Below are 66,798 nucleotides of genomic sequence, written 5' to 3'. Positions count from 1 at the left end.
AAGATTATCAGTGTCGGTACCCAGTTGAACAAATCAAAGCATTATAACGACGTTTTCATAATTCTAACATCATAGACTGTTTGATCCGAAGTCAGACAGAATCACGAGATGGAGATCGAGAGGCATCCGATTTCGATTTCAGTTGGATAATTCTTACATTTATGTCGAAACATTAACGTACGCTGTGATTCTATTTTAATAGAACACAGTTAAGTTGTTTTGCCACATAGAACCATAATCACACATACTAGTCCCATTAGAAGATAGTGATGTTAGGAACTTACCTAACAATCACTTTTCGCATTTAACAGGTAATTAGATAAATGCAAGATACAAAGAAGTAAGTGATTGCCAAAGAAGGAGCATGTGGATGTTATTTTTTTTACGATAATATATTTTACTTCTACAATACGAAGATTCAGACCATTCATATGGTGAGGTCCACTTCTAAATAAAAAGAAGCATAGTTTCTTGACTTATATTTCCCACTTATACATTTTTTCCCTTCTTAGTCTTGACGTCTAATCGAAGGTGAAAATAAATAAAAAGTTACTATACTACAAACAAGGGATTGGCTATGCAATTTTGAAGAAAGCTATTTCGCGGCTCACTCTTGAAAGAGAGATCAACCACACAGGCTCAAATTTTAGCAGATTTTGTCTTATTCATTTTATTCATCTAGAGGAAGCTTCAGAATGGCTTTCCCTCGACGTTGCCCAGCAAATCACTAGAAACAATAGATTAACGTTAGACGTCTAGATCTTAAACTCTTGCACATGTGAGGTAGCGCACGTGTAAGAGATTTAGACCATTCATTTGGTGAGGACCCACGTACCATAGATGACCTCCCCTTCCCCACCATTCTTCATTTTTAATTCTATGCATGCTGTCATTGTGTGCTTTATAGGATCTAACAGCTCTACAAAGATTTGAAAGGTCTACCTTCTTTTTTATTTATATCATTACACTACCCTTTATTCATTGCCACTTTTCTTCTCTTAGTGTGAATATGTGGACCCTCCATATCACATCGTATCTATGTAGATAGAGATGAAATGTCTCAATACATTATATATATAGAAGCCCAATCCAAGTACTATAATGTGCTTTAATGCTTTGGAAGATAAGCTTTGCTTCAAACCATGACCTCAACATTTTGACCTTCAGGTATGAACCCCCACATGGCATGGCATTTAAATAGGGTACTGATATTTGCACTACCGTGCTCTAACAATAGCACAAACTCGGCTTGTCTTTTCCTTTATAATTAGCGTATGAGAGTTTAAATAATAACCTTTATAACCTTTGGCAACTGTTTAAGTAGTATGTTAATAACCTTTGGCCGCTGTTTAAATAACAAAAGACAGGATGAGTTAGTGCAATCATCATAACATAAGTATTCTGGGGTCCATGCTATGCATGTGTGTAAATTGGCGGACCCACCCTAATGCATGGGTCGACCATTTTACACCTCAAAACCTGAGGTGTAAAATGGTAGGCCCCACTTCATAAAAAACATGAGGTTTAAAGCTGTGGTTGCCCCATCAATGAGGTGTAAAATTGTGGGCTCCACCCTATGCCCCACCCCATCATAGTATCAGGCTTTAAATAGTGGGTCCCACCATATGCTGAGGGAGATATTTCTAAATTTCTAGAGGAAAATGTATTCAAATAAAAAAATTTCTTGGAAAGAAAACAAATGACAACGGAAAGAAACATGGTTTGCATATATTATAGATAGAGAGCGCGACCCACATACACATAAAACTAAATATTATCCATTTGTCACCTAAATGATGTAAGTATGATTGCATTGGATGGTCAAGAAAGCAGGTAAAAATGTTCATTCTAATAGAGTGGGAGTGTTGGAGACCCCATGTCACCTAAAACAAGATCAAGAGAGGAACAGGCTCGCATGTTCGCCGCTTCAAATGCGCCCCAAGAAAGAAAAACAAAACCCAAACATTTCGTCAACCTTAGAAAAATGATTACTATTCTTTGACATCGTATACTCATGCGGGTGGGACACCAAATCTCTTTCTTATCATCACTAATTCCCCTTTCAACGTTTCTTTGTCATCCAAATCTCGCACTTTTGCTTGTAAATAATCAAGCTTGTGGACCACGAGCTCTGCTAACAGAATGTTGTTGTCATATTGCCTGCTTTGTAGTAAGCAAATCTTGGTTTATATTAAAATATATTTCACGGGTGCCATATTAGTTAATAAACAACTTCCAATGTTGCAAAAGATCAACAACAAAATTAAGTAGGAATGAGTAATGTTTTGGGAGATGATCCCCGCCCTGGCAGGATTATGCGCCCCCGTTCTAACATGATTTTTTTTTTTTTTTGATGACGTAGGATGTCCCCACCCCCTTCGGGAGTAGGACTAGTCGCTACGGATACACGAAACGACCCACTCACCACGTGTATCAGCTAAGTCGGGGGCATTGTGAGCAGACTTTATCACTTTTTGACGTCAAATCACATTAAAAGGGGGCGCATTATCCTACATTGGGGGCAAAAAAATCATCTCCCTATATATTTCCTAATATTTTCTTCAAATATTGTTATATTGTTACAAACTTGTGGTAAATACACTGAAAATCATTTTTTTCTAAATCATTTCCTAAAAACAAAATTTTAAGGTTTGCTAACCCATTGTTAAAGGTAATGTGGCTTGACATGAAAAAACATGAAAAAAAAACATCACCTGCTATATAGCCCAGGCATTTTCTCATGTGAAAAATAAAAAATCAAAGAAAAATTTATGAAGAGGAAAAATTTCTGTATTTTTTCCCCAATTAACGTAGCCAAACGTGCCTTAATTAAGATGTTCCAATTGATTAGTGAAAATAGTTAAGAAAATAAAGCCTCTAATCTAGTTTGTTACCCAATGGCAATAGATTCCACCTCAACTCCTCCATGATCATGCGTGTCTGCGTGCTATCCTATCCATTAGAAAAAGAAAGGCATCTTTTTCTTCCTTTACAAATATTTGCGAATTTTTCTTTCGGACTTCCTAAGGAGGCCAATTATTTTGATCCTTTAGCTCGCTTTCTTTGGACGCAAAATGGGTAGAAAACAAATTTTACCCCCACTTTTACACTTAAAAACAGGCGTAAAATTTGTTTGATGCCTTGCACTTAAAATTGAGTATTTGTTGTAATATTATCTTTTAGGCTTCGGTAAAAAAATGTATTTTGATTAGAGTATAAAGCAGGTATAAAATAAAGAGGAAGTCTAAACTAAAGGCAGCCCTTGCAAAAAAGAGGTGAAAGGGCTCCCCCATTGGCTGCACATCACCATCATCAAACATGATGGTGATGTGCAGCCAAACATGGCCTTTAGCGGCGCATGAAAAAGTGGAGATAAGTTCCTAGTATTACAATATTGTACAACGGAGAGAGTAGAGATGTATCATGTGTATCTGATTTGGAGAATACTCTAATAATTCCAAGTGTTACAATTAATTTATTGTACAACTGACAAAGTCATTGCTCTTGACTCTTCTGTTGATGTTACAAACTTCCAATGGGGGACTCAAACCCCCTAGATAACTTCAGTTCAACATGAAAACCATCTACATCCTACTTTCACTATAGAACAATACTGACAAATTGTATTTCATCTTTACTCTTTTGCACCTTTCTAGTAGTATTGTTTAAACTGTGATTTAAGGGTGTTGAAATCATTAAATCCCTTCTATATCAAATCAACCCAATTGCCATTGCTGTTCATAGATAATGATTCAACGCCATAATAAGTAAGATTAATAGTGTCGATGCCCAATTGAACAAATCAAAGCATTATACGATCTTTTCATATTTCTAACATCATAGAGAATCACGAGATGGAGTTCAAGAGGCATCCGATTTCGATTTCAGTTGGGTAATTCTTACATGTATGTCGGAACATTAACATACACTGTGATTCTATTTTAATAGAACACAATTAAGCCATTTTGTCGGAAAATTAACATCCCCATCGAACCAGCTAGTCCCATTCATGCCTTCTTTTTTTTTCTAGGCTGCCCCGTTGTAGTGTAAAAAGAGTAGCCATAAGTACACTAGAGAGTCGGGCCAGGAATAAAAGGGGGGGATTTATACGTTTATCATATAAGTGGTCCACTCTTTAATTCTCTGTAATTCATCCAAGTTTAGTGAAATTCAAATTTTCATTGTTCAAAAAAAAAAAAAAAACTAACTGGCAATTACAGCTCATTTTTGCTGACCCCAACTTGATCGGATGAGCCCAGCCCTTGATCAATCAAGCCTCGTTTCGGGTTCCATAAAGTAAACCTAATGAAATATTTGTTTTATTGTAAGCCTTTGATCTTACAGATGGGATGTCCATTCATCATGTGGGTCGCCTTATGATGGTATACAAGATCAACAGTCTCAATTGCACATGCATGGCTCCTCAAAGAAGTGAGTCATTGCCAGAGAAGGAGAATGTGGATGTTATTTTTTTGACGAAAATATATTTTGTTTCTACAATTATAAAGATTTAGACAATTCATATGGTGAGGTCCACTTCTAAATAAAAAGAAGCATAATTTCTTCACTTATATTTCCCACTTGTACATTATTTCTTTCCTAAGTTTTGAAGTCTAATTGAAGGTGAAAATAAATAGAAAGTTACTATATTACAAACAAGTGATTGGCTATGCAACTCACTCTTGAAAGAGAAATCAGCCACACAGGCTCACATTCTACCAGATTTTGTCTTATTCATTTTCTTCATCTAGAGGAAAGCTTTCTCTCTCTCTCTCTCAAAAGTGAGCATCAAAATGGCTCTCCGCGACATTGCCCCAGCAAATCACTAGAAACAATAGATTAACGTTACACTTCTAGATCTTAAACTCATGCACATGTAGCACAAGTGTAAGAGATTTAGACCACAGATTTGGACCATTCATTTGGTGAGGGCCCACCATAGATGACCTCATCCCAGGCATGGTTTAAAATTTCGACCGAAATCCGAAATTTCGGATACAGGTGGGGACCGAAACCGGAATTTTCCAAATTCCATTTTTCGCCCTTTACCAAATTTCGGACCAAAATTTTGGTTTAATGACATTATTTATAGACCTGGCAAACGGGTGGGTCAGGCCGGATCAACCCGCGGGTGATGCGGGTGCGGGTCCACGGGTCGGGTGAGGAAATGACCCGCATTTTTGCTGGTCAAAATTTAGGTGACCCGCGCGGCCAGCGGGTGGGCCGGGTCAACCCGCGGGTCACCCGCAAATATGGGGATTGTAATAATTCTCCTGATTTGACCGCATCTGTTTTTTCCGTAATTGTCATAACTTTCTATATTTTATTGGTATTATTTTCGTAATTTTACAACTTTATAACCATTTCTACATAATTTTTTATTTAAAACTTTATAACTTTAGCTATTTTACTTTTTTTGTGTAATGATTACTTTTTTTTGTTTGCCATGTGCACATCTTTGCACCAGGATGGCCACATGCCGAGAAGTTGCCATAGGAGAAGTTTGGTAGCAAATTCTTATAAAATAAAAAATAGAAGGAATGTTATCAACACTACTGTTTTCTTATGAGCGCACTCTCACTTTATTAAAAGTATGGTATGGCCCACACCATAGGATGATCCAAACCGTCCATTAGATGGGTCATAGCCTAAATAGGTTATGCTCCAAAAATCATTTCCATAGGATATTGTTTTGCAGTCTTAAGCTCAGAAGAAGACCCTAAAATGAAAAACTCCTCTCAATCAAAAGCAGAAACATATGCAAATAATACTGAGGATATTTCATAAATGGAGTAAGAGCAAAAGATCAAATTTGAAGCTCACCAAATAGAAAGTGCTTGAAATCTATTTCTTCCTCATTGGTTTGGTCACTATTGACTAGTATTTTGGGATTATCTGAGTCCTTTGATTTCCATACCTCTATTTCAACGACAGAGATAATGGTTATCATACTTAAATTATCATACTTAAATGTATCATCTTTCTTTTCATTTAATAAACTATTCATTTAATAAACTAGTTGAGGTCCTCGGCAAACTCCAGCTTACCTGCAACAAAGAAAAGAAAAAGGTTTTAAACGAAACAAACCAAGTGACCACATCCAAAGGGCACAATCCATCAATGGATAGTAGATCACACCAGATGAGCGACTCAGATTACTTGTCACAGTGAGCACTCGAAGCACCGAAGAGAGTCGCTAGTCGGCTCGCTGCGCCGAGCCGCCAGCGCAACAACTGGCACCGTTGCGCGGCACTTTCCTTCTAACGAGACGCTTCCTGTCTGCGTCAAGGCGGCGTCAGAAATTAGGAAATTGCGGGGTCCACAAATCTAGCGGTGAGCTGTTGCCCTTCTGACATGTATCGCTTTTCAAAGTTTCAAAGCGGAAGCCCAAATTAATGCGATTCTCGGTACTTGACAAGTGACAACGTCTATACATTGGCTTTGTGATCAACAGCCCAACCACCGTCTCTCTCTAAACCCAGCTGGTTCTCTTTAATAAAGGGGTGTTGCACTGTTGCTTGCCCAGGGAAAATTTTCATTTGAATATATCAATTTTGCAAAATGATATATTCTCTCCTCTTATTCCCTTATCCACCCCTGTCTAGTGTGAAAAAGTAGTCATAAACATGGTTTTAAATTTCGGATCTCGGTCATAACTGAAACCGAAACGTTCCGAAACCAAAATTTACCAAATCTCGGCAATTTCAGCGAAATCTTCGATAAAATATTAATTTTTTATTTCTTTATAGAATTTCGATCGTTACCGAAATTTCAGCCCAAAAAAACCAACATTTCAAGCGCTTCTACCGAATTTCAGCTGAAATTTTGGGTTTTCGGCTGAAATTTCAGTTTCAATGAGAACCGAAATTATACATGAAACCGAAATTTAAAACCTTGGTCATAAAACACAAAATTGGGGTGGCCCAGGGGAGAAAAGGAGCTAATATATCACTTCCCTTTTTTAAATTTTATGACGAGCTAAAATGGCACGAGACTACATGCATTATGTGTAGTGTGCAGTGTTCATAATCATCCAGGGCAATTTGTTGAACTACCGGTTATGTATTTTGTTCGCTTGTGAATTGATTAATCTGTGGCCTAAAACACCGCACCTTCGGAATCTTTGGGACATGGGGCTAGAAGCCTTTAGGACCCGTTATCTTTGTACTAGAAACAATATGTTTAATAAAAGAATGCACAAGTCTCTTTCAAATCTTATCAAATAATGGTTGAGAATTCACGTGATCGAAATCAGTTTGGTTAACCACACCCCATATACATTATGAAACTTCTAGGTACAAATTTCTCAACCTCATATTTGTCCTACATTAGCTGATCAATTCAACCAAACGGGCCCGGTTTTGGTGTGCCAATCCCCTCCCCCCACCACAAGCGGACACTCTCGCCATATAGTCATATAGGTACGTGATTTTACAATCTAAAACCTGGATTTTATAAGCTAAAACTTGGATTTTGCCTTATAAAATCCAACTTTAGATTTTAAAATCCAGGCTTTAGCTTATAAAATTCAATGATTTGCCTGTAGCTCAATGGTTGAGGATTTGTATCTCAACCTAGAGGTGTTCAATCCCAATTTAGCTACCAAAAAAAATCCGGGTTTTTGCCTACTATAACATAGTGTGCCTCGCCTCTGACTGATCATTTAGCAAAAGCTCGACTGACTGTGACCCAATGTTGGACCTCTAGTTGATGGAGAAATGCTTCATTAGTGTGCGATCGTGTTGTAATCCAATGAGACACGGGGCTTGCCTACTATAGCATAGTGTGCCTCGCCTCTGACTGATCTGATCTATTAGTGTGACGATAGCCTTGCTTTGGATCTAGCCGTTATGGGGTTGGCTTGGTTCGAAACCAATTTATCTTTTAGTGAAAATTCAACTGGATGTGACCCTTGTTGGCTTAATTAGGGTGTGATCTTAAAGTAACAACGAGGCAAGCACACCTACTGTATCATAGTGGACCTCACCTTTGATTGATATGAACTATCAGTGTGATTCTAGCCTTGCTTTGGATCGAGCCGCTACGGGTCCGCTTTGATTTGAAATCAATTTATCGGTTTGGATTGCAAGTAAAACATTTTTTATTAGGGAAATTTTTTCTTTCCTCTATTTAAAGGGAAATAATATGATTATGGTTAATTTAGAAAGATATCATCATAAATGGTCGGCCCTTGTAAAGAAAAATTGAATAGGGTTTCTTAAGTTATTCTTTCAAGTGAAAAAAATAAAAATGTTAAGAAATAATTTTCCTTTCCAAACTTTTGCAGAAAATTCCTGCAACACTAACAGGACCTTAGTTAAAATTTAATGGATGTCAGCTCCGTTTGGATGCCAGAATTATTTTGGTTCTTAGGACTTTTGTGGAACAAAAAACTTCCTGGGAGATTGGTGGGGAAAAAAAAACTCCCTGGAAGTATCCCGGTAAAATAAAAATCCCATGTTTGGTTGACCGGACTATGGTGGGGAAAAAAAAATCTCGGTAAAATAAAAATCCCATGTTTGGTTGACCGGACTATGGTGGGAAAAAAAAAATCCCGGTAAAATAAAAATCCCACTGAAAGGGAAATGCTCAATCAAGGTGTGATCACATTGTAATGCACTAAAGCAAGCCGACTAGATCTTGGTGGGTCCCACATAGATTGATCAAACCTTTGCTTTAGACCTCCAATGCCCGAAAAATCTCACCCACCATGCAATCCCAACATAAAATAAAGTGTATTTTTGGTTGTTGAAAAAGTGCAGTAGTGAAAACTACTCTTAAAAACTGTAAAAGTGCATGATTAGGGGGATTTTTGGGTCATAAGAGATCCAAAGCAATGCATATCAATTGGACGATTCAGATTAATCAAACATGGGGCCCACTAGGTGCTCCCTACCAAAGTATTCCACCGAATCAACTTTTACACACTTTGAAAATGAAAAGGGCAATTTGATCATTTTTGGTTTTTTGCATGGTTGTGTGGCTGCAAAGTCTAATATTTTTCAAAAAGTAAGGTGGAGCCCACTTCATAGGATGATCCAAACCATTCATTTGTAGGGCGAAAGAGCCCGCTAAATTTGGTAGAAGGGAGGGTTTTTGGTGGCAAAGGCATAGCCATAAAATGGAGTAAATATGGGCCAATATTGGCAGCATGAACAGCCTTATCCGTAAGTTCATTAAAATAAATATTTTTCCCTTTTTTATTTTTTGCAATATATTAGAAAATCTCAGTCCCCATGCCGTTCTAACGGGGAATTAAAACGGCAGGAATGCTTCCGTCAGACGCATATGAAAAAGAAAGCAAAGAAATATAACGGCAACTAACTGCCGTTTCGTTACCCCGGTTAAATCGTCCTAACCCTCGTACAGCTGGGAAAGATCGGGAAATGATCGTGAGTCCCCCTATACAAACGGTATTTTCACATGGTGTAAGTCCATATAATCCAGTATTTTAAAAAGCATACCGTACGGCCCACACCATAAGATGATCCAAACCGTCCATTTGATGGGCCACAATGTAAATAGGTTGTCCCCCAAAAATCATTTCCGTAGGATCGTCCTAGCCCTCCGATCTATAGATAAACTGCATATTACGAAAACCTCTTTAGATGGCAGGGTTGGGATTATCCTATGGAAATGATTTTAGGGCACAACCTATTTACGTTGTGGCTCATCAAATGGATGGTTTGGGTCATCCTGTGGTGTGGTCCTCATGGTACTTTGTGAAAATTACTGGACTATAATAGTATACGGGCTTCCACCATTTAAATCTAGCGCCTTATTATGGACTAATCAATGTGTTGTATTTTTGCCTATGTATCCCTGATTAACTTTTTGAAAAATATTTCTGAAAGGCTCCTAAGTACTACAACAACTTTTGTAGACGAAAATGACACTCAATCAATTCTAAGTTAATCTCGTTCTGTCTTGAGGTACATTTGGCAACATTGGAAATTTTTTCATAAAGAGCCCATTTTTTATTCAAGTTTTGTTGCTAATTTTTTTGTCAAAAGACATGAGGAAAAACAATCCATACTATAACTACGATTTTTTTATTGGAAAATTTATCAAGGGAATTTTTTCAGCAGCCAAACATCTCTCTTTATTTATAAATCAGCGTGATTTTTATTAAAACAAAAAATTAAACTATTTTGGCAAAAAATAGAAACTTAAGAGTTACTTAGAGGAATGGTAGATGCAAGGGTACCCTTCATAAAGAGCCGGAAAAGGGACCTTGATTGGATCCCAGTCATTTTCCATAACCTCTTAAAATTGGTTGAGAAAGTAAATTCGGTTGCACTTAATGAGGTGAAACACTCAAGCGGTCCTTTTCCGGCTCTTTATACAAGGAAATATAGTTTATATTATTTAAAAAGTTTAAATTTTTCTGGCAAAATCACAGTTCTCTATAACTAATTGGAATTTATTTCAATCCGTTTCGTTTTGGATATTATTTTAGAGAGAAAAGAAATTAGGGTTAGGGTTTTCTTACTGGCCAGCAAACCTTGTGGCGTCCTACAAATAAACACATGGAAGGAAAGGATTGCTCCAACTGTCCAAGGGAGATGTATGTCTTTTGTGATGTGATGACAAGGTAACCATTGCTTCAACCTTGAGATCGTAGGTTGAATACTTCAATCCTAGCTTACTTATCATAAAAAAAAAGGTGGCCATTGCTGAAAAGTCGCACAGGAAAGACAAGTCATTTAAGTTTACAAGCAGAGGCAAGAAAACATGACACATGAGAAGCTCCATTCTTCTCATTTATATGCTTTGGGGAGATAATTCTATTGAAATTGTGCCCGTGTATCAATACGTAAAACTCCCATTCTAAAAATAACATTAACTTTAAAAAAAAATTTGATTTTAAGCTAGAGAAAAAAAAAGCTATCAAATGTAAAAGCAAACAATATAGGAGCCATGACTCGAGCGAACAGTCAGGATATGTATCAGTTTAAATTGACGGCTAGATATAGCTTGTACCTCACTATCCTATATTGATCTAAACCATTCATCTATTGGGTCCCTTCAGGAGTTCTCCACTTCCATAAATTTTGTAGTGAGGGGTAATCTTTGTTAGTTTATAAAAGGTCTTATAGAAATTAGAAACTATTGATGTTGCCATTAACCATGTTTTGATAATTGCAGAAGCCAATTTAAAAAGAAATGAAAAGCTGAATCTGTGCAATTATTAAAATAAGATAGTGCAGATATCAGTAGCCTACTACTGTGTCTAACACTTGGCTCAATATAAGTGGCTATTAAGGACCTCCCTGAAAAGCGCGCGTCCTCCTACCAGCTCTTGTTCACGTACACCGCCGGGTTTTTTGAGAAATTGCGGAACGGAAATCGGCGATCTTTTAACAGCTCGGCCAAAGTGGCGGTGATGGGGTCAAAGCAACCCTCGTGTGTAGAGCGACTATTGTGATTTGCGCTCTTCTATATTTCTTCTCCCCGTTTCTAAAATTTGCCACCAAATACAATTAGGGGAATGATATCCGCCCCCCCCCTGACGGATAAAACTCCCCCCTTAACGTTTTCTGTGAGAATGGTTCACTGGTTGAGGATAAATTCACCCCCTTAACGTTTTTCTTTACCCTTGAAAGTTAACGGATAACGTTAAAGGGGATTTTATCCGTCAAAAGGGGGGTGGGATATCATCTCCCACCAGAATCGTGGGTAATTTTATTAGCAAATAAAATAGAAATAGGCTATGTATGGCGGGGTTTTCTTCTTTGCACCGTACTCTGACACCGACTTATAAAACAAAAACAAATATCACATGTCACGTACCGTCAGGCATGTTTGGGACCCATCATTTCTATCCAACGGTCAGTATTCATCATCGGCCAAAGGTACATAGATATGGAAATCTGTACCTCTGTCTCTTGAATATAAACACCACTATAGTGCTTTTTTATTGGCGTTGTTCATCAAGAATGTTTAGGTCATTTCATGAAAGGGCAATTTCTTCATCAAGGGAAATGATATATTCGCCCCCGTTTTTTACTTGGGACAGCCACCTCAAGTAAAAAAAGGGGACAAATCTGCCACTTCCCGTCCTAAAATCCCTTATTTGACTCATGTATGTCGGGCCCATTATGAAACTGAGCTGAGTAGTGTACTAGGTCTAGAATTCCTCATAGTTGGAGTAATTGTGCTCTGTTTGGATGCCATTAATTCGTTGGGAGATCTATATCCCAGCGGTCAAAGGGGAGATTAAAGGGGATTAGTCAACGGGGAGATTAAGGGTGGAAGAAAGAAACATTGTTTGGTTTGTCTTGCAAATATTGGGGGGGTTTGGGATAAGGGCAAAAAGATCTTCTCCACAAATTTCATTTTGGTATGAGCGTTGCCTAACGGTGAGTTCTGAGTTCAAAACTCACAACTCCTCAATATTAAAAGTCCACGTGTAAGGCCACCCAAAAGAGGGGCCAGTACCTTGTGCGTGTATGGCCAACCCAAAAAAGAAGGGCAATACATAAGGGCGAGTTGTTGAGTTGGTGTTACAAAATCACCAGTTGTATTTCATTCTTGAAGTGGGTCCCACTTAGGCCTTTTAAGTGGGATGCGTTTCTCTCTTTATATAGGGTCCGTATGTGAAAGAGAGGGTTTGAAGAAAAAGAAAAAATGTAGAGAGGAGAGGAGGCTAGAGCAAGGTAAGAGGGATTTTCTCTTTGGGGTCCTAGGAGGGCTTTTGTGGTGAAGCAAAAGCAAGGTTCTCTTCTTGAGGTGAAATCTAGGGCAAGGCAAGAGGGGTTTTCTCTTAGATGCTCTAGAATGGCTTTTGTGGTGAAGCAAAAGCGTGCATCTACTCAAGGTTGAGGAGAAGGTTTAGGGCAAAAGAGGGGTGTTCTCTTGGGCTCTTGGAAGGCTTTTTTGTGGTGAAGTAAAAAGAGATTCTCCTCCTCCTGGTCATCAACGTGTATTATTATTCTTCCATTTTTCTTCTCCATTGGATTTCTTCTATTGTAGCGCAAGCACTATGTTGGAGGTTTTTTCAACTACTTTTGAAGGATGGTTTTTTCATGTACTCGGTGTAGAGACTTGGAGGTTATTTTGTGGCTACATAGAAGGTTGGGGAGAAGGATTTTGTCGGTGGATTTTACCGGTGGAGGTAACATTGTACTATTTTGATTATAAATAATGGATTTTGTGTTGCCTTGTCTGTGGAGTAGCCCATTGTGGTGAACAATGTATACTCTTATCTTCTTGTGGCTGTTTGATTTGTTCCCTTTGTGATTGTGGTTTCTTGGCATGATTTTCTCGATCTTGTAGTGCAAGATCTTGGGTATTTTCGTGTATCCGCCGGTCGTAGATTGGCGGATGTTATTGGCGGTGGGTGTTGGCCCTCCTACAGGAGTGTTGAAGTATGAATGATTAATAACTCCAACTTCAACATCTTAAGCTTTTGGAGTAATTGGTTGTTTCACAAAAGTTCCATAGATTGCAAATGCATCTACAGAGTTCTCACATAATTTCACATTTACTTGAATCGCTAAGAAATAATCACTCAAAGAGAGTTCATTATTTGCAAAAAAATAGGTGAAATTATGAAATCCAAGATATGGTTATGAAATCCAATATATGGTGAAAAATGAAGAAATAGCTCAATGGTTAAGGCTCAGTTCTTCAACTTAGAGGTCTGAAGTTAAATCCTAACTTACCGACCAAAACAAATGGCCAATGTACTCATCTATATATAATGAAAAATGGCTAAAATACCTCCTCTTACTAAATAACAAAAAACATCTTTCGTGCCAATGGCTAAAGCACCGTCCCCTAGGAAAAATGATGAAAATTACATCTTATGAAAATTTACCAAAGTACCCCTATATTATCATTAATGCTCTGTATGGTTGCCGGGTTTTTTTTTGTTCCTGGGAGTTATGTGGGAGAAAAAAATACCCTGGGAGATAGATGGGAAAAAAAAAGTCCTAGAAGTATCTTGGTAAAATAAAAATCCCATGTTTGGTCATGTGGGAGAAAAAAATACCCTGAGAGATATGGTGGGAAAAAAAAAACCTTTGTTTGGTTGCTTGAACTGTTGGGTAGAAAAAAAATTCTTCTCAAGCTTATTTTTGTTCCTGGGGTTATCTTGGGATGGGATGAAAAGGCAATCATTACAAAAGTGAGATTAAAAAATTCACCCCACAAGTAATCATTACAAGAGTGGGATTAAAAAAAACCTAGTGCTAAAAGGCAACCAAACATGGGATGGGACCAAAATTTAACTTACTCTCCCACATAACTCCCACGAACAAAAAAAAACCCGGCGACCAAACAGAGGGTAAAGCACCAATAGTTCATAGAAAATAATCAAAACGACCTTATCAAATTTTATCCGAGACACGATTATTTTATGGCAATGATATTCTCACCCCCTGCAATACGCATTCACCCCCGTTTTAATGTAATTTGATGTCAAAAAGTGTTAAGGTCGCCCACTGCTCACGTTATAAGGGGGTGGATGCGTATTGCAGAGGGGGTGAAAATATCATCACCCTTATTTTATCATTTTCTATGAGATATTGTGTTCATTTACTATGAGATATATCATATATGTAGTTATGTACCTTTTGTTATTTTCGATGACATACTGGTATTTTGGTCATTTTCAGGAGATATGGGTAATTGGTCTTTTTTTATTGGATACGGATACTTTGTTTTGTTTTGTTTTTTTTTTTATGGGATATGAGTTATTTATTTATCTATTTTAACAGTTATGGGTTTATTTTATCATTCTACATGAGCCAAGGCTATTTTCATTATTTATGTTATTTTTGTTACTTTATTAAAACTAAGGTATGGCCCGCACCACATGATAATCCAAACTGTCCAATATATGGGCCATAGCCTAAATAAATAGGTTGTGCCCCAAAAGTCATTTCCATAGTTTGATCCTAACCCTCGAGGGTTAGGATCAACCTATGGAGTTAGTTTTCGGGGCACAACCTACTTAGGCCTTGGCCCATCTAATGCACGGTTCATATCATCCTAGCGTGCGGGCGGGCGGGCGATACCGTACTTTTAATAAAGTTAGGAGTGCCCTCATCAAAATGGAGCAGTGTCCAAAAAGAATTGGGCCCTAATGACCAAATTGGCCTAGTGGAGAGCTAAGTGATCATGACCAAATTGCCCTAGTGGTCACATAGCATATGTGCCTGGTGATCAGGGTTGTTCATCAGATAAGCCATCACAGCTCAAGTAGTCTGACGTAGGATTAACCCTGTTGGAACCCATCATTGATTTGGGTTTGAGGATTTTTACCATCGAATGCTAGCCATTGACTGGTAAAACCAATCAGTTTTCATACAAAGAATCATCTAATCAGATGGCTAGGATCAATTTTATGCCATCGTAAATCTAAGTTGGGGTCCCACATCTATCGGACATTCGGAGAGTAAGGAGTAACAAGAAAGGCAAAAAGCGAAAAGGAATGTATATTTTGCTCCCGCTCTTTGTTTCTATACACAAACTCAAAAGGTCAGGTTACTGTCTCAGTAAAATAAAAATACGCCAGAAATACGAAAAGGCCAAAAAAAAAAGGGCAAAAAGTAAAAAGCGAGAGAGAGAGAGGTGACAGCAAGTCCTCTCTCTCCGTATAAAAGGCGCGGAAGAAATAATGGCGGTATAGTTGATTGATTGGACGAGAATCGATAGAGAGAGAGAGAGAGAGGTGCTCTTGTACTAAAACCAGAAGCTAGAAAAAAGAGAAAGGCGAAACGAATGAGAGGAAAAAAAAATTAAGCTTGAGATGGCGAGAAAATGTTTGAGAAATTGCCAAGGAACTCTCCTGAAATCTCTCTGATGTCTGATTCGGACTATATATGTCCTATTTCCGTAAAAAATCTCTGAATTCGGAGCTTTCTCGGAGAGATCACAAGTATTCTAAGGTTTAAGATAAAGTTCTTGGACCGCTGAAAATCCAGTTAGGGTTTTCTTCTGAAATGCAAGGCTGAGATCGGTGGAGAGAGGTGTAGTCAGAGATCTGGAGTGTTTTTCGTTTCTCAGTTCTCGAAGCATAGATTTCGAGTGGGAGAAACTGGATCTAAATTCTGTCACTTTTTCGCCTTTTTATGCTCGAATGCGTTTTTTTTTCTTCTTTTCTTCGTTTAGTGAAGGAAACTGTTACTGGAGTTCATAAAACCCTAGCTACTGTTGAAGTTAAAGATCTAACGAGTTCGTGCTGTTCAAGATGGTTTCCTAGTTTTACAGTGTTTTTAGATTTTACCCCATTTTTAGCTGAACTCTCCACGTTCTGAGCTTGAAGACAGTGATTAAAGCTACCTTTTGAAAATTCTAAAGGCTAGGGTTAACTGTGGACGAAGATCGGTCCTTGTTTTGAACTTGAAGACAGTGATTAAAGCTACCTTGTGAAGATTCAAAGGGCTAGGGTTAAGTTTGGTTGAAGATCTGGACCGGATGAGGCGAAAAACGAGCATTTATTGTAGCGGAACTGGTTTTGGATTGAGGGTTTGTAGTCTGATTTTGGGGTTTAAGCTGCGGATGAAGGTTTTGCGATTAATTTCTTGTTTTTTTGTGTTGCATTACTTGTAAAAGGAAGGGTGAAAGTATCGGAGAAAAAAGGGTTTGAGATTTTGATGTGCTTAGCTATTTGGAAGGGAGTATTTGGTAAAGTTATGTTAGGATTTTTTGGGGAAAAAGGTGAAAGAGACGGTTTTATGTCGGATAGAGGGTCGGCTATCGAAGGTTTTGCTCTTTTGCTGAGGGTAACCAGTTGATTCGGATCGGTTTTGGATCAATTCGGATTCTCTATTTGAAAATCTTCGTGAATCTCTAGGAAAATGAGGCTTTCATCGTCGGGTTTTGGTCATCAGACACAAGAAGGTATGTATATGATCATGAGAGATTTTATTGTTTTGCCCTTCTTCTATGCTGTTTTCGATTAGTAGTTTTTGTTTTTGAGCAAATTAATCGATTATTATTTTGAAGTTTAAAAATTGAATGAGATCTCTCATGCGTTGCTCTTTGTTGGGTTTGAATTTTCTTAATGTGTCTAGACTTTCTCATCTGATTTTAGATTTAGACTATTTTTTTTTTTTTTTTCCAATTAATTGACCTTCTCCTCAAAATGCTCTTTTTTATATTCCCAATTTTCTTTTGTTAAGGTCTTCCCATGATTTTTTGAAAAGCCTTCGGAGGCATAGTAATGCCTTCGATGTTCAATCTGACTTGGAGGGAATAAAGGTTGTTTTGGTAGCTGCAATAGATGATATAACAGTCACGGTTTCTACCCTGGTATTTTAATAAAGGCTTGAAAATTTCCTATTGTGTTAGGTGAATTCATAAATGTCTATACGGAAAATATGTTTGCGTGCAAATTCATTTGTCTTGGTATATACATATTCATGAAGCTCAATCATTACTCAAATTCTGTTTCATGCATATACCACGCTCTTCACCTAACCCATGCTGCTGTGGAGGAAATTACAGGAGAAAAAAGATGTCTGAATTCAGAGCTTTGGCATGCATGTGCTGGCCCTCTTGTCTCTTTGCCTGCTGTTGGAAGCCGTGTAGTCTACTTCCCCCAGGGTCATAGTGAGCAGGTCAGTATTTGCATACTTCACAGGTTATAAATAAGTAAAAATATAGTTTACAGCAGAAAAAAAATGAATACGGTTTGGAGAGGTTGTAGAGAGTTCAATCTGTTGTTGACCTGTTCATATCCGGAGAATTCGGGGTAAAATCAATTGAACTCTGATATCCTTTTTTTGAGATATTTTTGTCGGATCCCTTGATACGCAGAGGGCTGAATAAACACCAGCTATTCATGTTTCTCACCCAACAACTACTATTATTGTTGGGCAAGTTTCTCATAATTATCATGTACCTAGTACCTCCCTTATAAATTATTTTTCACGTTGCTGATGAACATTTTTTCATCCTTGCTTGGTGGCATTATGGTAATATATTCAAGTGTGCGGCTAGAGTACATTGTTGAACATTTGTATCATTCTTGTACTAGATGTCGTTTGTCGCAGATCAACAAGCAAAGCTGGCATTGCATGGATATATTTTAGGGACAGCAAATTATTACTATTTAGTTAGTTGTTATTTCTCAGTGTTATCAGTAATGTTAAATTGGAAATGCTGGATTCTTTTGCAGGTGGCAGCAACAACCAACAAGGAAGTTGATGCCCATATACCTAATTACCCAAGCTTACCTCCTCAACTGATCTGTCAGCTTCACAATGTGACTATGCATGTGAGTTCTCTTTTTACTGTTTTATTTTGCTCCAACCACTTTTAGGGGCCACCCCACTGAAGTTTGATAACCTGTCAAAATTCAGGCAGACTTGGAGACAGATGAAGTATATGCTCAAATGACCTTGCAACCTCTTAGCCCGGTAGTCAACTTTACTTTGTTTTCCCCAATTTTCAGTGTGTTGCTCTTGTGAGTTTTTCTTTCCTGACACGATTGTCTCCGTAGCAAGAGCAAAAGGATGCTTATCTACCCGCTGAGTTGGGCACCGCCAGCAAACAGCCAACCAATTATTTTTGTAAGACATTGACTGCAAGTGACACAAGCACTCATGGAGGATTCTCTGTTCCTCGCCGGGCTGCTGAGAAAGTGTTTCCTCCATTGGTAGGTTACTTTTGAATGTCCATCTGATTCTACATCAGGATCTACTCTTTTCTAATTATGGTTTTCCTAATATATTTTATGCTTCAGACGGATTTTGTTTATTATATGCTTATTCTTCTATTTCTTTGTTTGTACTCGCAGGATTTTTCCCAGCAGCCTCCGGCTCAAGAATTGGTTGCCAGGGATCTTCATGATACTGAGTGGAAATTCCGGCATATATTTCGGGGTAAGTTTGTGTAATGCTTTAAGCATGCAATAAAGGGTGTAAAATCTCATGACTTCTTTACATATACCATGCTATAAATCAACAATTGCTATTCAAGGTTTTTCTTTGAAAGATAACGAGCAACTACCCTTATTTTTTGTTTTAAGTTTTTTCTCGTCTTTTTTAGTTATAGAGGAGGCAGGTATCAATGAATAAATCCTGTTCTTGGAAACAGTTGTTCGCCCATTTAAGTTTTGGTCACTCAGGTTTTAGTTGTTTGGGGAAATTGTTATGGTATTTGTTTATTAGCATGTTAAAGAAGAAGTGCCAAATGTTTTCTTGATGGCATTATAAATGGAAAATTTTGAAATCGGCAATCGCGAAGCTTTACATATTCCTGATATTGGTTATTGGATGATGCTGTGCAAAATCACTTGATCTTTCAAACATGAAAAAGGTCTAGAGGGGCTTCATTGATCTGAAATTTTTGGTGTTGATTATTCTTATTTATGCGATTTCATAGTAAAATTTAACTAATTTCTAAGACTAATTTATGTGGGTTTTAAGTTGTTCTCATTTAAAAATGTACAGTGTTTTATTTACGATTAAGATGCAAGGATCTTTAGGTCTTCATTTAGTATGACAGTATGAAACTATAGGCAGTGTATCTTGTTTTCAATTTTAGGGGTTTCTTGTGATTTTCAATTGAAGTTTGAGAATCAGTTTTATGTGGTTTTTATCTTAAGGAAAGTTTGAATAGCACTGTTTAAAAAGGTCCCAATCATCGATCGACTCGGTTTTACATTGGCTGAGTTGTCGGCCGAATCCAAGTTTTGCCCTAACAAGTCAATCAAAAACTCCTTTGACTTGCCTTATTTAATGAAAACTTGACCGTGTCAATCATTGACCGGTCGAGTTCACTTCTTTTTACTGTGGCTGAATTATTGTCCGAGGCCCAGTTTTTAAACACCGGTAGTAATTGATTGGGGTATATCTTTCTATTTTTTTTCTTGAGAATAAAGATGATTTAAGGTATCAGGAAGTTTGGGTAGCTTGAAGCTTTGAGCAACAAGTTAGGGATTACTACTTATTTTTATGGATATTTATGTGGGTTTTTAACTTTTTAAGCTTTGAAGCTTGGGTTCACTGTGCAACTCAACATTATTCGTGTGTAATTCCGTCACTCTAATTTTTTGATTTGATTTTGGCCTCGAGGATTAGCTATTGCAACTATCCATCCCTTCCTCATTTCTTCTCTATTTCACATAGATGGCCATGCCTTTTTATAGTATTACCGCTTGTCTAAATGTCTTCTTTCATTTTTTTCCCTTTCTTTTCTGGAGATTTTTCTTGTGATTTTTTTTCCGCCGGTTACTTGTGACAGAATGAGAGCACAAGGTGAACACTCATTTATTATATCTCATTCTTTGTCCTTTGAGCAAGAATAGCCAAATTAGTGGTTTTGGTGTGTTATTCTTCATTGAGTCTGCTAGTTTTTTTTAAACCAATCTGTAAAACTGAACTTTGTTGCATCGACAATTAATTGGCAATCTAACCATTCAAAAAAAAAAAAAAAAACAATTAAGTGCCGATCTATGAAGCATCGGATTAGTTTGTTGTAACCGTCCATCCTTTCTACATTTATTCTCTTTTTCACTTGGATGTTCATATGTTTCAAGAGTATTAGTGCTTCATTAAATTCCTTCTTTTGTCTATGTTCATCTATTTTTTTCTTGAAATTCGCACTTACAGATTTGTTTGCACTGTTCAATTGTAATATTTGTATCCATTTGTTGGGCGGAGAGTTGGGAAGAATGGATGCATTTGTTGTGGTGCTCAAAAAACACTGAAGATTTGAGACATCGAGGACTTGAAAGATCTGAAGGGCACAAAGGCTGTTCATGGATCTGCCTTGAGGTTGAGGGGTGCATCTCCTAGGCATGCATATGCAACGTTGGTAGTGGAAAGGCCAATATGATATGCCGTGCTCTTTTAAACATTTAGAAGCTCTTAAAAATGATTCTTTTCCATTCTGCATTGCATACCATGCTTATCAATTTATAGATTTATGTTGAAGAAACACTTAACGCCACCTGTTCCAAACAAGTATTGTTTTTACGAGTTCACTAGCTTACAAAGTTTGAAAGCAGCATGTATTGGTCAACCTCCAAGACTGTGATGCAACACCGTGAAGAAAAATTGAGGAAAGGGGAGAGATAGACGAAAGGGGATAGAATTAGAAGAATAGGAGAAGAAGAGACGAAAATAACCTGAAGAAGAGATGAAAATAACCAGAAGAATAGACGAATTTAGGGTGAGAAGAGAAGAAATCAGAAGAGAGAAGAAGAAAACCAGAATTAGAGGGAGAAGAATCTTTATTCAATATCAATAATCATCAAAAGTTTTTAAAATAAGCTGTAAAGGGGCCTATAAATAGGCAATTAACGCGCAAATATGCCTCTTATTTAGTCCTAAAATCTGCATCACTATGGATTTATTCCATGTCATCAGAATATGCATGTCTAAGCAGGTTTTGTCAGACAAGTATTACGACAAGAAGTGCTCAAGAGTGGTTTTTCTTTTTCCTTTTTTTGAATGATAGTGCTCAAGTGGTTCCTTTTTAGACTCGCTTATTTTCCGAAATCACATCTCTGAAATTGTATTTTGGGCCGTAATCAGTTGCATTCACATATTTCTTTGACTTTGCATGCATGTAGATGAAACCAGTTTCGCATGCATGTTGATGAAACCAGCTTCGGACATCTGGATGGAGTGTGTAGATGAAACCAACTTCCATTTTTTGCCATTTTTAATGCAGGTCAGCCTAAGAGACATCTTCTGACTACTGGATGGAGTGTTTTTGTAAGTGCAAAAAGACTTGTTGCAGGCGATTCAGTACTTTTTATTTGGTACGGTCTTTCAAAATCCTTATTTGCAATATTACTTGAATAAGCAAGCTCATATATATGGCATTTGCTTGGGTATTTTGCGGAAAGGCATTTCGCTGCTGACTTTTGCATGAGAGCAACCACCTCAGATGAATTTAATGAATAAGACAAAATCTGCTGAAAAGTGAGCCCGTGTGGCTGTTTACCCAAGCAAAAGTCAGCCGTAAAATGCCTTTCCGTGAAATTCCCTTGCAAATACTTTTATATATATATATATATATATATATATATATATATATGAGGAAACTTATGGTGAGCTTAAGCTCACCAAACTTATGGTGAGCTTAAGCGCCTCAATCACATGGGTCCCACATTTTCTGTGGTGATCCAAACCATTCATTTGCAAGGCTCTATCATAGATAGGGTGTGTACCAAAAATCAGCTCCATAGGATCATCCTAACCCCTCCATTTGTGGAGGACAAAAATGGGCAGATTTGTGGACAAATAATGTCTGTCCATTTTGACCTCCACAAATGGATGGGTTAGGATGATCCTATGGAGCTGATTTTTGGTACACACCCCCATCTATGATAGGGCCTTTCAAATGAATGCTTTGGATCATCCTAACAAAGTAGGCCCCAATGTGATTGGGCGCTTAAGCTCACCATAAGACACTTTCCTCATATATATATATATATATATATATATATATATATATATATATATAGAGAGAGAGAGAGAGAGAGAGAGAGAGAGAGAGAGAGAGAGAGAGAGAGAGAGAGAGAGAGGCAATTTCGAACAAAACCATTTTGAAATTGCCTAACTAGTCCTTCTCTCTCTCTCTCTATATATATATATATATATATATATATATGCGTGCACATGCAGTTTACTACTACTTGTAGTTCTTATTGCTGATGTTGGAGTATGTTTCCATCAGGAATGAAAAGAATCAGTTATTCCTGGGAATCAGGCGTGCTCATCGGCCACAAACAGTTATGCCTTCTTCAGTTCTGTCAAGTGATAGCATGCACATCGGGCTCCTTGCTGCAGCCGCACATGCTGCTGCAACAAACAGTCGGTTCACTATTTTTTACAACCCAAGGTACGGTTAATGCTTATCTTTTAAAAAAAAGTTAACAGGAATGTTCTAAATGTTCTGGTTATGCTGATTTAATTAATCTTTCTTTCAGGGCAAGCCCATCTGAATTTGTCATACCACTAGTGAAATATGCTAAAGCAGTCTATCACACCCGTGTTTCTGTTGGCATGCGCTTTCGAATGCTGTTTGAGACGGAAGAGTCAAGTGTCCGCCGGTAAGCTGCACTGCTTCTAAATTATGTATATGCGTTGCTACTAATTCATAGCACATTATAACCAATGTGGGTACATTGTTTCTAGGTACATGGGCACCATAACTGGCATAGGTGACTTAGATCTTGTTCGTTGGCCAAACTCACATTGGCGCTCCGTGAAGGTATTAATGCTGTAAAGAAATTGGTATATGTCCAGATCAGTTGGGAGAACATGTGATTTGGCTGCAAAGCATTTTCGCTCCAGTTTTCCATGATGAATATCAAAAAATAAAAAATAAAAAAATCTGTGAACTGTAGTCATGAAGGTTGTCCATGCAGGTTGGCTGGGATGAGTCGACTGCAGGAGAGAGGCAGCCAAGAGTATCGTTGTGGGAGATTGAACCTTTAACAACATTTCCAATGTATCCATCGCCATTCCCGCTCAGACTCAAACGCCCGTGGCCGCCAGGTTTACCCTCTCTCTATGATATGCATGTTGATTTCTTCTTTTTAAGCTTAGAAAAACTACTTCCCCACCAGTTAAAGAAAAAAACTACTGTATTCATCAGTGTTTAAAAGCTTGTACTCTTAGGGCCAATACTTAGTTGACTCGGGCGAGTTAATGATTGAGTTGGGGAGGTTTTAGACAGCTGCATTTACAAGTCTGTCAATTTCAATCTGACATAAAGTGCCTCATCCCAGTAGTTGCTCATCTCATCCACCTTTTTTCTCACTCCTGCTTCCATTTTATGCAGGTGGCAAGGAGGATGATCTGAATTCCCCTCTCATGTGGCTTCGAGGAGATGGTGGAGACCGGGGAATTCAGTCTCTAAATTTCCAGGGTCTTGGAGTCATGCCTTGGATGCAACCGAGACTCGACGCTTCCCTGCTTGGTTTACAACCTGACATGTACAAAGCTATGGCTGCAGCAGCACTCCAAGAAATTAGGAATGTGGATCCTTCTAAGCAGACACCACCTCCTTCGCTTCTGCAATTCCAGCAGCCTCAAAGCGTCCCTCTGTTACAAAGGCAGATGTTACAGCAATCTCAACCTCCATCTCCTCTAACCTTTCTCCAGGCCATTCAAGAAAATCAGCCCCAGAGTCAGTCTCAGGCCCATCTTCTTCAGCAGTTGCAGCATCGCCACTCGTTTAACGATCAACAGCATCAGCAGCAGCAGCATCAGCATCAGCATCAGCATCAGCAGCAGCAGCAGCAGCAGCAGCAGCAACACCAGCAACACCACCAACACCAACAGCAACTATCTGACCAACAGCATATGCCAAACATTGTCTCGACCCTGTCTCAGCTTGCCTCGGCTTCTCAGTCTCAGACTCCATCTCTTCAAACCATCTCTTCAGTGTGTCAACAACAGAACTTTCAGGACTCAAATGGAAACCCCGTAACCACATCTGGTCTTTCTCCGTTGCACAGTATATTAGGCTCATTTTCTACAGATGAAACATCACACCTTCTAAACTTGGCAAGAACTAACACAATAACCCCTTCTGCGGCCTGGTTACCAAAGCGTGTTGCTGTTGAGAGTCTGCTCCCATCTGGAGCTCAGTCTATTTTGCCCCAGATGGATCAATTGGGCCATTCACAGCCCAACATCTCTCAACATTCCATCTCATTGCCACCGTTTCCTGGGAGAGAGTGCTCAGTAGATCAAGATGGTAGCACCGATCCCCAGAGTAATCTTCTGTTTGGGGTTAATATAGACTCTTCATCACTCTTAATGCAGAATGGCATGTCAGGCCTCAGAGGTGCTGTCAGCGAGACTGATTCTACGGCTATGCCATTTGCTGCATCTAGTTATCTGAGTACTACCGGAACTGATTTCCCTCTGAATCCGGCAATGACTAGTTCCGGTTTAGATGAATCAGGATTTTTGCAGTCGCCGGAAAATGTGGGGCAAGTGAACCCACCCACCAGAACCTTTGTGAAGGTGTGTAGCTTGTTTCCTGGCTCATCTATAATGACACGCTTTCACCATTTTCCCCAAACATTGTGACTTGGCCTAATCTATGACAAAACAGTGAAACTTCTAAATGACGGAATAGATAAAATTTCGAAAGCAAGAAATATTAAAACAAATTGCAAGGGACCAATTATGAAAACCTTAGCTGATTTCCATGTTTAAAAATGTGAGTTAGGCCATTCTTTGTGACTTTTTATGTAGGCTAGGGTTATGTTTTGGGAGAACTGGGATGGGTACAAAAAAGGGATGAATGAACTTGTTCACTGTTAATTTACATGTGTAAGACTTAGTTCTTGGATCAACTGTTCAGGATTTAGTTCTTGGATGGACTGTTCAAGCTGGATCCAAGAAATTTTGGGAAGCTTTTTATTCTCTTTGGACTCTATGCTTGCTACCCTGCCAACTGGCCAATTTGGTTAAGTACAATATAGTAAGCGCTGAGTTTTTTCTTTTGTTATAATTTTGTCTTTATTAGTTTGATAATTTTGTTGATATTCCATTTTTAGATAATGCCATCTTGGCTATTCATTTCAGTTATACACATTTTAGCTTTCATTGCCAGGTTTCAGCCCGCTTATATATTTGTTTCGTTTTTACTGACTGAATATTTTGTATTGACAGGTTCACAAGTCAGGGTCCTTCGGTAGGTCACTGGACATCACCAGGTTCAGCAGCTACCATGAACTTCGCAGTGAGCTTGCACTTATGTTTGGCCTTGAAGGCCAGTTAGAGGACCCTCTGAGATCAGGCTGGCAGCTTGTATTTGTTGACAGGGAGAACGATGTTCTTCTTCTCGGCGATGACCCCTGGCAGTATGTAGTTTCTTCTCTCTCTCTCTCTCTCTCTCTCTCTCTCTCTATATATATATATATATATATATATATATATATATGTTGGTTATGTCTATGATCATGCTTATATTAAATGTCAACATGCACATTTGGATGGTCAGTCATGGAGACTAGGTTTCAGAAATTGGCACTGATAAAGTGATAACACTTTTTGAATATTCAAAAATCAGGAAATGCCTTTTTTTTTTTTTTTGTTTCTTTACCAAAATTTCATGAATAAATGACAGTTTTTATATTACAAAAATTTCAATGTTTTGCCTTTTTTATATATTCAGTAATGCACAATTTTTCTGGGCTCCTATACCAATATGTTGGTTATGTAACTTATGTCTGTAGTCATGCTCATATTAGATGTCAACATGCACATTTGGATGGTCAGTCATGGAGACTAGGTTTCAGAAGTGGTTGGCACTGATAAATAGGGATAACACTTTTTGAATATTCAAAAATCAGGAAATGCTCTTTTTTTTTTGTTTCTTTAGCACAATTTCATGAATAAATGACATTTTTTATATTACTACAAAAATTTCAATGTTTTGTTTTTATAATATATTCTATGCACAATTTTTCTGGTCTCCTGAAAACTGGCCAGCTAGTGGCTGAGATGTGTTTCTGAATGATCTATTGCTGATGCTTATTTAGCTGGAAAATTGATAGTGTCATCTCTCACTAATATTTTTTGAAATTTCAATATTCAAAAGATCCAATTGATTGTTTACATTTATCATATAATATCTTCTACATGAAGGCTTATATTCGTGCTTCTTCCAGGGAGTTTGTAAACAGTGTCTGGTGTATTAAGATACTCTCACCACAAGATGTGCAGCAGATGGGCAATCAAGGCCTCGAGCTTCTGAGTTCAGTTCCAATCCAGAGGCTTTCTGGCAACAGCTGTGATGACTATGTTAGCGGACAGGACTCAAGAAATTTGAATTCCAGTATCACATCTGTGGGGTCTTTAGACTATTGAAAAAACAAAACAAAGAAAAGGAAAACCACACACTAGTTCCCAGTTCCGACAACCTCTTCTGTAATATTAGCCTCCCTCTGTGAAGGGTGGAAGCACGTCGAGTAAGTTGCTTAAGCTAAGCTGATTAATGTATTATATGGTATTCACATATAACATCGATATACATACAACACAAACTTATTATTAGGGGCCTGATGTTGTGGGGATAGCTGCTTGTTTTTTGGATTAACTTGCAATGTACCATGAACTCAGATTTCAGGAGATGGGGGCAGACCTTGTTGTGGCTGGCTCATGGGTAAGGAGTTCAATTGATCCCCAAGAATCTCTTGTTTTAGTTGGTCCTTCCTGGGTATGGTGGTCTCTTGTAATCCTTCCAAGTGTTTGCAACTGTCCTTTGGTTTGAATTGTCGGAGTATATTTCTTTAGTAAGAAAGTATAGTTTAAACCAACATAAAGTCAGTAGTCTTACTTCTCTTTCAAATCCATTAGTCGTGCCTAATTCAAGGTTAGAAAAGTCCTACCCTTTGTTTTAGTAAATCTGCTGATTTCCTGTTATTCCCTTTTCCTTTCCATGTGGGTTCTTTTGGTTTTTCGGTTTGCTGGTTCCAACTGTTGTTGCTTTTAGGACCAGCTGATGGTTTTTCCTTCAACTTTCGAAGCCCACCTTTTCTGATCATGGTTTTCTCTTGTTTTCTTTATGTATCAGTTGGTATTAGTCATTCTAGCTATGTTTCTCTCTAGCAAAAACTCCTTTCCTCTCTGTCAAACTCCATTACCTGCTATGTGAGATGATATGTATTTTCAACTAACGTTGTTTTTTTACTTCCCTTCTTTGGTCTATCAATTTGGTTTGCTGCCTAACTTCTGTGGATGGCCCACATCGTGAGGAAATTAATGACCATGTGATCTGTCTTTCCCGTCGCTGCTATTCTACAGTCTATATCACTGTCTTTCTCAATCGATGAGAAAAGCCCAGGCCCTCCTGTTCTTTTTTAAGGTCAAGACAGAACCCTTGGCCCTCATCTTCTTTTCCTTCATTCTTTGTCACCGACTGTCGTTCTATCTATCACTATCGGTTCTTCTTTCCCTTATGGCCCAAGTATTTTACACAATTCTGGCTCTTTTCTAACGTATTTTTCTTTTGGGCTTCATTATCATGTTACATTCAGCCCCATCTTATCTTTCAAAAAAATAAAAAAAAATTCAGCCCCATCTCTTAATCAACTGTTTATTATTCCTCCTTTTGATACTCTCCTTTTCTGTATACTGAGTTTGGGTCCCAGTTTTGAGTCGGCAGTATCTATCTACCTTCGCGTGAGGCATGCCAGAGCTTATTTCCTACCTCTTGAGACAATTGGTTGCGTTACGCAATGCAGAATAATCACACACAGGCTGCTTGTTCAATCTTCGCTTTTCTGGTGTCGGGATTACCTGTAGCTGTAGACTTTGATTCCATGTCTTGTTGGTAGGAGATTTTCGTGGGTCTCTTTTAAAATGGCGACACTTCTTACAAAAGAACTTGGCAGTGTTTTCTCAGTTTCTTTTGCACATGGGTTCGTCCTCATCTTTCATTTAAGAAATCAATTAATCTTACGTCCGAGGTTCACACGGCTAATCTGATGTTACATTCATCTGTAACTAGACAGTGGGCTTTCAATGACTTAGAGTTTATGTATATATTTTTTTTCTTGGATACCACGAAAATTCTTTCTTACTTTCTAATCAGATTATAAAAATTTGATCTTCTTTCCAATTTTAAAGTCATTAACTAAGATAAACTAAGAGGTGTTATAATCATTATTTCCATAAAATAAGTCTGTCTGCATAGAAGATTATATGCAAATTACTTTTGGCAGTACCCAAAGTGATCCCTAGATGCAGTCACTACATTTGGCCCCATCTTGGTCAAACTCTACACATCAACTTGGCAGTGCCCACTTTGCTGATTGACGACCCTCCGAAGGAAAATACCAAGAAAGTGTCAATGGCCCCCACTTCTATCTCGTATGGTCAGATCCATTTGTCCGAATGGCAATCATAAGTCCGGCACCCAAATGTAATTGATGAGAACACCTTGTTCAAATGTTCATAGGCTCCTGGTCCTTTGATCCATCGAGCCTTGTTTAGGATTGTACCAAGAAAAGCTAAACCGTAGTCTATTTCACACAGGGGCCTATTTGGATGCACGCTTGTCCTAGTAGAGTAGTGGGTGGGTAAGTAGTCAACTAGTAGAATGGGTGAGTAGTCCCATGGAGTTTTGGCTCCTTTATGCAACCATACATCACATGACAACCTACTTTAATAGTAAACTAAACTACTTAAGTCCTCGAAATTATACAACCAAAGAGGCCAGTAGGGTTGGGACCAGACCATGTGGGTTGCTTAGTAATGATGTGACTAAAATAAAAATATTACCTTCTACGATTTATTTCAGGTAATGCTAAACTGAAGGGTGCCCGTGTAAACCAAGCCACAAGGGTGCTCCATTGGATCCACTTTCCCCAACCACCATTATAACCGCACTGAAAAAATGCAAAATCAAATGAATGGTTAAACAAGAATGCTAAGCCAGCCAAATACTGCTGATAATACTATGATCGGATGATCCTCGGCCACTGATCCATCGAGCCTCTTTTATGGTTCCGCCAAGAAAAGCTAAATCATTTGTTTTTGTAGTTCTTACGGACGAGATGTCCATTCGAAATGAGAACACACTGATCCCATGATCTTAGCCATCCAAAATGAGGAGTTTTCAGATTCAAATTGGCAAACACTTCATACGAAAATGGAGAATGTTACCATGAAAAGACTAATTCATGCTACCCACGTGCTTATTGTTATCCTGACCCTTCATTTGGTACACCTATCTTACAAACCGCACCTTTCGGCTGTTCCAATAGGGATTTGCTAGCGTCCACCTCGTCAATGAAGACAAAATCTGCTGAAAAGTGAGCCTTTATGGGCTGACAGATGCAACAGACCATCCGCGAAGGTAAAGCCAATGATTAGAGGCATCGGGGGCGCAACGCTCTCGACCTATTCTCAAACTTTAAATAGGTAGGACGGCACGACTGCTTTGCTGAGCTGTGCCACGAAATTGAGAGCTCCAAGTGGGCAATTTTTGGCCCGGCGCCAACACGAGTGAGCCATCATCGGCAGTGCCATGGCTTTGCGCCCATGGTCTTCACAACCGAGCATCCATCCTCCCACCCTCCAAAACGGAAAGGGAGCTACAACCCGGCCTACACGAGTAATCGTGCATGTTCTTTGCACGAGCTATCATCCGACGTGGCATGGCTTTGCTCTCATGGTCTTCGCAACAGAGCATTCGTGACACCCGACGGGGCCAGGACACCAACCCTTCCGACACGAGCAATCGCGCATGTTCTTTGGAGCCTTCTGCGATGGATGATAGCAAATCCCTAAAAAATAATGGTTTTCTTTTGTCTTCCCAGTTCTATTTCCTCTTACTACTAATTTCACTCACCTTCCCAACATTTTTTGGTTGACTGAGTCAGATGTCATAACTTGCCTGAGTCACCGAGTTGACTCAGTTCTGTTATTAGATTCATATATCTCTGTACTTTTCCAATAATGCAATACTTATGGTTTTCTATATTTATGTGTAATCTCATGTATTCCAACTAAGGGTGCCAATTTTGGCTCGGGCTCAGAAGCTCGCTCAAGCTCGGCTCGAATCCTTAACGAGCCAAGCGGAGCCGGCTCGCCAGGCTCGTTAAGCTTAACGAGCCGAGCCCGATTTAGGCCAGGCTCGGCTCGGCTTGTTAAGAATTATATATATATATATATATATATATATATATATATATATATATATATATACACTAAAAGGGTTGTCCAGGGAGTGAAAGGGGGAGACAAAATATGTCACTTCATTTTTGGAACCCCATTTGTTACTTGGACCACCCCCCATAGTGTAAAAAAAGTAGTCAAATTACACTAGATAAGGCTGTCTAGGGAAGAAGATGGGTGTGAACTTAATATAACCCGAGCTCGGTAAGGCTCGCGAGCCTGGCCGAGCCGAGCCGAGCCTGGCCAAGCTCGGCTTGGCTAGTTTACACCCTTATTTCCAGCAATTTAAAATCTTTTTAAAAAAAATCTTTTTACACTGTCTTTGTTCATTAGGCACTTCTAGACCTCTCCATATCGAGTCATAAAAACATATGTTACAATGCCCAACAGAAATCAAATGAAAAACAAGTATGAGATTCTTGGGAACAAGTGCTTCTCTGTTAGAGGAGAAACCTAAATTGAAGAAGGTTGCCTTATCAAGGTTGTTATATTGAAACTTCCATGTTCTCTAGCTAAATGTATCCGTTTAAAAACTTAAACCCATCTATTTTCCTGATGTGGATAGTTAGTACTTAGAGTTATGATTAATCAGATCATGGCATGAAAGTGTTTGCAAGAAAAGCCAGTGTGCCCTAGCTATTGAATCAGATCAACACATACCCATCTGTTTTTTATAAGATGGGTAGTTAGAATTTCAGATTAATCAGATCATGGCATGACTTGTAGCTTATGAAAATGGTTACAGTGGGATTGCTCCTATTCAATTTCATGTATACATTAGAAACTTCACCTCTCTCTGAATTCAGATGTGGAGGAGGTACATGATACACCACTAGTGAAATCAAATCCAAAACAAGTGAAAGACTCTTGGGACTCTGAGCTTCTTCAAGGCAACAAATGTAGTGGTGTAAGGTTTTGGGTTTTAAGGAAAACAACTACAGCATAGGAAGTTAGATGAAGGGATGCGACCAGTTTGGCGAATATACTCTCCTTGCTGAGAAGTTTTAGCTGCCTGTTGATTCCGCCTGGATTCAGCTGCAGCACGTTTCTCTTCTGACCGTTGCCTTGCAATAGCTAGCTTGTTCATCATCTTAGCTTGTGCATGGGTTTTCATTTGCTCCACTTGGGCCTGATAAATTTTACCATGGATAGTTGGTTAGGAAGAATTGGGTAGATTTATCTATAACCATTAGGGTACCTTGATACAAGCTAACAAGTTAGCAGCCCCCGCCACCAAAAAAGAAAAGAAACCAGGACCAAAAAGAAAAGAAAAAGAAAAGGGAAATGATATTGCCGCCTCCTTTTTCAGCATTTCCACCTCCAATTTTCCTAAAAAATGACTTTATTTTCAGGAAAAATTAAATAAAAGTGTGTGGAAATGCAGTGGTTCTCAAGAAAAGCAAAACAAAGGGGGAGGAAATGCTGAGAAGGGGTGGAAATATCATTATACAGAGAAAATTAGTAACTATAAAAAGGAAAAAAAGAGTGAAACTATTTAGAATGTATTTGAGTTCTTAGCATGTATAAATGCTGACTACTAGAGATTCCAGTTTTATCTCTCCCAGAACATAATAACTACGACAAAGTACCAAAGCTATCTGATATATTCTCATGGTATCAAAGCCTCTGCTGAATAAAGAATTATTAATCTCTATTTCCCAGCTCTGTAAAGTTAGAAATCTTTAGTAAACTTAGCGTCTGCCTTTCATGTTGTAAAATAATCTGAAAATCAAATACATTTCATGGGCTCAATTCTCAGGGCTATACAGCTATTAAATTTCCTCCACAAGTTGCTAGCTTGAGGAGGTTCTTGTAATTCACCACGACAGTCAGATGAACATGTGATGTGAAGTCCAATGGATATGAATTTATTTTATACATTTGGAGATGGATTTATTTATTTATTGAGATTCAAGGCAAGTAATCTATAGATTAATTACACAAGCATACAAGCATTAATGCCAATGAAACAAGCTCCACAATTTCAAATTTGACTTGGACTTGATGACAGTCCAAGTTTTAGTTTCACTTTAAACTTGGCGAGTACTCGTGATTTGTGACTCATGAAAGCTCGTGATGTTATTTGTTTTTTGAGTTTTGACAGCTTAAAGTTATTCTAGTTTGAAAAAACTGAGTAATCCTTGAAATTAGTCCTACCCTTAATGCAGTAGATTTATTTATTGAGTACTTGATTCCTTCTTTTTTTTTTTTTGGAATGGCTAGAGTACTCGATTCTTCATAATCGCGATAAATCACTTTCCTTACTACAGATAACAATATCATAACGTGGCAAATAATAATGAGATGTACCTCTATTCTCCTCATTTCTGCTTCTAATTTTGCTTTCTGATGACTCTCCCATGCTTGAATCTTGATCTCTTCACGTTTATATCTGCAAGATTTAATCATCCACACATCAAAATCAAACAATCCAACAGAGTTGAAATATAACTGAAAATCTGCAACCAAATAAATTCCTAAAGCATATTTAAGAAATCAATTTCCAAAATGTATATTCTTGCAATGTGGTTGATTTTCACGAGTAGAACTAATTTGAGACATGCACTTATGAGGGGCAAACATAGCAAATGACGATCATGATCAAAAGAAAATTTTAATATAGCTGTAAGGAAAATGACCTTGCAGCATGCTTAGATTTTTCAGCTTCCTCCCATGCAGTTGCTCTGGTTTCAAATTCAATATTCTCAAGTAGCTCTGCATCCACTGTCTTTATTGAAGTATTGACATTTTCCTTCTCGTACTTACTTGCCCAAGCAGCAATGTTCATCTTACCAAGTTGTACACCAAGTGAAACAATCTCTCTTCTTGTTTTAAGCTGCATTTCTTTTTCAGATAATTCCCTTTTTATATCTCCCTCTGGATGACCTAATTCATCATCAGTAGTACCCTCTACAGGGGATGGTGCTGGTGCTCTTCTTGGAGTTGATGGCAGTGAAGAATTTGGGCTGCGTATAGGTGTTGTGGCCCCTACAGGGGTTCCAGTTCTAGAAGGCTCTTGGCTTGTCATGGGGGTCATCTCTGTTCCCATATCTCTCATCGAGACCGACCTTACAGTGGGAATAGCTGCATGATTTAAGAACCAACAAAAATCTACATGAGAAGACACTTTCAAGAAGAAAAACAAAAGGAATCATCAGTATCCTTTCTAGGTATAATCTGATTTTTTGGCCAAAGTAAAGGAGATTTGCAAGACTAACTGTTGAAGCACAAATGATTAAATAACACCAACCCTAACAGCTTAGGCCCTGTTTGTTTGAGATTTTGACAACCGATTGAGAGCCCCAAACTGATTATTGGACTCAAAATCAACTTTTAAGAAGAAAACCAAAAGCAATCATTGGTATCATTTCTAGGTAAAATCTGATTTTTTTGGCGAAAGTAAAGGATATTTGCAAGACTAACTGTTAAAGCACAAATGATTAAATAACACCAACCCTAACAGCTTAGGCCCTGTTCGTTTGAGATTGTGACAACCGATTGAGAGCCCCAAACTGATTATTGACTCAAAATTACGTTCAATTTTGAGCCAATAATCGGTTTGGGGCTCACAATCGGTTGGGACAATCCAAACAAACAGGGCCTTAAACTTTTGGAGTAATTGGTTGTTTCACATGGTCGATTCAGAGCTATTGCCTCATAGCAGGTCTTGGGTTCAAACTCAACAACTCCTTGATATTAAAAATCCACGTGTAGGGCCAACCCAAAAAAGAGGGGCCACACATGAGGGGGAGTGTTGAAGTATAAATGATTAAATAACACCAACTCTGACAGTTATGCTTTTGGAGTAATTGGTTGTTTCACACTAACAACCACCTTCCCAAGGAAGAACAAACATGGTCACTATACAAATCAATTAGACCGTCTATGCATAAACAAAAACATGCAGACATGGATAATGGTATAGATAATTAAGAATCCTCAGTGTATGTTGAGCAATAGCAAGTTTGAATTTTTATGGATGCCTTATATAATATGACCAACTTACTGGTTGTATCTGAACTTTGATTTGCTTCCTTTTGATCTCTAGGCAGATCACGGACGTCGTCACTGATGATGGGTTGATCCATCGATCCATTTATCCCTTTCACTGGTCCCGAAATGGGATAAGACCCCACAAAAGAGAACTTTTCTGATCCAATTTGTGCTGTTGGGTGGTAAGAATCTAGTCGCTTAGTATCTGAAACCAGGGCAATGGGAACCCTTTGATCTGAAATTGTAGCCTCGGGAGCGACCCGGCTCCAATTCACCATTGCTTGTCGATTTCCTTGACTTTGCAAGACAGTCTTCTTCGAAAGATTTGAATGCATGATCTGTCGGTTCACAATCCATTTCTCGGCATCATTCCACTTAGAAGGTACGGGGCGAGAAAAGTGTCCAAATACTGGATTGTGTGGAGTCCTCTCCCCTTTATGAAACTCAAAACTTGATGAACTAGCATTGTCATGCCCACTGTCATAATCAGCACTATCTTCTTCTAGAGATTTCACAGGGTAAATCACACTCAAGTCACAGCCATTCCGAACTTGATGTGCCCCTCCTTTTGGAATATTCTGAATTTTAACACGACCCGTCTCGGTTATTTCCTTATAGGCCAAATCCTTTGGCTCAGAACATATATGGTTGCCTTGGCTGGAGTTTGACACCTCCTCAACAGATAATTTTCCTACGGGAGCATCTAAGTTTGGAACAGTAACATGAAGAGCAGAACTGGTGAAATCATTCAAGCCACCTATATAATAAGGAGACAGGACATCAGAGGAAAATCATAAAAGTTCATAGCCACCAAAAAAACTAAGGCCCTGTTTGTTTAAGATTATGACAACAGAGTATGAGTGCCAAACCTATTATTGGACTCAAAATTACATTTAGATTTATGTCCAATATTCTGTTTAGCACTCACAATCGGTTTTCATAATCTTAAACGAACAGTTAATTTTTTTGCTTAAAGTGAGATGTAGGAGGGTGATTTTGCCTTGTATTGATATAAGACAATCACCAACCTTCCTCGTTGAAGTCGCTATTCTCCGCTGCTAATAAGCTATGTTTCACATACTCCAAATCCTTTAGCTTTGAAGGAGATGTTCTTGATGAATTGCCCCCTCCTTCAGTTTTTATATGGTTGTGAGGTCCTAAAAGTTTGAGCCTGAGTTTACTTGGAGAAATTACTCCTGTCTGCATCCAAAATAACCATACAAAACTAAGCAAAACTAAACTCTTTCACTTCCCTAAGGAACCCAACTTTTGTATCTTTGTACTAAAAACAATTTATTGGAACATTCAAACAATGTTTTTACCATATCACCTAAAAAAGAAAGCAAAATCAATAAGAAAGCATCATTAACTTGAATCTAGAAGAATATCATGTATATATGTTTCTACACAAAATCAATTGATTAATTTTGTACAAAGAATCTAGCTAATCTACTGATAAGAACGTTAAGATCAAGCTCTTTCTAAGCCACACCCAAAAAAATAAAACTAAAAATTCAATATAAACAACACAATGCCAAATAAATTTAAAATAATAAAAATATTTTTCCTTTGAAATTAGAATTGATTTGGCATTCAGGTCAAGCTCCACTCAAAAGGAAAAGGGAAAAAAACTAACCAAAAAGAAAATCAAAGGCCACCAAAAAAATAATGAACTAAAGTAAAATCACCCACCAAAAAAAAAACCGAAATTTCACACCCTTTTCACACAAAACCAATACTAAGACAATTTTCAGATGAAAATCTGCTATGCCACTTGAGGAAAAAAAGAGTAAAAAACACCCACAAAAAATTGGCTGAAATAAACCAAAATACTCTCTCCAAAATCATCACATTGTTTACACCCTCTCTCATTTCTCCACAACCCATTTCAACCCAAAGAAAATAAACCAACATAAATCACAAAACCCATAATCAGAAGCTAATTCAATGATCAGAATCACATTGAGAAGTTCAATCCAACAAACCCACAAAAAGAAGAAAGAAAAAAAAAATCCAAGAAAAATCTTCAATGACCCAACAAACCCAAGAAAGCAATGATAGCAAAATCCAAGCAGACCCATAACTGTAATGGTTAGGAAAAGTTAAAAAAGAAAATGCAGATGAGTTTTCACGTATTCTTATGAAAACAAAACCATACCTGAACTTTGTGAATCCGTTCGTACTCCATAGATCTCTCAGTTTAGAGAAACAGTGAAGAGAAAAAGCACAAGAGGGCAAAGGCTACTTGTTGCAAGCAAATCTCACTCCCTGGCTTCAGTTTTTTTTTTTTGTACTCGACGATAGTAAAGATAAAGGACCATGGTCGGCGATCTTTTGAACAGAGCGTTTAGATATCCAGCGATCTTTTCCATTTCCTCGGCTTTATCTTTTGAATGCTCCCGCGAGGTAAATGTTTTTTTTATTATTAAGTTTTGAAAAGTTGAATGTCTTCTCACAATAGAAATCATGGGATGCAATTTCTTTCTCCTCTAAATAATTATGTGGGTCCCATCAATCAATCAAACACTATTTTCTTGTGGATTTCAAAATATGGTGGGTCCCATCAGCTAATCTATCCGTCAATCAATCAATCTCTATATTTATATAAAATGTACCCGTGGAGCCCTGACCTCAACCACCGTCATTTAGGACGAAAATACCCCTAATAATTTTTAAAGAGAACAAAAATTATAGTCATATTAATATGTTGATCAAACCCAGTTCCTTAGATAGAAAGAAGGTGGTAATAATAGCAAGGGTTCACACGTGTAGTAAAGAGTGTGTCCACTGTCCACCCACTTCACATTTGAACCTTGTGGACCCACCAACTAGTTTCTGTCATAGACCATTTTACACATGCGCTATGAAAGTAGGGAGTTGCATTTGGCTATCAGATTGGGATCAAATCAATATATGTCGGGGTCTCGATCGGTTTAGATTAATCTTTTTTTTAGGGGGAGGTAAACTGAGAATGAACCTCCGACCATGGTTTTAAATTTCGACCGAAACCGAAATTTGAGGTCGGAGGCAAGGTTTTCAATTTCGGTTTCAAAAAAAAATAAAAATGTTACAAACTTTCAATTCCAAAATTTCGAAGCTTAATACCAAATTTCAAACCGAAATTTGGGATTTTGGTGGGGTCCGAAATAGGTACCGAAACCGAAATTGAAAACCTTGCCTCCAACCTCAAGGTTGAAGAACAAAGCCTTCTAGAGACTCAATCCTAATTGGAGAATTTACCGGATCCTACTTTCAATGTCTAAGCAATATTCATTTAGAGTTGAACTATCTATCCAAGCATCCTAGGTCTTACTCTAAGTGGACCAGCAATGTGCAACGATAACCGAACGGAAGTTATCGATTCCTACTAAATCAAAGTTTTGGATTTTTAGGATTTTCACTAATTTTTAGCATTTGAGACTTAGTTAAAAAATATAAAGGGTACCATATCTAACATATTGAAACGCTACAGGTATTGGCCCGACCATGTTTTGATTGATATTTGCATGAAGTCACCTATTTACATTGTTTAAGTAATTGTTGGGGTAAAATCCGACCTTCAATAGTGGCCAAGCCGACTTCAACCCTTTGTCGACCTTCAACGGTGTCCGAGCCGACCTCCAATAGTGGCCAAGCTGATCAGAGCCAGCCGATCCAAGCCAGCCAGAAGGGTCCAACCGACTTGAGCTAGCCAACCTTAGGCAGCAGACTAGAGCTAGCCGACTTGAGCACGCCAACCTAGGACAACCAGAGGCTAACACGTGACACGCAGGAATTTTGAACCACAACAGAATCCCCTGCATACGATGGTATGATCCGGGATTCAAAATCGCTAATCCTGGAAGATCGTTTAGCGTCACATCGGCCGCCACATCGCCGATCCATGATTTCCGGAAGGCCCCATGAGCCCCATACCAGCACCATGTCGACCAGCGCATCGCCGACCCACGATTCTTGAAACCTCTACCAATAAGAGGAAAACCCCAACTACGATTTATAGGTAATGCAGGTACGCACATCAAGCCCCCATGCACCTCGGACATTGAGCTCTTTATTTCTTGCTCAGATCATGTTACCTTTGGCTCGTCTAACTTGAGTGTCGAAGGGTTTTCTAGGAGTTCCGACTCTAGACATTCCTAATCGTCTTCTTTGAGTGTAAGTCATCTGAGCCGAGCCGACCATGATAATCTCAATGATCTCTGTTTAGTAAGCGCATGCCATCCGGACGAGCAAACTAGAACAAAGAAGCCGAGCACAACACTACTACGACAAAAAAACCTGTGCGGATCCAACCCTGAAGCTTAGGTAAGATTTCAGCCACAACAAAAACTATCAAAGGCTCTTACAATTCCCAAAAAGCTCACACCCGCCAATTCAAATGTGTAAAATCAAGGTGTGTTTGCCCCAATATCAAAATATGATTGTGAGAATAAAAAATACCCCTCATGTTCAGCCTGTATATGCGAAAACATGAGGGGTATTTTCATATTTTGCCACTATCCAATCGGACCTATAAAACTCTGTTGGACCCACAATTTGCACCGATGTCCCACCCAACTAGATTTTAGTTATGCTTATATCCCCTCCAATCTTGGATACTCTGATGGACCCACAACTCGTGACTATGTCCCACTCATTCATAGGTCCGATTGGATCTGTTGGATCCTATTGACATCTCTAATGTTGCACAATTTAATAAATTTATGGTGTTATAAGCTATGATGATGGGTTCGTTTGAAAATTTAATCCTTACAGTGAAAAAAATCCATTTTTCGTGGAAAACATCTTAAACAAGTGTAAAGCGTGTTTTAGACATATTAAATGCTTTTTTTTTTGCCAACTATCCAACTTTACCCCACTATATTTTGTAAAGGGCGGCCTAGTGCTCGAGGCTCCCGCCATTGCGGGGTCTGGGGAGGGCTAGATGTATGCAGCCTTAGTTACCCCTGCTTTGCAGAGAGTTTGTTTCCGTGACTCGAAATGGAGCAACCTTACCGCTGTGCTAAGGTTTGCCCTCCCCCACTATATTTTGTAAGTGACAAATTTTTAAATGTAAAAAGAGGTAGGGGCAGACCGAAAACAACTTGGGTAGAAACAGTGAGGAAAGACTTGACAGGTAAGAATATAATAGAGAACATGACCTTGGATAGAATAGAATGGAAGCAAATGATCCACGTAGAAGAACCCAACTAGAGCCAGGATTAGAGTCGGATAGATTCCCTTCACATTCTTCATGAAATTTTTCTAAAGGATTCATTTAGCCGACCCCAACTAATTTGGACAAAGGCTTGTTGAGTTCAGTTGACAAAATTTTAAGGGAGATGATATTTTTCACTCCCCCTGTATTACGCGTGCTCCCCTTATAACATGATTTGATGTGAAAAGTGGGCAACTTTAAGGCTTTTTGACGTCGGATCACGTTATAAGTGGGGCGGATGAGTAATGTAGTGGGGGTGAAAATATCATTGCCCAATTTTAAATGTAGTTTTCCACCATTTCTATTTATCTGTTTCTCGATAAGATAATTCAAACAAAAAAAAAGAAAAGAAATGTAAATGCTATCATCTCTCGCATTGTGGACCCAGTTCTTGACGAAATGTAGTTGGGGCGAGCTACAAATTTCTGTGGTCCCCAGGCCTGCCAAACATGTTCTCTCTACAAACAGAATTTGTAGGTACATTTTTAGTCAAAGGTCAAAGATTGGTGTGAACATCATTTCATTCGTGGGCTAAGCAACTCCTCGCCGAGTTTTTGTCGATTAATTAGCATGACGTGGTCGGTCCTCAAAAACCCATTTCTTCCAACATATTCCTAGTCAAACGTACTTCCCAATACTATTCCTCTCTTTTTTTTTATCCACTACTATTTATCTTTTCACCCCCCTTTCTATGCATTTTCACCCTTTTTGTTTGTCTTTTCTCCCAAAATGACTTTATTCTCAAGAAAAGATTAACCAAGCAGTGGAGATGCAGCATTTTTTAGGAAAAGACAAACAAAAGGTATGGAAATGCTAGAAAAAGGGGTGGAAATATCATTTTCCTGAACCCATGAAGGACCAAAACAAGCCCTAATTTTCTTTGAAGCCCACAAAATTATCTACTCTTATTAGACCCTAGAGATGCCCTAAAACCTACTAAGGGTAATAACAAACCCTAACTTCCACCCAATTAGACCCTAGAGATGCCCCCTAACCTCTGCGCCACTAACAAATGTCTATAGCATTTTTATACTTAAATCACAAAATCCTAAGCAACAGTGAGGTTAACTTATATTAATCTACGAGGTTTGTTAGTTCCCATAACACCTGCAGACACCTATCTATCTATAGTTTATGCTAAGCATGTTTTTCTCCTTTGTCATTCGTCTTATTTCCATGGAAAGTTTTTATTTCAACCTTTTGAATTGGAAATTTCTTTTATTGGAATTATTTCTGTATTGATTTTTTACACCTCATGCATACCATGTGTGGGACCCTTCATTCTACAACACATGTTTTGATACGGTGAGGTCCATTGTTCTATGCCCATGTATAAATTGGGTGAGGCCCACCATGTTACACCTCATGTTTTGATATGGTAGGACCCACTATATCTACCCAAACCCATGCATATGGTGAAGCCCACCATTTTGTAGCCATGGGTGCTCATCATCACCACCCAAAAATATGAATAGGGTGGGGCCACCATTTTACTTCATGTTTTGACAGGGTCGGTCCCACCGGCTTCACTTACACCTATGATCACCATTTTACCTCATGATTGACATGGTAATTTCTATCCAAGCCCATGCATAGTATGGGCCAAGAATTTCTCCTTTGTTTAAGCTATAATGGTCTCTTTCGATGCACTAAAAAGTGGGAAAATCAAAGTAAAATGACATATTTTCCATTCCTAGCATTGTTTGGTGCCCTGTACTCTTGCATGGGAACGTAACCATGGTCTAGGGCTTTGCCACTTGGCACTTTGGCTTATCTAAAATGTTTATGGGTTAAAAGGAGCCAAATAACATTCTCCTTTCCCTTTCCCCTTCCCATGGCTAGAATAATTAAGATGGTGGTCCAGCTTTGCTGTTCTTTACTTTTCGATGTCGCTCTCGCGCTCAATTTTAAGATCATGGATCTATTCTACGTTATTAGCACTGATCATAATCACATGCATTCTTCTCTCAATTAAGGCCCTGTTCGTTCTAAACTGTGACAACCGATTGTGAGCCCCAAACTGATTACTAGACTCAAAATTACATAATTTTGAATTTTGAGTCCATTAATCGGTTTGGGGCTCACAATTGGCTGTCACAATCTAAAACGAACAGTGCCTAAACAATGATCAGGGCATGTTTGGCTTACATTAATTTTTGTGGGTTCAAAAAAATTTACTTTTGTATATTCTTATTTTCATCAAAGTAAACATGAAAAAAATGGGAACTAGCAGTAAGATTTTACATCGATTTTACTTCTAAACAAACGGGGCCGTTAGGCGGCATTTCTTTTGACGTAAAATGGGCGTAAAAGAAATTTTATACCCATTTCCACTAAAAGTAGGTAAACATTTATTTTATGTTCATTGCACCTTAAAATAAGCAGAGGCTTGATAAAAAAATTTCTAGGACAAATAGACACCTATAGAGCATGGGTTGATTTTTTCATTTTTTTTTTAATGTAAACTTCTTTACCTAAAATAATGAGTTACAAAACCTAAAAAAATTGGAAAGAAATTTTGGACAAAATTTTCAGTGTAGGAGTCAAGCATACCCAAATGTTACAAATTTACATTCTCTAATGCTTGAATACACCCAAAGTGACCAACCCACTTTTCAAAAATGTACATGGGCATGTCGGCAGAGAGTGTAATCTGTGGGAGGGATTGCATTTCCAATCATCCATGTGAATGTGTTATCGCCACCACATGGGCGAGCATGAAATGTTGGAATCACATTTTACTCAATATTTACAAGGTCGTCTTCAATGAGAACTTGGAAAGTCCTTAAAATTTGGAAAATGTTGTCGTCCACTTGAATTTGTGGGTTGATTTGTAGGCCAAAGAGAATATTGAGTTGTTGGGCCATTTTTCAAACTTGCAACTTGACTCATAGAGAAATGTTTATGGCTAACTTTCTCGTGATGGGCTTCTCCATGTTTCACGTGTCTTCATTTTCTTCTTTGATTAGGAAAGAAGGATTGGGATTTTTCAACTATTGAGACTAAATCCCATTTCTGGGTCAATGAGGGTTAAACCAACCTCTCAAGGCAATTCAAAAAGGATTGGGATTTTTCAACTAATGAGACTAAATCCCATTTCTGGGTCAATGAAGGTTAAACCAACCTCTCAAGGCAATTCAAATTCCCAATTATTGCTATGGGGCTAGAAATTCTTTCTTGAAAAAAGAGGGGCTGCTTAAATTGCCTAGACACTCCCATTCTTTTATAAGGCACAAAAACAATCCTATATAGTTTGAGAAACGATTTAAAGCAACCCTTGAGCCAGGGTTGTCCCAAACAGCCCTCCTAATGTTGCCATGCATACCAAAAACAATAGGGGTTTATTAGTCATTTTATCAAGATATAAGTGCATTTGTGTTACTAAAAACTGGCCATTAACAAGAAGTTGTGTGAATAGCATAATAGGTAGGGTTTTTAGGAAGCTCCATTACATAGATAAACTAGCAATAGAATGCTAACATCATGTAGCTTGTTCTGGGCAGTGATAAATCGGCTCCCAAGTATCTTAAATCGACTCGCCATGTGTCCATCTCTCTCCTCTTTCTCTCTCTAACCCAGAGGAGAGAGAAAGACACATGGGAGTCGATTTATCACTCCCCCTTGTTTTTTGTGATTATTCTCAGCCTTCCACATAAATGAGCTTGGACCACCTCTCTTTTATATTGGTACCGGTGCGGATTTTTTCTATAGAATGCGGCCGAAACTTGCTAATTTATGAATGGTTAGTTGAGTACTAATATCATGGTCCACGAGGATGATATATTTCGCACAAAGTGCCACATATGAATTAAATGAATAAGACAAATTGAGTTATGAGGTGGCCCTTCCCTCTTGAAAAAGAAGGGCCCTGAAATGGATTTTTGCATAATTTGCATAATAAGGCTCATTTATTCAGCATACACGGTCAATAGGCTGATTTAGAATTGAAGACTAGGAGATACAAGAAAAAGAGGTGAGAAGAGTTTGAATATAATGGAGGTAGAGATAGGGTATGCAAACTTTTCAAATTGCTATTAATAGGAGCGGCCCTTTCACCCCATTTCTACAAGGGCGCCGTTCAGTTTAGAATACCTCTGCTTATTATTGCATAGTGACTAGAAAGTAACATGTGCTATGCGAAAGAAGAATAAGCACATGAGTACAACATCAGTGTTAAAAAAATCAACAATTTAGCTTCTTTTGTGGGTTTCCTATAGATGCCTGATTTGATCGAGAGTTTCTTATTCGGTTTTCTCAGATGGTAAGAATTTAAGAGGTCTTTTGTTCTCTTTTATATAGGAAAATGATTTCATCGCTCCAGTGTTTTGATAAACATGCGCTCCACTTGTTTCTCGTGTAGTATTTAAAGAGCTTTTTGAGAACCTTAATATTCCTCTGACAGCCCTTTAAATACTACACGACAAAAAATGGAGCGCATGTTTATCAAAACATTGAAGCACAAAAATCATTTCCCTTTGTATATGGTTTTGTATGAGAGAAAAGCGGAAGGGTTGTGGTTTTCGGATTTTGGGTAATTCATTACAACCCTTGTATTTTACTTACTCATAGATAAAGATACCGTAATTTCAATCATGGATGTAGACTATTTGGCCAAACCATGTAAAAACTCGCTGTGTGCATTTTGGGGTTTATTTCTTCTCCACGGATTTCTTAATAATGTCTCCTAGATATAATAGAATCTTGTGTTGTACTGTATCCATGTTAAGGCCAATCATATTCTCATAGGACCAGGCAACGATATTCCTTTTACTCCTTGAGCAAATTTATCATTTCTGTTAGCTCCAAAAAACTGACCCAACTGATCGTCGCTCAAACCATCTTCTTGATATTATCTGATAATTTTAAACTTGTTCTCTTAAATCTTCACCACCCCTAGGAGGTGAAGTCTTTTCCTTCTGTTCAACTGAATCAACACATGTTCATAACCAAAAGACGGAGGATATCGGAAGAATAACCCTTTCGGAGCCTGTTCCAGTGCCTTCCGGACCTTGGAATTTGATGATCATTGATCATCGTGCTGGACCGCTCATCCAACCGGTCCAAGATAATTGTTTAAGCATAAATGATTAAATAAAACTATCTCTTAAGAGCTTAAGCTTTAAGCTTTTGGAGTAATTGATTGTTTCACATGTGGTAACGGTGGAGGTTCTACTGGGTTCAAAACCCAACAACTCTTTGATATTAAAAAATCATGTGTATGGACAACCCAAAAGAAGGGCCACACGTGAGAGGTAGTGTTTCTTTTTCCTCATAAATGATTAAATAACACAAACTCTAACAGCTTAAGCTTTTGGAGTAATTTGTTGTTTCACAATAATGGCCTGGTGAGACAACAATTTGACTAGTTGGGTGTTGATTGCCCGAATAGCTTCATCCAATTGTGTTAAACGGCTCATATGTATATTTTTTTTCACCTTCCACTTTTGTGCACATACTTCCCACTTCTTATGTATTTAGGGCCTATTTGGTTGTACAATGCGGCCGGCCTTTTTTTAGTAGGTAAGCTGGGATTGTAACCTCCGACCTCAATGTCGAAGAAGAAAGCCTTGACCATTAAGTTGGAGGCTCAGTCCCAATATTCAGAGGACTTGTAATTTACCAGTAAAGTTGGGTGTCAGGTGGCGTTTGGTTGCAAAAAAGAACTGAAACCCCAGAAAACTACTACCCACTATTCTATCTGTTATCCTTTGACTCTACTACTAAAAAACTTCTAAACATTAGTTTTAGAGTAATACAGTTGTGCGATTTATGTCCATCTCCCTTCTCTTTCTCTGTCTTCTCTTTCTACTCTACAAGGAGGCTACTAACCGACCCTCGTCAACAAAACACACCATAGGGTTCACCACCACTCTACCGAAGATTACTACGCCACTACTCTACCAGTTAACTACTTATCCACTGCTCTACTAGGGCAACTTATTGCATTTAAATGGTTTCCTAATTACAACCAAGGACAGTTCAAGAGCGTACCAAACTATGGAATAGAAGCCAGCCAAACAATCCCACCCATAACAAACCAGGCTCAATAAAAGTTGTGATCCGCAGCTTGGACCAAGCACCACACTATGAACCAAGTAACATAGGTTTAAACATAGAAAATGCAAATTTCTGCATTCCCTTAGGCTAGGTCTTTAAAGCCCACCCATCCCACTCAAACCATCCCACCCATTTGAGAGCTCTTCTTCTTGATCCTCTTTGTTTTGATCAACAGTTTATAATGCCTTTAGCATTTCACCCTTTTCTTTGCATGTTCCATTGAAAGCTTAGTAAGCCTTGTGATAACTATACTAGCTCTTGAAAATGGTCTCACCACTTGCAGTAATTGAGAAAATACTTTAAAAAACTGCAAATTTCCCTCCAATAATTTCATACATGAGCCGTATCTATATTGTACAAAAGCAATACTGAAAGAAAACTAATATAAGTGTATTCACAGAAATGTTAGAGAAATTCAAATAAAGACTGCCACACCTCAAAAGAAATTAGGAATTACTCGAACATCTGAACTCTCTCAATTCAGCTGGCCATTCTCACTGCATCCTTCACTGTTCTTTAGCGCTTGGCGAGGAGGAAAAGATTGGATATTGAGTACGTTGTCATTGCTAACGTAGACAACTCGAAAAATGTCATATAGGAATTTGATGGATAGATGATTAACATAAGGCGACATGGTATTTCTGTAATCTGAACCGAGAAGCCAAGAGTAACATGAGTGGAGGGACTTCCACACGTGCAAGCACCCGACCCTCGGCTTGTCGTAACTTCTGAAGCAAACAACTGATGAGGCTCCATCCATCTTCAAGAAACATGACTTGAGCACAGCCAAAGATGCGTAGGAGAGGTCACTCAAGTCATCGGAACTTGGGAGCATGGAGCCCATGGAAATGGTGTCGCTGGTGGTGAACTTTGCAACTGGAAGACCATCTTTTGATTCTCCCGCGTATGTGTCAAAGAAGCCATATTCCACTAGCATAGCCATACTTGATACATTGGTCAGCGCCGATATCTGAGAGGAATAAGCAGGTCACAATCAGATGAACTTACAAGCAAAAAGGATCAAACAAACAAATTGAAAGGGTTTTAATTTTCTTTGTGAGTTCTTTAAGTCCTTTCACTATGTGAGGACTTTAGTTTTACAAATTGAAAAGGATTTTAATTTTCTTTGTGAGTTCTTTAAGTCCTTTCACTCTGTAAGAGTTTGCTTGAGATTTGAGACCATCTCATCCCATTTGTGTTTCATTATGTTTATTTGAAGCAACAAAAGCCAATAGTTTAATGATTGGTGACATAATTACAAAATTCAGATTCGGGGGTAATAAGTATTCAAAAAATCAGAAAATGTTTGTGAAGAATTTGAGAAGATTCGGAAAAAATGCATGTTTTTCTTCTATTTACCACATGTATATTTACTACATTTTTTTACCACCTGTATGTTTACTACATGTACACCTATTTTACTATATAGGATACAAATATGCATGGAAGGATGGATAAAGTGCGTGTTTGTTCGCTACGTTAGGATGTGATGTGATTTTTTACAATGCCTTTTTCAATATTTTGAATTTCTAATGAGTTTTACAAATACAATATGGAAAATTGACGAATTATTGATGACATTCACATTTAATTTGAAAATATGAGAATTTTATAAAATATTTGGGATTTTTTGAGGTTTAAATCGGGGCATAAAAAATTGGCATTTTTGAAGAATTTTTCAGTTATTCAGAGAAGTTTGTATGATTGAAGGGTTCATGTGTTGTATGGATACAAAATATACGAATATTACGAAATCTAAAGTGTGAGTTAAATACAAAAGCTAAGAGTATTATACATGAGGAGCACAGAGTTTTTCATGGTTTCTCCTATTCTAGGATATCCTGTTGGTTAAAAAACTGCAGATGAAAGTTCAGAGATAACTTTGCAAAGAATTTATCAGAGATGTAATGAAGTTTGTAACAAGATCAACTTTGGAACCTATAGAAAAAGGGAGCCAGGAATTTACACTTGGGGGACCGGACTAATTTACACTTGCCTGAATTGGTCATTGGGGGGGCCATGGCCACTAAGCATGCATGTAAAGCCACTAAACTAGCTAAGCATGCATGTAAAGCCATAAACCAAAAAGGGATTTTGCAATTCATTTGGGGGTGTGGGCGGGGGGGGCATGGCCCCCCTCATGCTATATGTGCCTCCGCCCCTGAGCATGCATTACATTTTCTTGTCCATAAAGGAATTCTGATATTTTTGGATTTTTTTACAGCATGTTGAACTTCAAACAATTTCAATAATCAGCTTACCAGAGTAGCTTCCAGTGATTTTCTTTCCTTATTGGACCTCTTTATCCATGCTCCATACCATATGACCTGAAGGAAGTTAACAATCACAAAAAAAATGAGAACAATCCTGTTAACCCCTAAGCCATAAATCCTTTTAAAAAAAAACCCCTAAGCCATAAAGAGGTGATTGGTTTTTCCAAATACTATCAAGGTAACAGAAATGGAGTAAAATAACACAATTTCAAGACGAATAAAAAACAGGTTTTCTACAAAGATAACTGCTGCCCCATGCCCTGTAATGGGTCTCTGATCAAAGATCCCATCGCCGCTGCCTTGCTTGACTGGGTCTCTTATCTAACAGCCCATCATGCCTTTACTTCTGTTTTTTCCTTCATTTTTTTTTGAGTGGTGGTAAATTTATTGATAAAAATAATAAAGAGACCGAGATGGTCAATACAAAGATAGAAAAGCTATCGAAGCAAAAAGACAGCACAGAAGTAAATAAAAGGGAACAATACTCTAGGAGGTAAAGAGTCGAAAAGTTCCAAAGACTCTTTAACCCCTCCCCCCCCCCCCCAGCTAGCCTATTGGCTACACTATTTGCAGATCTTCTAGCATGCTGAAATACTATGGTAGACGATCCCACCCTATCTTGAAGCTCATCAAAGAAATGGTCAAATCTCCAAGGATGATGATGGAATCCATTTTACGAATCGCCTTCAACCACAACCTTGGAATTTCTGCACATATCACTTTGGGGGGGTGTGGTAGGGCAGGGCCATATCACTTGGAATTTCTGCACATATCAGTACAACTAAAATGGATTCTGCACGTCATTGGGGAGGCCGTGCCCCCCACCCGGGCCACACCACCACCACATTTTGCAAGTCATTGGGGGAGGCCGTGCCTCCCCCCCCCCCCCCCCCCCCCCCACACACACACACACGCTATATGTGCCTCCGCCCCTGACCACAACGTCGTCCAATCTTTCTTTATCTAGCAACATAATAGCTTGGTATGCTGCGCGCACCTCCGCCTCACTAGCATCGGCAACTCCAATAGGGCCCGCAAACAGCCAAACCACTTCCCCTAGTTCATTTCTTAAGACACCCTGGGCCCGGAATAGGGGTGTCTTAATTTATACCTACAATTCTGGGATCTGTACATTGTAAAACTATTTATCCTCATCATCAGCTCAATAGAATTCATTCAATATCCAATTTTTACATGGTATCAGATTTGCACGAGATGCTGTTCAACTCTCCTTTTACCTTCGACAGCAGCTTTCTCTGCCTTCACCTCCTTATTCTTCTTGCATTCTCTCTTCTTCCTCTGTTTGATGAAGGACCAGATTTCTGCTATTCTCTCATGGCAACAGATTCCTCTTCCACAAACAAAACAACAGTCTTTCTCTGCTGCAGTCAACTACCAACCCTGTAGGAGCAGCCATCATCCTTGATGCTTCCTCTCTGTTTAAATTGCATCATTCAGACAATCCACTACCATTCTGGTTTCCGCTTCTCTTAAAGGTCATAACTATCTCACTTGGCGTTGACCCATGAAGATGGATTTGTATGTTAAGAACAAAATGGGCTTTGTTGATGGAATTCTGCCCAAATCTAGCTCTTTTACATGATTTCGGAGTGCCTCACTCGCAACCCATGCACTTGTACTGCAACAATTAGGCAGCTCTCCATATTGCTTCCAATCTAGTATTGCATGAGCTTACAAATCACATTACACTGTTCACAAACGTCTTCAATTTGGGGTCATCAGTACTGCTTATGTTACTTCTCACTTTCAATTAGCAGATATCTTTACTAAAGCACTAGGTCGTGATAGCCATTAAAAAAAACTAGGTTTTGATCAGTTTCATTCACTACTTTCTAAATTGAGCATTCATGACCTTCATGCTCCAACTTGAGGGGGGCTAGTATGGGTTTTATACCCAGATAACCGCTGCCCTGTTTGACTGGGTCTCTTACCTGAGAGCCCATCTCCACTGGCTCGTTTGACTGGGTATCTTATCTAAGAGCCCATATCGGCTGCACCTCTATCTTTTCCTTTATTTATCCCTGTAATTCTGGGATCTGTACATTGTAACACTATTTTTTTCTCATCTTGTTATTAATAGAGTTCGTTGAATCACCATTCTTTACACAAAATCATTAGGAAGGGTTGGAAAGGGGAAAGGAAAGTTCAACTAAGATCAACCTAGCAACATGATAGATAAAATCACATTCCCAAAATAATAAAAGAAAAGGCCACTTCCATCACAATAATAACTAAAGAGACAGAGAAAGAAAAGAAAATCTAAATCTAAAGAATTGGAACTACATACAGAGATTAATTCAATCATGTTCACATGCTTACTGAAAAAATAGTAAAATAGAGAGGGAAGTCAATGTGAGAAACTCAGCAATAGCAAAATGAGAGAAGCAAATGCCTTCACAAATGATAATATAAAAGAGCATTTCAATCACAAGATCATTTCAGAACAAACAGAAAGCAAGATAACCCATTAAGCAAACAAAGAATGGAAGTAGGAAAAACCTATTTAAGAAATTTTACAGAAAAAACCCATTTAATTAATCGTGTTTACAGAAACATGACAAAAACCCCACCCAAAACTCAAATTCATGGTATAGTTTACCATAACAAAAAATTTTGGTTAAACAACACAACAAATTGGTAGATTAGGCAATTTACAGAAAATAATTATGATGATAAAAATTCAGAAAATCCATTAAACTTACAAAACAATAGAAAAAAAAACCCCCACCTAAAAGCCAATTTAGAATTACACCGAAAAAAGAGAGAAAGGGAAAAATTTGAAAATCAAATCATCTAACAAAAAACAACCCAAAACTCTCATAAGCCGAGTAACATAGTAATACCCAATTTCTCAAAGCCGATCAAAACAATCCCAATATTTCTCTAGAGATCTCAAACAAAAGAAAAATAAATAAATAAGACAAACCCAATTAAAGAAAACTAAAATAGTGAAGAAAGCAAAGGGTCTCACCAGATTCCCATGTATACTCTGAAGAACAGAGCTGTAAGCACATCCATGATATTCAGAGTGAAAAGAGAAGCACTTGAGAACCTCAATAAGATCATCTACAAAGACCCCAACAGGCCTGAAAACAAAAAAGCATACATCCAAACTCGTATTATCAAATGGCACTAAGCAAGGCATGATTCTCTCTAGATGAAACTCAAAATGGAAAACAAATTCAGATGGGTACTTTGATCAATGTGAAATAAACCCAAATTTGCATTTGTAATTTGTAAATAACTGACAGGAACCTAAATTTCATACCCAAACACGTAGATGGTTCTTCTGGTCGTCTTTGGCTCCCATGGTCTTTGAGTAAGAAACTTCGAGAAGTCATTTCTTTGACTTTTTATTCCCCAGTACTAGAAAGATAGTAAAGAAAGACCCAGGAAAAGACAAGGAGGGAGAACATTTACGAAGATTAGAACCGTTCATATGGTGGACCCCACCATCTCAAAAAATATATTATCAATTAGATTATCTAAACTTTTTGATCGACGGTGCAATTTTAAGGCTTTTGTGCTGGCCAAAAGATGAACGGTGGATAATCTTACATGGCCCACATGTGGAGTGGAGAGTGGGGCAAAGAGATTTGAGCTTATTGTCAATTTCCCGTGCACTGTAGTCAATTCCACCTATCCAATGACCCAAGAAACACGTATTGATAAAAAAAATATGGAAAATCCCTCCCTAACATTATTCGCTGAGTTTTGACAATTGCCTAACGTTTGGTTGCCGGGTTTTTTTCTTTTCCAAGGATTTATGTGAGTAAAGGTAGGAGACAAAAGAGGGGACAAGCAATAATTAGAGAAAGATATTATGATGAGTAGAGAGAGAGGGTGGAGAGAGAAAGAGAGACCACCATTTTCAAGACAAGATTTTACTGATGTCAGCAAGAAAAAGCTGATGTGACCACTAAATATTCTCCCACATAAATCCTAGGAAAAAAAAAAACCCAGCAACCAAACGCTTTTGGTCTTTTATACTAGGGGCAGCCCCTCTAGTGTATTTATGACTGCTCTTTTACACTACCAGGTAAAAATTATGACTACTCTTTTACACTAGATGGGGCTGTCCCAAGTAAAATTATGACTGCTCTATTACACTAGATGGGGCTGTCCTAGGTATAAAAAACAGCCAATATATCATTTCCCTCATTAAATTAAAATGGGATTTGCTGGTGACCATCATAGAAGGCATTTCGCGGATGGGCTGTTGCGTATGAGAGCAGCCACCACAGATGAATTAGACGAATACAGATAAAATCAGATGAAAATTGAGACCTGTGGCTGCTTTCACATGAACAAAACTTCGCTCCAGTACAGTTAGGAGGAAGTTCCTTCAGTACAAACAGATATAATCGTGTGCTTGTATTTACTAAAATAACGTTTACTCCTATTTCTTAGGATAACAAGTAGCAACACATGCCATAATTTTACTTGGCCACGTATTTGTACTGAAGGAACTTCCTCCTAACGAGAGGCGGAGCTAAGAATTTACAATTGGGGGGGCGGGGGGACTAATTTACGCTGGCTTGCATCGGTCACGGGGGGCATGGCCATTAAATTATCCAAGCATGCATGTGCATTCCATGTACCATAAAAGAGATTTTGCTAGTCATTGGGGCCATGGCACCCCTCATGCTATATGTCCCTCCGTCCCTACTCCTAACCGTACTAGAGCGAAGTTTTATTCCTTTCACATGCAGCAGCCCATCTGTAAAATGGCTCCTGAAGCCTCTAGCAAATCCCATTATAATAAGGAAGACGCTCATTTATCAATACTAAATCAAGAGAAGTGCTATATTCACTCTCTTTTCTTCCCTGGGCCAGTGGGCCACCCCTGTAGGGTATTTATGATTATTTTTATACTAGGTCTTTAGGAGTGTGACCCAGGGAAGCAAGTGGGGATATATCTTTTAGGTGGGCTTGGAATACCCGAATTAAGAATAGGAAGTGACGTCACATTCAATTCCCACTTTGACTCTCCTGTAAGGGGGATCAAGGGCCTAGAATCGTCCGATCAAAGTAGGGCATTTTGCCCGACTTAAGAAGAAGTGGGGCTAGCCTAAAAGCCCTTTTCCTTTGTATAGAAAGTAAGGGGACATCCTGTGGAAATAAAGGAACGACAGGCTCCATGGTAATCAATCCAACCATAAAACCCAAATCCTTCACCAGATCGTGTTTGCCATCGGCTCGAGGTTGCGCTCCCTTAGCCTGCATGCGAGGGACACGGCTATTGCCCGATCCACTGCTTCCAACTTTAACTGCCCATGTATCCCTCCCCCCATCAGATCCCTTCAATGCCAATGGATGAAGCCTCCCCCAAATTATATAAAACTGAATACTGATGCTTCTTTGGACGGGGACCTTGCTGGAATTGGCGGCATCATTAGAGACGATGAAGGGAACCCGAAATCCGCCTTTTCCTTGAATGTCCAATCTCAAAGCATTCATGGGCTTGAACTCCTAGCCATCCTACAAGGGATCAATCTTGCTAAGACTTCTCAGCCCAGCAACGTTTGGATTGAAGTGGATTCCCTCCTCGCGGTGCAAATCATTAAGTAGAAAGTCGATTGCCCATGGAAACAGACTCCCCTCCTTTTCAGCATCGATAAAGGCCAGCGCGCGTTCACATCCTGGAAAATTACTCACCTTTGGAGAGAGGGCAATGCTGCTACTGATTTCCTGTCCAAATGGTCATGCCCCATCAAAGGTGAATGCCTCAACTGCGACGATCTCCCCTCTGACCTTGTCCATCTTATAGCTCTGGACTCGGCAAGGACGTTATACAATCGTCTTTAATGTACCAGGGAACTATTGTTCTGAGCATCCTCTTGAGGCAGTTTCTGTCTCACATCAGGATCGTGAGAGGAGCCCTCTCCGGTTATAGCATCTCCATCTTATTCAGATCTGGTCATAGGCCCCCCCCTATTATTTTTTCTTTTTTGGCCAAAGGCCCTCATTGTATTTCTCTTTTTTTGGCCGTAGGCCCTTGTCTTCGCTGCTAACCTGTTGGGAGCTTGTTCCCTTTTTGTTGGCTTTTGAGCCCCCTTAGCTGTACTTTTTTATCTTATGAATAAATTCTGGTCGGGGTCCCACCTAACCCCAGCTTACCAATAAAAAAAAAAAAGAAAAAAAAGTAAGGGGACTTGAATTAGGTGTGGAACATGGGTGGGCTCACCCAATGTTCAACCTGGTTTTGGCTCAGGTTGGGTTGGCATTTCCTCGGATTGGGTTAGGGTTGGGAAAAGCTAACCCTATTTAATTTCGGGTTGGGTCAGTGTTGAGGTTAGGGGCAACCCGACCCAATTTGGAAGAAATAGTTTAGACGGGTTGGGTTAGGGTTGAGAGATTTAGTGGCGGGTTGGGCTAGGATTGGCAAGATTCCTTGACCCGAGGCTCAGGTTGAGTCGGGTCATGGTTGAGGAAATGATATCTCTGGTTGGGCTAGGATCGGTTGGCCTCAACCCTATCCAACGCGACTTGAGTTGCATCCCTACCTTGAATGGAGCAAAGGCGTTGAGCCCCTAGCTCAATTGGCCAAGGCTTTATTCTTCAACCTTGATGCCGGGTTCCAGTCCCAGCATAACTACCAAAAACGGGGCCTTAATTAGGCTGTCGTTGTTCTTTATTTTGTTTTAATAGTTTCTCAAAGTACAATTTATGAAAAATATGTTTTATTTATGAAATGGCAAGGGAATGGTGCCATTATTTGATTTCACGTACGTCTGGGGCTGTATAATGAAAAAGACCAAAATGCCCACTAGGCCTGGTCTGGATTGCAAATACATTTCTGATCTAAAACTTTTCTTGGGATTTTTTTTCTTCCCAAGATTTAGAGGGAAATGATATGGTTAGGGTTAATTTTGAGGGACATTACCATAAATTGAACGCCCCTCTAAGTAAAAATTGAATAATATTGGTTCGAGTAATAATTATTATTATGTAAAAAAAAAAAAAAATAGAAACATTTAGAAGAGGAATGCTAGACTAAAGGATGGCCTTGCAAAAAAAGAGGTGAAAGGGTGCCCCCATTGGCTGTTCGTCACCATCCTATTTGACTTTTCAGCCTTTTATTACTGCAGTTCGGTGACAAGAAGCCAATGGGGCACCTTTCACCACTTTTATGCAACGGCGCCCCTGAGTTTAGCATTCCTCCATTTAGAAATAATTTTCCTTTCCAAACTTGTATGCAAGGGCGCCCCCTGAGAAGCCAATGGATGCCGAGAAGATTTTAATTTGGATTTCTCACATTTGCAGCCCTTTTTGTGTTATGATTTGGATCCGGATCAAATCCTTTGATTTCCAAATTGGAGACTGACAGTGGAAAAAATCAGATTTCCGAATATGCTGTGGAAATAAGTAATTGGAAATCCACAGATATGACAGTTTTCTTCACCCTCTTTGCTCCTCAACCTCTCCCCTATAGTAGAAAGGACCCCCTTCCCTCTATGTCTCCTTCAACATGAACTCACGGATCTATTCATTTTGTATTCAAAACTCAATTCCAAATCCAAATACAAAAATGAGAAATCCAAACGGGCCATCGCTGAAGATTCATGCAAGAGAAAATGGAGAACAGTCTTCTTCAAAAAAAAAAAATGGAGAACAGTAACATAGGATGCATTAGATTCAGAAGCACGCGTGAAGCGTGACATGTTACTAGTTACCACTCAAATGACATGACCGTAAACTGAATGTTTAAATTAGGTAGGCTTGGAATTGTCACGACCGAAAAATCATACTTATTGGATGATCTCAATTCCAACGAATGGTTAAAGAAAAAAGAGCATTACTCCACCTTTAATTACACGGTGAATGGATGGAAATGTTCTAAGTGAGTATCTTTCCATGTGAGGGTGGACCCACGCTAAATTAATTGAAAACTCTATCATCTTAGGGAAATGATTTATTTGCCGCATTTTCTTCCCCGGGCCACCCCCTTAGAGTGTTAAAAAATGGTCATAAATACACTAGAGGGGGTGACCCGGGGAAGAAAAGGGGTGAATATATTACTTCCCTAATCTTAATGTGGGCGGACCCACCCTAGATTAACTTGAAGACACTAATCATATGATATCTTCCATTGTTACTTTTGAAGTTAATTTGACCTTATATCTCATCAAAATCATAGGTTGGAATTGCTTTCGAAGTTTTAAATAAGGGAAGAGTAAAATCTACTTTTGACCTAATGTCAAATCTTAGGTTGCTTTCCGAGTTCTCAGATGACGCTTTCAAGTAGATATTAATGGCTTTTTGAGGCGTTTCCAGACCACATAGCATACACCAAACATGATTAAAATCTTCTTTTGACCGGATTACCAATCCATTAAACTAATCAAAATCAAATCTTCAGGATTTTTTTAGTTTCTTGTTAGGCACAATAGCATGGTTATGGAGATTGAACGATCTGGTAACATGACCAAATATAGAATCTGAGGTTGGGATTTGCATTCAAACTTCGATGTAAAATGGAGGTAAAACAAATTTTACGCCCATTTTTACACTGAAACATTTGTGAAAATTTTGTTTTATGCCCATTTTACACTGAAAGACCAAACCTCATGGAAACTCATATCCACGCTGTTGTTTTGATTTTGGCAGCAGGATCGGCTTATCTTTAGGTCACACATTTTGTAATTGTATCATTTTACTAATCCTTTCATAGATAAATTGGTAAAAGTAACCGTCATAAGGATTCCTATGGGACCATGGTATTTGGAAATGGGGATATGGTTCCTATACAAAAAGACAAGTGGGTAGGACTAAAATCATGTTAGCATCACATCAAATCTTAGGGTGAGTTTCTTTCAATTTTCTCAGTTAGCTAGACACGAAAAGTTGGTTGTATTTAACTATTTGTGGGGATTTGCTTGGCAATTTGGTGGCTCACTTTCGCAGGAGAGAACACCCACCTCAGATGAATTAAATGGATAATGCCTACCCAAAAATATCAGATGAATAAGACACAATCTGCTACGAGGTAGCTGTTCTCTCCTGCAAAAGTGAGCCGCGAAATGGCTTTCCACGGAATTGTCTAGAAAATCCACTATTTATAATATGGGTATGTGTTATGTGTATTTTCTTATGATGTATGTAGGGTTAGCTAGTGCATATTAGTGGGTGTGTGTTTTAGTGTAATTGCTATTAGTTATGGCTAGTGTGTTTAGGGTAGTGGGGTAGTTATTTATGATGTGTCTTGTTAGTGGGTAAGTGTGCTTGTGATGTGGCACTCCCTCTTGCTTGTATTTATATAGTAGCAATTCAATGAAAAGAAAATGAAGAATTATACAGCATCGAAGGAAACTTTGTTTAGGAGAGTGATGGCTCCTCTCAAATTGAGCCATTAGAGGTCCGGTTGCCTCGAATCAACCTCTCTCCTTTCTTTCTGTTTTTTTTATTTTGTTTATTTGCATTACGGCTACTTAGCCACGCAACAAATTGGTATTAGAGCAGTAGATTTTGTTGCATGGCTGTGCCGCTGAACACACGACTATGTTTGAACTTTGAAGAATGAAACAATACCACCTTTCATGTTTCTAAAAGCAGAATTGACATCCACACTGTTATGAGTAATGGCCAACTCACACACTGCTAGAGGGGACGGGCTGGAAAAAAGTGGTGGCGTACCAACAAGAAAAGCTTACGAAAGAATTATCACTTTGTGTTTGTATTTAATATGAAACCTAAGTTTACTTAAGTCTAGTTTGACTGTCTGACTGTTCAAATAGCTAGACTTAGCTTTCTCTTAGAACTTTATACATATGGATGGATAAGTCTTAGGTTATGTAGGTCATGAAAAAAACGTTGGGTTAAGAAAAGAGGAGAGCAAGAATAGGAGAGAACGTAGAAATTAAGTCTAGATTTTTCTATTTTGACTTCAAGATTTTGTGCTTTGGTTCCTCTACGTGAAGAAGAGATTAATAAGGTAACTTTAATCTAGAAATTATATGATGAAAGGCCTTATAAACACGTAAAGGTTTTTTACGAGCTGCTGTTGGATCAAATATCAAGGATGGGATGATGGGTATGTGTTTATACGGCCCTTCATCATATAATTTCTCACTTCAATATTCTCTTCTACTTCTTCATCCATTTTGAGAAAATCCGCCGCCGATCATGCATGAATAAACAAACATATATTAAAAAGAAAAATGAATCACAAGATGAACAGTGGGATTTTACATTGGTCAGCCAAGATGCCTACATTCACACATTCACACATGATCTTCTACTAGGAGAAAGCAAATTTACAAGGATTACATATGAAACCCATAAACCTGCAACCCTTTCCCCTACTTCTCAATCAAGACAGTACACAAGAAAAACTATTGAGAAAAAAATCCCTAGAACCAACAAACCCCTTTACCACATTCCTCTGTCTTCCCCTAGCTTCAACTTTTGTATTAGGGTGTACAGGAATGTTCGCACTCTTCACTCTCTTTTCTGAAAAAGTTTGGAAAAGAAAATTTTCCAAAATTTCAATGTTTTTTCGTTGTTTGAATGCACGTGAAAAAAAATTAACTTGAACCATGACAGTTCAAGTTTTATCTACAGGGGCATTTAATTTATAATAATACCCCTTTAGAGTTTTCATGAGTTTCTTCTAAGGCACATTAAAATTAAATGGGTAGATTACTATGTTTGGAATTCCTTATTATTGCTACTGTGTCACACAAATAAAGTTCATGGCCTACCATCTAAATAATTGAAAAGAAAATCAATAGGCTTTTGCCACTGTAGGTTTTAAGAAAGAAAAGTTCAAGAGGAAAAGGTACAAAATAAAGTAGGGTGAGGCCTAAAGCTGGCTATTTTATCAACAAAACAGCACGCATTGTCTCCTTTGGGGTTAGCATCCATCCTCTCACTCACCTGCGTTCTTTGACACCTTTTTTCATGAAGTCTTTGGGACTGATATCTGCACAACCGTATTTTGATAATGAAACTTCTATCTGCCTTTTAAAACTTTTTTTACACCTGCTGTGAAAGGCCAAAAAACTGACAGCAGCCAATTAGAGATATGTAAAACGAAGTGATTAGTGATATTATCAAAATATGGTGGTGGGGATACTATTCCTCTAAATCTTTTACTAGTTCGAGCTTACTTCGCTAAAATAATCTAGTTTTGAGATAATTGATCACCCCCTTTTATTTTAGGCTATCTGGTTCTTTTGAAATTTTACTTTCCAATTTCCAAATATTCCCCATTTTTTTTTACTTTTGGCTCCATTTCTTTCAATGTATCTCTCTTAAAAATGGGTGTAAAATTTGTTTTACTCTATATAAAACTAAACAGACAATCTTAATCACTCGCCGACTGGACTCCACAGTGGCGGGTCATGGACAGAACCACGTTGATCAGATAATCCTAACGGTACAATTAGTGGCTTTAGACAAATAGTTTGAAACTTACCATACTGTTTTAAGAATGTTTATAGGTTACTGATTACACTATCATGTTTTAATAATTGCACAAACCCAGCTTGTCTTTTCTATTTTAAACAGTTGTAATTTAAAAGCTCTCGGAACGAATTAAAAGAAAATACAAGCTGGTATGTGCAATTATTAAAGAGTGGTAGTTCCAATATCTGAAACCTTTTTATAAGGGAAATGATTTCAGCACTCCATTGTTTTGATAAGAAGCGCGCAACATCTTGTCATTTAGTATTTAAAGGGCTCATAAGCCCTTTGACAACCCTTTAAATGCTAGATGATAAGATGATATCATTTCCCTATTATATATATCTTTATGTTTGTTGATCTTGTTGATTTATTCAAGTATTTGATATTTTCTTATGGGAAATGATATCTGCCCCAAGGTGTTTCGATAAACAAGGGCACCACTTGTTTGTCGTGTAGTATTTAAAGGGTTAGAGATTTTTGAGAACCGTATTATCCTCTGAAATCCCTTTAAATACTACATTACAAACAAGTGGAGCGTTGTTTATCGAAACACCTCGGCGCAGATATCATTTCCCTTTCTTACTTTTGTTGTTTCTAGATACAATTTTATTTATTTTATTTTCTCATCCAATTTTAGGAACAATTGCCAATGGGGGATGCCAAAATACGAGAATTGCCAACGGGGGACACTCTTTTGAAAAATTGTTAGAGAGAGATGAAATGGGGTTATCAAGTCTAAAAGGGGGTTATCAACCCTCTTTAACAATTTTTCAAAATTGTGTCCCCTGTTGGCAATTCCAGCTTTTTTGTGTCCCCACAAGTTACCGCTAATTTTATGTTATTCATAATTTAATTTAAATTAATTTTAAATAAGGAATTTGCTATGGACTTTCACGGAAATGTATTTCACCGTTGGCTGTTGCATGACAGAGCAGCAACATAGGCTCACTTAGGGCTGCAACAGGGTCAGGTTGGGTCGGGTTTTTCAAAACCCTAGCCCAACCTTGGATCCCATTATTTCAGCCCTAACCCGCCCTGATCTGGAGTCAGGGCCGAAAAACGTCAACCCATTGCCCGCCCTACAGGGCTCAGTGCTGGCCCTGGCCCGCCCTGATTGGCCCGGGCCGGCCCTAATTGACCCTAGTGCAAATACCTATTAAGAGTGCCAAAAATAAAGCAACCACTTATCATATAGAACAAAATGATCAATAAACAGAGAAAGGTAATAAAATAAGACAATATGAATTCAACAACATGACGGGCAATATAGACAATTAATAAGAATAATCTAAAGAAATATAAATCCAAGATAATAGAAAACATTAGCAAAAGAAACATGCACAGATTGTTCAATTCTATAATAGAAAACTTAGGGTCGGGCCGGGTCAAGATACCCGAGGCATTAATCCATAACCCGACCCGACCTGAGTCAGGGTCTAAAAAAATGAACCCTGGCCCGCCCCTCAGGGTTGGAAAATCCAGCGCTGACCCTGTTCAGGCTCAGGGCGAGTCAGGGCTGACAGTACCAAACTTGCACCCCTAGGCTCACTTTTCAGCAGATTTTGTCTTATTCATTTAATTCACCGGTTTTTGTTTTTCAATTTCCATAAACTTGGAAATTTTGAAGCCATAAGGGCCCGTTTGGATGCCGAGAAGATTTGGATTTGGATTTCTCAAATAAGAAATTAGAAATCCACATATCTGGGAGTTTCCTTCACCCTCTTTGCTCCTCATCCTCTCCCCTCCACTAGGAGGTAACTCAATTCCAAATCCAAATACAAAATGGGAGGTATCCAAAAGGGCCCTAAAGGAAATGATTTCTGCGCTCCAATGTTGGCCTTTAAACACTACACGACAAACGAGTTGAGAGCGTGTTTATCAAAACACTGGAGCGCAGAAATCATTTACCACCATAAAATGATATTATTTTGGAGGTGGTGGTCCCACGGCATGGTAAATATTTGCACGTGGCAAAATGGGTCCCACAGATAAAGAAAAGAAAAATGCAAAAGAAAGCTAAAATCCATTTTACGGAAAGCTCCTTTTGCCATCTCTATAAATTAGCTTAGATGGAGTATATACTCGTTCGGATCTCCTCTACCGGATTCCGACACGAAACCGAAACTCTCTGATTAAAGATGGACGAATCGTGGCCGTTCCGTATCGGATCCAAGCTTCCGAGACGAAGATCTACCGAACAAACAGCCTCCGATTTCATACGAAAAAATTGTTTCGATCTCCAAAATTCCGAATCCGAAACTCTTGATCCGGAAGACTTTAAAGACGTTTTCGGAGGTCCTCCACGGAGCGTGATTCTCCGCCAGCATTCCGGCGATTTCTCCGGCTGTTTCTACGAAGAGATCTTCCGGACTCCGGAATTCAAAGTTCCGGCGAGGAAAGGACGAAATCTACCGTCGTTTCAGATTCCGGCGCCGGCGAGAGGCGATAACCGGCTAAGGGAGGGGTTTTATGAGGATATATTTGGATCGGGAGAGGATCGGAGATCGAGATCGAGATCTAAATCGAATTCATCATCGGTTTTGAGTTCGGAGGATTTGAGTCCTCTCCGTCCGTCGATTGCTGATGACTCTGGTTTTATTTCATTTGGATCCAAGCTTAGGTAACGTTCCCATTTTTTTCTTCCCGTTTTCTCCTCTCTCTCTCTCAAGTTTTGAGGGTAAAATGGTCATTTGATCTTTGAATGGCTGTTGCTCCTGAAATTCGCGGGGCAAATCAGAGCGGGATGAGCGAATTGGATGACCTTCTTACCCTTGGAAATTTCAATTGTTTTGGTGATTTCCATTGTCTTTACCAAGAGTTTAGAGGCAAAATTGGTCATTTAAATTAAATTGGACCTCGGTAAAAGTCTTTTTCTCTTTCTTTAGCCACTACGAGTCTACACTGAGATAATGGTTTTCTGATAAACGACCTATTTTTTTACCCATGGTTTGGTGAGGGATGGTTAGCTTCTCGTCTGGTAATTACAGATATTTCTGCTTAATCGGAAAAAAAAAAACAAAGGTAGAAGGTGAGGTTCTATGACTTTTCTAAGCTTGCCAGTTTTCCTGGACCAGCAATTTATAGTCTAAAAATAACTCTTAGGGCCGTTTGGATATGCGGATTTTAGAATCTAGGATTTCTTCTAAATTGTAGTTAAGAGATAAGAGAAGAAGCGGACCAGCCGTTGTTTTTGACTCATTTTTTACTTCTCGCCCTTCTTTCCAACAGCAAGTGAGTAGCAGATCCTCCCATTTTTTCAGGTTTTAGAAATCTCAGGATGCAAGAGAGATTTCTAGAACCTGGTTTTCTTACTTAAAATCCAAGAAACACTGACAGGACAGCAGCAACGACTTGATCATGAACCCTCTTTTACACTGTTTTATAATCCAGGTTTTTAGTTTGAAAACAGTGTAAAATGGGGGTTCATGATCAAGCTGTTGTATGCTGTCCACTGTATTTCTTGGATTTTAAGAAAGAAATCTTAGATTTCGAAATCTCTCCCTCATCCTGAGAATTCGAAAACCTGGGAACATGGAACGATCTCCTGCTCTCTTGCTGTCGGAAAGAAGAGCGAGAAATCAGAAAACGACGACTGGTATCTTTCTTCTCTCGTCTCTCATCTACAATTTTGAGGAACTCCAAGATTCTAAAATCCGCATATCCGAATGCCCCCTTAGAATCAGTCATTTCTCACGTCTCTCCATTTTTGCTTCTAAACCGAGACGCATGTACTCTTTGTTGCCTGATTTGATCTACAATAAAAGGGATTTTGCTAGAGACTTTCACAGAAAGGCTTTGCCCGGCTGGGCTGTTGCATGAGAGCAGCCACAAAAGATGAATTACATGAACAAGACAAAATCTGCTGAAAAGTGAGCTTGCCTAGTCGCTTTCTCGTGCAATGGCCAGCCTAGCAAATCCCACAATAAAAAGAGGCTACTTACATTGGCAACTAAGTTTTGATAATTGCACACAGTTATCTTCTCCTTGATTATGTGAACATCTGTGTTATTACATCTCCCATAAAAGATCTCAAAAGCCAATTAAAAATACAAAAGACAAGCTGAGTTTTTGTTAGCATTTGCTGTATGTGTTCCTTTAATCCTTATGTTGGTATTTTCCTGAAAATAAAACCATTTTCAGGAAAAGACAAAAAATGGGGGTGGAAATTCTAAGAGGGGGATAGAAATATCAGTTCCTAAGAATGTAAATTCATTAAGAAGTAGAAAGGATGTAGTGCAAGGCCCCAATTGTTTTGGATTTTGAGAATATATTTTGAATCCAAAGCTGATTATTGGACTCAGAATCAAAATCCAAAACAAACAGGGTCTAAGTGGGCCACTACATTCTGGTGTGAGTACTGAGTAGTGACTACCATCAAATCTTCGACTGGCAGATGGCGCCACCAATTGCTAAGGTTGCTTCATTCAGGCTCTTATTTGATGTTGCCAAATCATACCTAATAATCATATGTAAGAAAAAGGAAAGGAGAGGAAATATCATTTTCCATAATATTGAAATGGTAGCTGATATCCGCACTACCAGATTTTGATAATGGCACTACTCAAATTGATTTACACTTTTCTAATTGCATGTTGATGGCATCTTTGAGATCTTATATGAAGAGTGGGCGGACAAACCCGTAATGGTGATACCACCATTGATATTTGATCCAACCGCTTATCACTTTTTGAAAAGCTGCTGTTCTATCAAATATCAAGGGTCGTACTTCCATCCTAAGACCTATGTGTTAGTAAGCCCTTGCACTCACCATTTTCTAGGCATCTTGAGTATTGTAACAACCGTTAAAAGCGAATTTAACAAGTGTGAAACAAAGTGACTAGTGCCATTATCAAAATATGGTAGTTCGGATATCAGTCCCCTATTGAAAACCATGATAAAAATATGAAAAATTCTAGGAAAACTAAAAGCAAGGAATTCTTTTCCTACTGATAGCATAGCTATTCTCTCATCTTGTATACCCAATGAATTGATGTTAATTATTGGTGATGATTGTAATGTGGTTGAATTTTTCATCTTGTAATGCTCATTATACGCCTTTGCTTCAGGCCAATCGTCATCCCATCCCGGCAGAGCGCGAAATCCACATTCTCCAGAGAGCAGAGTAGACAAATGAGCTCAAATTTTACACAAAGCACACGTCCTTCATACATGGAATTTCAGTTCACAGAACCCGGATCCCATTTCGGATCCTCGTCCCCTGAAACCATTAATATCGGACCCGGTTCTTATCTAAGCATCAAGAGATCGGTCGATGATCTCGACCTAGATTCCTCTTTCTCTGAGATCTCTTCTCTAGATGGTAGAGCTCGAATTCAAGAGAAAGCATCCCGAGAACAAGAAGAAGAAGAACAGGAAGAGGCTGAATTGCTTAGCTCTTATGTTATAGAGATCTCATCTGAGAGAAAAGAAGAGAAAGAAGAGGCGGTCGCTATTGACGAAGCCATTGCGTGGGCAAAAGAGACTTGGATATAGTCATATAGATGTTTAAGGTAATGATCTGTAGAGATTTTATATTTACCCCACGCTCTTTGTTTGGCTTTTACCGTTGTTTTGATAAGGAGACGAACTCACCTTGTGTTTTATTATTTAACCATATGTCAAAAGTTATTACAATTTCTATAAAAACAAAGAAACCCCAAAACATGTGGGTGGCAATAGCATCTTTCTTATAGAAAATGGTTTGGCTAATAATTTTGTTATTTTCTTTTTAATTTCTTCACAGGCCAAGCTTCTGAAGCGAAGGAAGAAAGACAGCAATAAGGAGAAAGATGTAAGATTTCCATGAAATCATATTTTGTAGATATGTAAGTTGCATGTAAGCAGTACTTTACTGGGTGTGTTTTTTATGTTATCTTTCTTCAAAGTTGATGAATGTTTTTTTTATTGTAATCTATAATTAGGAAGAACAGTACAACAAAGATGGAAATCCAATCTTAGTATCTGACCGTTGCTCTCAACAATTCAATACGTATAACTCTAGCTTTCCTTCACGAAGAACGCTAAACTGAAGGGAGCTGTAGAGAAAACCAGCTGCTACGGTGTCTTATTGGATCCATGCCACCCAACTGCATCTATAATCACTGAAAATGCAAAGATAATGGAAAAGTAAGTGTCATTGGGTGACATGGATCCAATAGGGGGGCGTCCTTGTGGTTGGGCTTTTGTAAAGGCGCCCTTCAGTTTAGCATTCTTCTTTATTAGTCATACCCAATTGCTAATTGGATCCAAGATCTACCTTTGGATTGGACCGAACCTGTCCGAGGATAGCCATTTTATGGCCAGAGGTGTGACCGATTAAGGAAAGCAATAATGAATTAAGGATGATGACTACTGTTTGAGGACACTGTTTGGAAGCTCACTGCCCACGAGACTGTTAAAGTATAAATGATTATATAACACCGACTCTAACGACTTAAGCTTTTAGAGTAATTGGTCATACCACATCGTCATTTTAGGGTTGGCCGATACGTGGCACAGGTGGGCCCCTCTTTGTGGTTGGCCATTACATCTGGATTTTTAATATCAAGGAGTTTTGAACTTGGGACCTTTGCTCTGATACCATGTGAAACGCCAAGTCCTTGATATTGAAAATCCAGATGTAATGGCCAACCCAAAAGAGGGGCCACCTGTGCCACATGTAAGCCAACCCTAAAAAGTTGATTGGGAACTACCAATTACTCCAAAAGCTTATGTTGTTAGACTTGGGGTTTGTTTAATCATTTACACTTTTAACATTCCCCTTCATTTGTGGCCCCTATTTTTTTTATACGACCAATTACTCCAAAAGCTTAAGTTGTTAGAGTTGGCATTATTTAATCATCTATACTTAACATTCCTCCTCACGTGTGGCCCCTCTTCTTCTTCTTTTTAGGGTTGGCCTACACATGGCAGAGGTAGCCCCTCTTTTGGGTTGATTTTTATTATCAAGGAGTTTTGAACCCAAGACCTTTTTGCTCTGATACATGTGAAACGACCGATTACTCCAAAAGCTTAAGCTGGTGGAGATGGCGTTATTTAATCTTTTATACTTGAACATAGACAAATTGCTATATTTGTGGCTACCATATCTTCACCAATTATATCCACTCACCACTGATATCATCTGGGAAATGATATCAGCACAACCATCTTGTCTTTAAGTGTTTAAAGAGCTGTCAAAAGGTTATTACATTTCCCTAAAAGGTCTCACGAGCCAATTAAAGAAGAAAAGGCA

The 66,798-nt window shown here is 38.6% G+C and overlaps 4 protein-coding genes across 6 annotated transcripts; 2 read left to right on the top strand and 2 right to left on the bottom strand.

The window, feature by feature from the left end:
- The first annotated feature begins 15,633 nt into the window (after positions 1–15,633).
- Positions 15,634–26,987, top strand: ARF6 (auxin response factor 6). The gene is made up of 14 exons (XM_077387691.1): positions 15,634–16,851; positions 17,458–17,570; positions 18,131–18,229; positions 18,315–18,371; positions 18,455–18,610; positions 18,752–18,836; positions 21,634–21,724; positions 22,645–22,809; positions 22,898–23,020; positions 23,106–23,181; positions 23,339–23,468; positions 23,755–24,947; positions 25,602–25,792; positions 26,603–26,987. Exons 1-14 carry the CDS (start codon positions 16,809–16,811, stop codon positions 26,799–26,801), a joined length of 2,721 nt encoding a protein of 906 aa, XP_077243806.1. The 5' UTR covers positions 15,634–16,808; the 3' UTR covers positions 26,802–26,987.
- Positions 26,988–31,297: 4,310 nt separating this feature from the next.
- On the bottom strand, positions 31,298–36,915 carry LOC143882665 (Remorin family protein). Its single transcript, XM_077386123.1, has 6 exons — positions 36,766–36,915; positions 35,636–35,807; positions 34,621–35,364; positions 33,254–33,698; positions 32,925–33,006; positions 31,298–31,743 (listed from the first exon to the last, which is right to left on the bottom strand). Exons 1-6 carry the CDS (start codon positions 36,793–36,795, stop codon positions 31,537–31,539), a joined length of 1,680 nt encoding a protein of 559 aa, XP_077242238.1. The 5' UTR covers positions 36,796–36,915; the 3' UTR covers positions 31,298–31,536.
- Positions 36,916–46,159: 9,244 nt separating this feature from the next.
- LOC143882664 (uncharacterized) lies at positions 46,160–51,525 on the bottom strand. 3 transcript variants are annotated; one of them, XR_013252294.1, is made up of 4 exons: positions 51,350–51,436; positions 51,127–51,241; positions 48,123–48,188; positions 46,160–46,831 (listed from the first exon to the last, which is right to left on the bottom strand). XR_013252294.1 is itself a non-coding variant. In XM_077386121.1 (4 exons), exons 1-4 carry the CDS (start codon positions 51,494–51,496, stop codon positions 46,337–46,339), a joined length of 768 nt encoding a protein of 255 aa, XP_077242236.1. In that variant the 5' UTR covers positions 51,497–51,525; the 3' UTR covers positions 46,160–46,336. The 3 variants fall into 3 exon arrangements, 2 of the variants coding, with proteins under 2 accessions (XP_077242236.1, XP_077242237.1); XM_077386121.1 differs by having other exon boundaries at positions 51,405–51,525; XM_077386122.1 differs by lacking the exon at positions 48,123–48,188 and having other exon boundaries at positions 51,405–51,525.
- A 10,083-nt stretch (positions 51,526–61,608) lies between these two features.
- Positions 61,609–65,526, top strand: LOC143884239 (uncharacterized). The gene is made up of 3 exons (XM_077387690.1): positions 61,609–62,184; positions 64,631–65,074; positions 65,308–65,526. Exons 1-2 carry the CDS (start codon positions 61,703–61,705, stop codon positions 65,055–65,057), a joined length of 909 nt encoding a protein of 302 aa, XP_077243805.1. The 5' UTR covers positions 61,609–61,702; the 3' UTR covers positions 65,058–65,074; positions 65,308–65,526.
- The last annotated feature ends 1,272 nt before the right edge of the window (positions 65,527–66,798 follow it).

This window comes from Tasmannia lanceolata, unplaced genomic scaffold (assembly GCF_043159265.1).
Source record: "Tasmannia lanceolata isolate RefF3 unplaced genomic scaffold, GAP_Taslan_0.1 ptg000008l, whole genome shotgun sequence".
NCBI lineage: Eukaryota > Viridiplantae > Streptophyta > Magnoliopsida > Canellales > Winteraceae > Tasmannia > Tasmannia lanceolata.
The sequence above is the reverse complement of the archived record's forward strand: the minus strand, read 5'-3'. Positions and strand labels throughout refer to the sequence as shown.

Excerpts from the sequence above, each read along its gene's own strand:
- ARF6 (XM_077387691.1), top strand. The coding sequence starts at position 16,809 with ATGAGGCTTTCATCGTCGGGTTTTGGTCATCAGACACAAGAAG. Across the intron at positions 18,230-18,314 it reads TTCACAATGTGACTATGCAT|GCAGACTTGGAGACAGATGA; the intron begins GTGAGTTCTCTT and ends GTCAAAATTCAG. Across the intron at positions 22,810-22,897 it reads ACTATTTTTTACAACCCAAG|GGCAAGCCCATCTGAATTTG; the intron begins GTACGGTTAATG and ends TCTTTCTTTCAG.
- LOC143882665 (XM_077386123.1), bottom strand. The coding sequence starts at position 36,795 with ATGGAGTACGAACGGATTCACAAAGTTCAG. Across the intron at positions 35,365-35,635 it reads TAGCGACTTCAACGAGGAAG|GTGGCTTGAATGATTTCACC; the intron begins GTTGGTGATTGT and ends CTTATTATATAG. Across the intron at positions 33,007-33,253 it reads AAATCTAAGCATGCTGCAAG|ATATAAACGTGAAGAGATCA; the intron begins GTCATTTTCCTT and ends TAAATCTTGCAG.
- LOC143882664 (XM_077386121.1), bottom strand. The coding sequence starts at position 51,496 with ATGACTTCTCGAAGTTTCTTACTCAAAGACCATGGGAGCCAAAGACGA. Across the intron at positions 51,242-51,404 it reads GGTATGAAATTTAGGTTCCT|GCCTGTTGGGGTCTTTGTAG; the intron begins GTCAGTTATTTA and ends TTTTGTTTTCAG. Across the intron at positions 48,189-51,126 it reads AGAGTATACATGGGAATCTG|GTCATATGGTATGGAGCATG; the intron begins GTGAGACCCTTT and ends AACTTCCTTCAG.
- LOC143884239 (XM_077387690.1), top strand. The coding sequence starts at position 61,703 with ATGGACGAATCGTGGCCGTTCCGTATCGGATCCAAGCTTCCGAGACGA. Across the intron at positions 62,185-64,630 it reads TCATTTGGATCCAAGCTTAG|GCCAATCGTCATCCCATCCC; the intron begins GTAACGTTCCCA and ends CCTTTGCTTCAG.